The sequence below is a fragment of the Cydia strobilella genome, chromosome 5, assembly GCF_947568885.1.
Source record: "Cydia strobilella chromosome 5, ilCydStro3.1, whole genome shotgun sequence".
Taxonomy (NCBI): Eukaryota; Metazoa; Arthropoda; class Insecta; order Lepidoptera; family Tortricidae; genus Cydia; species Cydia strobilella.
The window spans coordinates 5,947,930-6,006,021 of NC_086045.1; the positions used below are offsets into that span (position 1 = coordinate 5,947,930).

General features: G+C 38.1%; 3 protein-coding genes across 4 annotated transcripts; 1 reads left to right on the forward strand and 2 right to left on the reverse strand.

The window, feature by feature from the left end:
* The first annotated feature begins 7,656 nt into the window (after nucleotides 1-7,656).
* On the forward strand, nucleotides 7,657-13,661 carry LOC134741351 (uncharacterized). 2 transcript variants are annotated; one of them, XM_063674105.1, is made up of 6 exons: nucleotides 7,657-8,359; nucleotides 8,905-9,136; nucleotides 9,704-9,950; nucleotides 10,675-10,908; nucleotides 11,641-11,815; nucleotides 13,107-13,661. In XM_063674105.1, exons 1-6 carry the CDS (start codon nucleotides 7,841-7,843, stop codon nucleotides 13,272-13,274), a joined length of 1,575 nt encoding a protein of 524 aa, XP_063530175.1. In that variant the 5' UTR covers nucleotides 7,657-7,840; the 3' UTR covers nucleotides 13,275-13,661. The 2 variants fall into 2 exon arrangements, 1 of the variants encoding a protein (XP_063530175.1); XR_010127877.1 differs by having other exon boundaries at nucleotides 7,659-8,359; nucleotides 11,641-11,955.
* Nucleotides 13,662-29,513: 15,852 nt separating this feature from the next.
* LOC134741387 (general odorant-binding protein 1-like) lies at nucleotides 29,514-33,558 on the reverse strand. The gene is made up of 3 exons (XM_063674152.1): nucleotides 33,391-33,558; nucleotides 31,698-31,878; nucleotides 29,514-29,756 (listed from the first exon to the last, which is right to left on the reverse strand). The coding sequence occupies exons 1-3, from the start codon at nucleotides 33,544-33,546 to the stop codon at nucleotides 29,569-29,571; spliced, it is 525 nt and encodes a 174-aa protein (XP_063530222.1). The 5' UTR covers nucleotides 33,547-33,558; the 3' UTR covers nucleotides 29,514-29,568.
* Nucleotides 33,559-35,041: 1,483 nt separating this feature from the next.
* Nucleotides 35,042-54,530, reverse strand: LOC134741380 (proton-coupled amino acid transporter-like protein CG1139). Its single transcript, XM_063674142.1, has 9 exons — nucleotides 54,403-54,530; nucleotides 52,092-52,196; nucleotides 47,836-47,986; nucleotides 47,414-47,535; nucleotides 44,969-45,053; nucleotides 43,763-44,007; nucleotides 43,205-43,417; nucleotides 37,377-37,546; nucleotides 35,042-35,366 (listed from the first exon to the last, which is right to left on the reverse strand). Exons 1-9 carry the CDS (start codon nucleotides 54,420-54,422, stop codon nucleotides 35,125-35,127), a joined length of 1,353 nt encoding a protein of 450 aa, XP_063530212.1. The 5' UTR covers nucleotides 54,423-54,530; the 3' UTR covers nucleotides 35,042-35,124.
* Nucleotides 54,531-58,092: the final 3,562 nt, after the last annotated feature.

Consider the following 58,092-nt stretch of genomic DNA (forward strand, 5'->3'; position numbering starts at 1 on the left):
CTCAGCCCACAGGTCATTCTGTAAACCAGCATTTAAGATCATACATTTAGCACGTTCAATAAGCGTACGGTTTATTCGTTCGGATAACCCATTCTGTTCGGGTGTGTATGGAGTGGATGTCTGGTGCATTATGCCATTTTTCTTCAAATAAACATCAAAGTTTTTATTTATATATTCTTTCCCGTTGTCACTGCGCACTACCTTTATCTTTTTATTCAACTCATTTTCTACACGAGTTTTAAATTCTACAAATTTATCGAATACCTCGGCTTTACTCTTGATAAAATACACAAATACTTTCCTTGAATAATCATCAATAAAAGTTGTGAAATACCTGCAACCTCCAACTGATGCGGTTTGTAGCGGACCACATACATCACTATGGATTAGCTCTAGCAACTCTTTTGCCCGGGAGCCACTACTTGGAAAAGGTTGTCTTGTTTGCTTTCCCTCTAAGCATGAAACACATACACAACTTTCAGACTGCTGTACTAATTGAACACCAGTAGCACAGTTTGGTATTTTATCAACATCATTAAAATTCAAATGCCCCATTCTCTGATGCATTAAGTAGGTATCTGTCGCTGTGGTAGCTGTCATCGCCTTAACTTCCTTATTAAAAACATTAAGCTTATAGGTATTGTTCATCTCAGTGCATGTAGCTACTATTTGCCCGGTCTGGTTTTTAATGTTACAGCCTTTTTTATGAAAATCTATTTTACAGCCAGCTTTTATTATCACACCCACAGATAACAAATTAGTAGCCATTTCAGGTACAAATAATACTTCTCTCACCAGAATTGCATTACTTCCTCCATTTTTGTCCAGTACCTGTATTGTTAAATCGCCACAACATTCTACATGTAAGTCTTGGTTGTTAGCAATTGTTATGCTTTTAATAGGCGGAGCTCTGACATTTTGTAACCATTCTCGGTGCGGTGTTGAATGATGTGAACATCCAGTGTCGACATACCAGTTCATATCATTATTCGACTGCATGGCTGAAAATGCTGCGATGAAACCACAATTATCTTTGTTATTTTTAGCATCTGATTTATTTTTCTTGTGCCAACAATTCTTGCTCAAATGCCCGTGCTTGTTGCATGAGAAACAACGCGGACCCTTAGGTTTAGTCTGGGACGGAGACGGGTTACTTTTGGTATATTTATTTCTGGAGTTTGTGTAAAAAGCGGTAGCGTCAGTTTTTGTCACCTCTTGCAAGAGCTTTGTTTTTATCAAGTCTGCACTAATTTTCACACCGGAACTCTCTATTCCCATTATCATAGGCTTGTAAATATCCGGCAAGCCTGCTAACATCAGTGTCCCGAGCCACTCATCATCTACTTGAAATGATATATTACGCAACTTATGCGCTGAAGACATTAATTTATTCACGTAATCTTCTACGCTACTACTATTTTCTAAGGTTGTATTTATCAAGTCTTTTAATAAACCAACTTTCCGTAGCAAACCTGAGTCTTGAAATGCTTGTGTTAAATTGTCCCATACCTCTTTCGCTGACTTCGCCTCTTGTATATGAACATATAACATGGGATCCACTAAGAGTATAAGCTTTGATTTTGCCTTTAAGTCTTTCTTAGCATCTGTATCCGTACCTTGAACACAGTTCCAAAGTTCCTCATGTTGAAGATAGGCTTTGACGGCGAAACTCCAACTTGTCCAGTTGTCGCGGCCTGTGAGCTTTTCTATGGCCATCATATGACTGTTTGATGCCATCTTTTACGACTTTTATACTGAAAAGCTGAAAAAAATAAACTCCGGCGACCGAAACTAAACTCGACTTTTGAGGTTAAGTTCCCGAGATTTAAATCTCAATATTTTACTTTAATCACTTAATATTTCCCGAAACTAACGTTAACAGGTAGGGAGAAGCCCATAACCTGATGAAATAACACAAGCAGACTTTTTTATAAGTAAGTATATTAAAAAAAATAGAAAATAAATTACAAGTGATAGTGACGCGGCAACATGCGTAGGCACAAGAGAAAGAGCCTATATCAGATGAGTGTAGACGCGGCGAGCATGAAACTTTGCTCGGCAAATATTCGTAGGGGCTTGCGTTCATATTATTCTAACAATAATTTATATTTAAAAAAAACGCAAAATAAAAAAAATCATTATAGGGCTGTATCTCTTAAACCATGCGTCGTAGCGCAAAAATAATTTAAAAAACCCCTTTAAGAAACCCGTAATTAATACTTTAAAAAAAAAACAAAAAAAAACCAGGAAAAAAAACTTTATAGAGCTGTATCTCCTAAACCGTGCGTGGTACCGCAAAAGCAATAAAATGTTCGTTCCCCTTTATGCAACCCATAATTTATATTTAAAAAAACGCAAAATTAAAAAAAAAACTTTATAGGGCTGTATCTCCTAAACCATGCGTCGTAGCGCAAAAATAATAAAATTTTCGTTCCCCTTTATGAAGCCCCAAAATAATATACAAAAACACAAGAAAAAGAAAGAAAAAAAATAATAACAAAAAAACTTTATAGGGCTGTATCTCCTAAACAGTGCATCGTAGCGCAAAAATAATCAATATCCGTTCCCCTTTAAGAATCCCCTTATTAAGATTTAAAAACGCAAAAAAGAAAAAGAGAAAAAAAAAACATTTTAGGGCTGTATCTCCTAAACCGTGCGTCGTAGCGCAAAAATAATAAAATTTTCGTTCCCTTTTATGAAACCCCAAAGTAATAACAAAAAACGCAATGACAAAAAAAAGAAAAAAAAAAACAACAAAAAAAACTTTAGGGATGTATCTCCTAAACCGTGCATGGTAGCGAAAAATAATCAAATTTTCGTTCCCCTTAAGAAGCCTTTAATTAAGATTTAAAAACGTAAAAAAGAAAAAGAAAAAAATCTATATAGGGCTGTATTTCCTAAACCGTGCGTCGTAGCGCAAAAATAATCAACTTTTCGGTCCCCTTTATGTCACCATTAATTTATACAAAAAAACGCAAAAAAAAAGAGTTTTTTTTTATAGGGCTTGATCTCCTAAACCATGCGTCGTAGAGCAAAAATAATAAAATTTTCGTTCCCCTCTATGAAGCCCGAAAATAATATACAAAACCACAAGAAAAAGAAAGAAAAAAATAATAACAAAAAAAATTATAGGGCTGTATCTCCTAAACCGTCCATCGTAGCGCAAAAATAATCAATATCCATTCCCCTTTAAGAAGCCCTAATTAAGATTTAAAAACGCAAAAAAGAAAAAGAGAAAAAAATCATTTTAGGGCTGTATCTCCTAAACCGTGCGTCGTAGCGCAAAAATAATAAAATTTTCGTTCCCTTTTATGAAACCCCAAAGTAATAACAAAAAACGCAATGACAAAAAAAAGAAAAAAAAACAACAAAAAAAACTTTAGGGATGTATCTCCTAAACCGTGCATGGTAGCGAAAAATAATCAAATTTTCGTTCCCCTTAAGAAGCCCTTAATTAAGATTTAAAAACGTAAAAAAGGAAAAGAAAAAAATCTATATAGGGCTGTATCTCCTAAACCGTGCGTCGTAGCGCAAAAATAATCAACTTTTCGGTCCCCTTTATGTCACCATTAATTTATACAAAAAAAAACGCAAAAAAAAAGTTTTTTTTTTATAGGGCTTGATCTCCTAAACCATGCGTCGTAGCGCAAAAATAATTAAATTTTCGTTCCCCTTTATGAAACCCTAAAGTAATATACAAAAAACACAATGTAAAAAAGAAAAAAAGAAAAAACAATAAAAAAAACTTTATAGGGCTGTATCTCCTAAACCGTGCGTCGTAGCGCAAAAATAATCAAATTTTCTTTCCTCTTTATTCAACCCTTAATTTATATTTAAAAAAAAAACGCTTTCAATAAACTGCTGTAACTCGGAAACTTAGAATCCACAAAGGGGACTTTACTAAATTATGACACATATTAAAGCCTGACCAGTAATATATGATCATTGTCAAGAGGGCGCTGTTCATTCTCATGTACAGGGTGACAGTTCAGTATAGTATGAAAAAATATTGTATTTAATGAACATTAATGTTGCTTGCCACGCTTAAACATAACAAAAATCACAATAAATTGCGTCTTAAAATAAACTTAAAAAGTCTACTAAAAATCGAAACAAAAGTAATTTTTAAGTCGCTGATGTGACATTCTCAATCAAAAGGTAGGTACCACTTTGTCGTTTACCATAAAGACGAAATTTGATTATATCTTTATACAAATAACCTGTCAGAGAAAGTGGTACCTTTTGATTAGGAACGTCACAAATGTTGGTCAGTATGAGGAGTGCAGCCTACAGTTTATTTTTAATTATATTTATATACCTACTACGGTAAGATTGATAAGACAATGTAATTATGCCTCCGAATGAAATAAATACACTGTATCGCAAAACTAAGTGGCGAGACAGCTCATAATGGCATCTCTTGGTTGATCTTAACAAGGGTAAAGGAGATAGTATTAAGATCTCAGTCGCCAGCTGATATTGCGGCAAGTATAATAAGCACCCCACCCGCGTAGGTACCCTTCCCCGCGCACGCCCTTCTTGCTCAATTGAGTTTTATTTTGCCAGATAGTAAAAAAACCGTGGATCAAAATGACCCAAATTATGAATGATGTCTCAATGTGGTATTATAATATTGTAGACGTAAACTTAATAATATGAATTTTTTTTTGTGGCAGATACAGGATGTTAATTAGAAAAAAATTTTTTTTAAATAAAAGCGGTGGATGAATTTGACACAGATTTGTTTGAATAACATATAACAATGTTCTGTAAAGTACAACACTTCACTTACCGACTCTAATATTTTTTTAGGCGTTTTAGGATCAATATTAGGTATTTATTAAATGCCATTATACCCGTGGATGAAAATGACACAAAATGCGTGTGTACGTCGGAAGCCACTTTGCCTTTACAGGGAAACAAAGAATTTCGTCTCTAATATTTTTTTTACAGAATGCTGATTGAAAAAAGAAATACCTAAATTTCTACCTAAGCAAATACCTAGGATGACACAAAATATTATTTTTAGGTTTAGTATATGGTCTGGAAACTATATATAAAAAATAAGCAACATTAATATTCTTATAACCTCAGAAGTTATTGGTACAGGTCTAATATGGCGAAACATATATTTTGTCGGGTAGAAATTAGTCTAATTTGTGCAAAAGGTGAGATTTTTTCGATAGCGAATGTACGAGAATTGTAAGGGGCAAATTCAAAGGGCTAGTGGGGGTAACGGGGACCAGTTTTCAGCCCGGCAACATCGGGTTTCTAGGAGCATAGGAACCCCACTACAAGGATCAGAAGTCAAACTGCGGTCCGCAATTTTTGCAAATGGAACTTCACTGAGAACCCGGTCTAATATCAGTTATCTACGCACAAATATAATACATAAATACCTAACTAAAAATGTGTACAGTTTACAAATGTTAACACATGTTCTTACTGTGATCGCCGGTTTGCGCAGGCCTTAGTTACACTTACGTCTAATATGTTTGAACAAGTCTTTCAACAAATTGTTTAACAGGATGCAAGATGTCGGTTATGTGACGTCACAACCCACGACACACGTCCACGTTTGTGACGTCACGAACATCAGCTAACTCATAAATGACAGGCGGTTATCACACTGGTGCCACAAATGGAAAACGTATCTATCCAACTCTAAATTTGACAAATAAACACGATAACAATTTTGATAACTGTATTAATTGTATGAATGTGACAATGTAAAAGAAATAGACAAATAACTGTAATAATATTAATTGTATTAATTGCGTATATGTAATTGATAACTGTAGCAATTGTATGAATTTGGAAATCTTCTTCTTCTTCTTTTAAAATTATGGCTTCAGCCCAGTGGGACTATTTCGCCAGTATCAAGGTATTGAGAGGTTTACAAACGACAAAAATTGTACGGTTGTACAAGACAGTGTACGGTGATTTGTTAGCTCTTGTAAATCGATAGCTAGACTTTACAAGAAGCACGTGGACTACCGGCCGTTGACTCCAAGATGGTGGTTAAACGCGCTTCAAAATTAATTCTCCATTCACTGCACACTACCACATTAGTTTACTGTATAATAAGCTATCGATATTACACTTTAAACAATATTAATAAGCAAAAAACAAAGTAATTAATCACGATTCTAACTATCAAGATGGCGCTCGAACCGGAAGTCCGAATTTGGAAATGTAAAATGCAAAAATAAACAGTACACTAAATAAATTTGACAATTAGATATGATAATAATAGTGATAATCGAACGGAACGAAAATTATAATAAGTTAGTTAATTGATAGGGTAAATGTAAGTAGGTTAAGTAGTCTAAGAAAAGAATGTAAAGAAAAGAAAGAAAGAAAAGAAAAATAAAAGAAACGAATATTGAAAAATAAAAATCAATAATAATATATAGAGGAGAGACGTGGGCCAAAAAAAAACCTACCTTAGGGCGAATCATTATACTACTCTTTGGGCGAATCGCGGCGCGAAGCCGCGAACGCGAGTGTGGAGTCTAGTTCTCTAATCAGGAGAAATCGACTCCACACTCGCGTTCGCGTAGTCTGGAGCGGGCTATACATTCATGGATACTTTTTTATCGTTGGCGACGCCCACAACTTCGATACGATTTGAGCGTTTCGTTTCACGACGTTGTCAGCAAGTAACGATTTTTTTTGTAATTAGAGTTAGACCAAGCTAAGTTGGCAGCGATTTTTATAGTCCAGGCTGTGAAAGTGTTATTTAAACTTTAAACGTCATAATTTGATAGACGTTTGACATTTAAAATAACCCTTGCACAATCTGGGCTGTATCAATATCACTTCCAACTTATTAGTTTGTCAAAGGACTGTCTCATTTCAAACATAGACAGAGAGAATCATACTATCTTTGTCTTACACTAGTACTGGCACCCAAAAGAAAAGGATAAGTATAGTTTTTTTTTGTTCTTATTTACTGCCAATTTGGCTTGACCTACTAATAGCTGGTCTGGTCTAACTCTATAATTAAATAATATTCTATTTATAAAGTGTTTACAAAAATATTTTAATTGGTGGAAAACGACATGAAATGTAACGGTAAAAATCGTTAGGCCACGTTTTTTCAGAATTTGCTTCCGATAAATAAAATTGGTTGTGAAATAAGTTACTATCTTAATTAATCGTAAAGGTCTGTGGAGCCATTCATGGATTTTGCTACAATTGCTATGTTTATAATAGGGAATATTATTACGCGAAACTCTGCGCAGGGGGCGCCACTACCACAATCTGACGGTCTATCTTACAACAAAAAAATTGAAATTTCGTTATCTAACATCCCTGTCACTTGCATATTCGACCGATAGAGGCAGATAGCGAAATTTCGGATTCGCGTTTCCCGGTAGGTTCTTTGTAAACAAACCGCTTTGGTGCATCAATGTCATATTTTATTATCTGAAAACTTGTCAAAAACCTGTTAAAGGTACAGTATGTATAAGTTACTCTGTGGTTTACTAAACGGGCTAGTGCTGCACTCTGGTGGCAGAACATGGCAGTAATAATAATTTTGCACTTGCGTCTTACGGAACGTGCTAGTTACCTATGACGTCACAATGACGTCACTAAAGATTGACATTTGACATTTAAGATTCGCTTTGTTTCGTTTTTGTTTTCTTTAAGTGAGAATCTTCCTAAATAATAAATAAATAATAATAATATTATATAATAATGTATTAAACTTATTTTTAGTGAATACAAAATGTAACTTAAGATCAGTGGAAGTGTTTGTTTTAAGTTGTGTGCACTCTAGATAGCTTTATCTTGTGCTTAAATTTTGCGTAGGTTTTATATTCAATTCGTGCAAATGAAGCCTGGTAAAAGTGCAGACGTGCGGGAGGAGATAGTGGAAATTCATTCCGTAGCTCGGTCTCCTTCTCCGAAGCACAAAACTAAGCCACGATCGAGAAGTCGGTCCGGACCGCGAAAGTTGTCAAACGGGCACTCAGAGACCCCAGAAGTGGTCGAAACTCCTGCTGTTGAAGAACAGACTACAGACAGGTCTAAGCGTGACAGCTGGATCAAGTCTGAGCAAGAATCTTTAGACATAGAGCTGCCTATTCACGATCAACTCAAGGATCAAATCCTAGGATTTGTTGAAAAGGAAATTAAGAAGTCTGATAAGAATCCCTCGTTCGTGTTTTATTCTCATGATCCTACTGGTTTGGATGAGAAGTTCATGAAGAATTTATCCCGGCCATCGAGTGGTCATAAAGAAAAAAGGAGCCCGTCATCTAGAAAGAAGAAGAGGCATTCATCAAAGCATAGAGATAGAGATTTGCATGATTTTGAAATACCTGGATCTAGTCTTAGTGCGTTAGAAAAGGTAACTTAGATTGTTATTTACCTTAGTGTTTTTTATTAGGGTTACGTATCCAAAGGGTAAAAACGGGACCCTATTACTAAGACTGCTGTCCCTGTCACCAGGCTCTATCTCATGAACCGTGATAGCTAGACAGTTGAAATTTTCACAGATGATGTATTTCTGTTGCCGCTATAACAACAAATACTAAAAAGTATGGAACCCTCGGTGGGAGAGCCCGACTTACACTTGTCCGGTTTTTAAAAATGTCAATACAACGTATATATATAGAGGAACTTTTTATTCTTCAAACTTACCAGTTTTGAAGGAGTGCAACTGAAACATGCTCTGCTTCTGCTGTTAGTTTAATATGATAAAAAATTGTAGGCATATAAAAGTATGAAAGTTTGTTATTGTATGTGTTCATTTGAATGTCTGTTTTAGCTTAGTTCAGTTCATTTTTGACTTAGTAACGTGATGTGCTATTTATCGTGCTAGTGTAAAGTAGCACCATATGTACTGTAAACTGTAATAGTTTATGACAATTATGACATCTTCTTTTGTAATAGGTTGATGACTATCTAAAGGAATACAACAAGGATGAGGTGGTAACTCTAAGTGGTGAACTAGAGATAGAAGCAAATGATGTAGAAAACAACAATGGGTCATCGAAGGAGCACAAACCTAGAAAGACTCGACGGAAAGTGAGGGAAGAGAGACAAGACACCAATGCCAATGGGAGTGATGTCAGCCCTAAGGTGTTCAAAGCTGGCAGTAAATGTAAAGGTGGAGGCAAAGCAGGTAAAGATCATAAAAACTCAGGGGTTTGCAAAATGTGTGGTGCGACATTCTGGGGCTTACTTCACTGGCTCTAGATTCTGATGATAATTTGAACATAAAGATTGTATAAAGCAAAAGTATCATATTTTTGACTAACATTAAGTATTAAGCTTAGAATAAATTTAAAAGTGGAAAAATTACTGCCTTGGGTGAGACTTGAACTCACGGCCTCTGGATCGATACTCCAGCGCTCTGCCAACGGAGCCACCAAGATCTCATCCATAGTCAGCAAATCTTATTACTATATGGGTCTAGGGGACCCTATCAACATCTACCACAAGAGCGTTACACTTCTTAAACGGCCACCGGAGTTCCAAGTCATATTAGAAATTCACCAGTTACGATGTGCTACCTATTCTAAATTAATATTAATATTAAAATCAACATTAATTTTTAAATTAAGTATGTTATGAATACACAAGTTTTTTTTACACTTTCAGTGCCAAGCTCCCATTTCCTATATAAAATTAAACCTAGTAAGTTTTTAGCAGCAAATCTATACTAGTACTTTCACAATACTTTTTCCAGTTCGCCCAACAGACTTATCCACAATGCTGGAATCTCTTGAATCCAGTATGCCGTACCATGACCAGTATATAGACAACCCCTTCTCCTCACCGTCACCTCTCACTTCACCCAACGATGAGAGGCTCAATCCCTTTGGCTCTCGGAGGCCGGAGAAGATCTACATGCAGGGTGGAGGAACATTTAGAGCTGTGTCCAGGGATAGAATCTTGGAATCACAGCAGTCTAGGAATGAAGATAAATACTTGAGGTATGTAAATTGTTTTTATGCAAAATATGATATTAATATTGAAGGTTCAAAGGAAAATTAAATTTTATTACATCAAAAAGTCTACCTTTTTTGTCTCAAAATACAATAGGGTATTTGACATTTTTTTATTAATGATATCAGTCGATCAGGTTTGTTTTGAGGATCAAATGTCTATATAGGTCCTTAAAGCAATACAAAACTCACAAATGATGGTCAGTCTGACAATCGCACTTTACTAACGAAACGCTCCTAACATAATGGCAATACATCGTGACGTCACCATGTAACAGAAGCCGTTTCGATGTATGGAAAACAAGGAAATTGCGATTTTGTCGGTGAAATATTGCGTTTATGTATATAGTTGCTATACAGTATTTTTTTTAATAAAATGTAAGGACCACCAAAAAAAACGTACATTTTGAAACTTTGAGATCTTGTATTTTTATTATTTTTAGGCTTCCTCACCCAAACTGGACCTTATTACTAAGATTCCGCTGTCCGTCCGTCTGTCTTTCTGTCTTGTCTGTCTGTCCATCTGTCACCAGGCTGTATCTTATGAACCGTGTATTTCTGTTGCCGCTATAACAACAAATACTAAAAACAGAATAAAATAAATATTAAAGCGGGGCTCCCATACAACAAACGTGATTTTTTTGCCGTTTTTTGTGTAACGGCACGGAACCCTTCGTGCGCGAGTCCGACTCTCACTTGGCCGGTTTTTCAGACTGGGCGACCTGACGCCGCTGGACGTGGCGCTGACCGCGCAGAAGGCCTGGCGCAGCTGCGCGTACGCCTGCCACGGCGTGCTCGGCGGCGTGTCGCTCATGCACCTACTGCTGATCAGCTATTCTGACAGTTTGGACGCGGGGCATCTGTCCTTCCACGCGGTCGTCACTATGCCATACGTCGCTACATACTACTTTCTTTGTGTGTTGTGTCTGCTCTCAGTGTTGGATAGGTGAGTTATTATTATCATTACAAGTGTCATATGTATGTGTGCTCAATCCACGTTTTTCCATTGTTTCTGCATAAAATTGAACGTCAATGTCTGAATGACAATTCAAAAGGTATAGTTATTGTTTCAGTAATATATTATTTCTTATTCCGTAAATGTTAAATTTCATAGGACCCAATCTACCAAAAACAAGTGCTTTATGGAAAATATAACTCATCGCGGAGAATAACTTCCGCTCAAGTCGGAAAACCTTCAAACATAACCTCTATTTCTCAAGGATTAAAGTCTAAACATGTGCAAATGCACTCGGAAGTTCAAGGCCGTTGCATAGGGAGCGTCCATTGTTGATTGTATCGGGTCACGCTACGAATATGTTAAGCCTTAATAAGGCAGAATATATTTCTCACAATGATTTTGAACTTTATTTCAAGGTGATAGGCCGTTATGCCCGTTAAAGGGTTGAGCATACATGGAATTAATATTTTGTCACTTCAAACTATTGAACCAAACTGAGGAGGCTGTTTGACTCCTGCGACTAAAAGAAAAGTATTCAGTTTTGCGTAATTTGTGACACCTTTATGCTCGTCAAAGAGTTGAAAGTAAGTCATTTGATCTGCCAATCCTATCTCATGCTAGTCGCACAGTACACTTTTATAGGTACTGATTACCGAGATACCTACTTATTTTTCATTTTTCGTATATGTCCACCATGAAAGTCGAAATCAACTGTTTCAGGCTAGACGTTACAAGTTTGGACCTGAGCCGGGGCCTGCAGCCCTACTTCCAGCCCATCGTGCTGGTGATCCTGTACATGGCTTGTCTGTTGGTGTGCACGGCGGCGCGCATGTACGACGACCTCATGGTGTATCAGTACGCGCCAATGGTCGCCAACTATACCAATGTTACCACTGTAAGTACTACTTCCAGCCCATCGTGCTGGTGATCCTGTACATGGCTTGTCTGTTGGTATGCACGGCGGCGCGCATGTACGACGACCTCATGGTGTATCAGTACGCGCCAATGGTCGCCAACTATACCAATGTTACCACTGTAAGTACTACTTCCAGCCCATCGTACTGGGGTGATTCAACTTTTAGAAGACTTAATTTCCTTTACGATATCAAAACTTACGAGACTTTTGATTCATAATAATAACCAAGTTCTGGTGTTGCCCTTGAGCCATCCTAGATGCCGCTTTGGGGGGGGGGAGTCACTGTCTGCCGGAAATAAAATCGGATTTTAAACTTTTGAAGTTGGCCTGCTTGTCTAACTTAACAAACATGTAGGCAGCATTGTAAACAATCTATTAGTATTTCTAAAATTTTATATTTAGTGGATCATGTCGAAAAATGTGTTCTAAAATGGTCACTCACAAGGGATCTTCTACGTGGCGTGTGTGTAAGTTTGCTCGGCAGCACGCATGTCTGACTACCTAATGGTGTACCAGTACACGTCAATATTCGCCAGCTATACTAACATTACCACTGTAAGTAGTAGAAAGTAGAAACATTTGAACTTAACAAGTATAGTCGATTGACATCTTCCCAAAAATTCATGGATGTTGCTAATTAGCCTCATGCATGAAGTTTAAATTTGAACGAAATATGTTTTATTCGGATGTTTGTTACCGTTATATCATGTTACAAATGCATTTCCGTTTTTAAATTACCATTTAATTACTTAAAATTATAAATAAAAAGTACAAAAATTTGCCCGCGAAAAGCTAGTGAGCGAAACGCTCGAAACGCCACGTGACGTCACGCGTTCGACAGATTAGTGTCATTAGTAGCAAACGTCAGTTGGGCCGCCCAACGTGTGACGTCATCACGCTCTGTCGAATTCGCGCCAAAAATTATGAGCGTTTCAACCGCTCAAAAATTTTCAACATTTTAAATATTTTTTAATAAAATAATGTTAAGGTTTACAAAAGTATTTTTATCATTTCCGGTGTTCCAACGATATTAATTATGAATCCAAAAATAAAAATAAATTCATGCATGGAGCTAATTGAAGATCCTAGTCCTAGATCCTACATCCTACTCGTATTGTTGTGACTTAGTTTTAGTTTAATTTACTTTTTAGTTATTTTTAATGTAATTTATTAATGTAATGATTGAATTAAATTCAGCTTTATCACATAAATAAAGAATATAGTATAATAAAAATGATTGATTCGAAGTAATACATGATTATATCCTCAGCCGACCATCCCCTCGTTTTACCACACGTGGACGCACTTCTCGATCTGGCGTGCCGTGTTGTCTATCCTGGGCCTGGTGTACTTCGTGATATCCGAGCCCCCGGATCTGGTGCTCGCCAACCTGACCAAACTGCTCCATTACAAGCACTCGTTGCAGAGCATCGGATGATGGCCTTGAGTGGGTTTTGGCTTTGACTTAGTTCATAATGCTCGGTGATGTTTATTAAACAAATGCTAGCACGGTTTTGTGAAACTTTACGAAGAGCGCGATGTCGTCTATTTAATTCAGTTGCGCCCACAATTACGACCAGCGGGCGCAGCACGGTTGCATTTTTATCGCTTGACACCATGCCTGTCACGTTCTAACAAGTATGTAAGTGCGAAAGTGACGGGCATAGTGACAGGCGATAAAAATTAAACCATGCTGCGCCCGCAGTACTTATTAAATATATTAATAATGAGTCACTCACATATTTTAAGTCGAAAAAGTCAGAGTATTTTAAGTTAATATGTCTGTGTCTCACGGAAGTTTTGTTATTAAAACGACCAGTACTTGTGTAAATTACAAAATATAGACAAAAACTAAGATCTATAGGGTGTACCGGGCTACCGGTACTGTTATAGATGTTATAGTATGAAATGGCGTAGAATACTCTCAGTTGTGCTGCTTGAATCGTAGCATTTCACGAACAAAATTGCATTTATGCGCTGTGAACTTTGTAAACACTTCATAATGCGGTGTCCGTGTAGTCTATTTACATGTTGTCTAAAATGCTATATGCTATATATATATATATATATATATATATATATATATATATATCCCTAAATAATTCAAAACCAACAAAATAGGCCACTTGTTTAACTTGTGGCAATGTAACAATGGTGTAAAACCATTGCATATTTATAGAGGTATTAAAAATCTAAAACTTATCACAGTCACATAGTACAAATTGGTGTAAATCTTTAACAATTTATTTTATAGTCCGACAAGAAATTGTAGAAAATTATTGAGGGCGCCACTTCCTACGTAACTGTCACATGTTTGACGTAAAATGCTTAAATATGGCAACAATTTAGTATGGAAATTTTTTAGTTCCATTTTATTTAATTTCTAATATTTTATGTCGCACTATAATAGTAGCGATTAGGTTTTTTGTTTGGTAATATATAGTTTATCAAGAATAATTTAAAAAGAAAGCCTTGAGACCGACTGGTCTCTACTAGTTTGTACTATATGTTCCTTATTCAATAACAGTGACCTAGTCCTTAGCTGTAATAAACTTTAAGCATAAGATTACCTAGGTACAGTCGCCATCAGATATATTGGAGTGGTCAAGGCTCTTACAAATATCTGAACACGCCTCTATTGTCAAGGCGTTAGAGTGCGTGTTCAGATATTGTGAACATCTCGGCCGCTCCGATATATCTGATGGCGACTGTAGTATATTACTCAGCATTTAATAAGAGAAACATTTTTATATTATCTAACTTTATAAAAAAGAATAACAATAATACGGCAGCTAAATTATAATATAGGTATATTATAAAGTCTGATTGCTAGTCTTAGGTTTAATTTAATGCTTAGATCAATAGGTATTTTTAAAAATTATGTTTTCGATTTCCTCTCGTTTTCCTAGAGCTTAGCTTGTAATAATAAAAACTCTGTACTAAGCTACATTTGAGACGTATTTCTTTGATCTAGGTGGCAGCACTGAGCATGTTATGCAAGCACAGTGCGCGCCCAAGCTCTGAGTATTTTTCAGTCGAAGAAACGTGCGTTGTTCGGCCGTGGTTGGCAACTTGGCAGGTCACATACGCTAATGTAAGGACGCTATGCACGAGCAATTTCGTATACCTATAGGGGGTATTACTGCAATATTCTGCCTCCAGAGTGCAGCACTAGCCCCTTTAGTAAACCATAGAGTAACTTATACATACTGTGCCTTTAACAGATTTTTGACAAGTTTTAGAGATAATAAAATATGATATTGATGCATCAAGGCGGTTTGTTTACAGAGGACCTATCAGGAAACGCGAATCCGAAATTTCGCTATCTGCCTCTTTATCGCTCATTATGCAAGAGTGACAGAGATAAATTTCGATTTTTTTTGTTTCGCGGTAGACCCTCAGATTGTGGTAGTGGCGCCTCCTACGCAGAGTTTCGCGTAATATTCTCGCCACCCGCCTGCTTCTATCTGTATCGCACGCGCGTAATTATAAAGCTGTCCCGCCCATGTGCCGGCGGTCAATGCCACTGTGTGAGCGAGAAAACAATAACATTATGGACGTGCGATAGATATATATTCTTAGTGCTTAGCGTCCATACTTTACTAAGTCGGGGAGGCTTTAGAGCTTGTGCATATCGTCACGTGACAACCAAAGCTTCACGTATACAGAATAAATAATAGTACTAGATACAGAAGATTCACTCTAACAAAACGCGTCTATTACGACAAATATGGCCGCTAAGTGGCGCAAGCGCAAGCAGGCATCCGTTCCGTAGCGGTGCGCGGCAACTACTACGGCTAGACACCAAAATTGGTGTGGGCCGCATGTACTTGTAGCGAAACGACAAAATCGCGGAGTGAGCCACGCCTGCTAATTACTAAAATCAACTTTATTATGGTCCCAATACGGTTCACTATGGCTATGAACTTGTAGTGGTAATTAGTGAGATTTGGTTGTCACCGGACGATATACTGTACATACATTCCTCACAACAAGGTTTTGGTTGCATTTTATATGCGTAAATGTAAAATATTTATCTGCTTGTTATATTCAGCGTTATCTTAGGAAATTGTCATATGCGTATTATAAGTATCTACCTAAGTGTGACGGATATCATTTTCGTATCAAAATATGTTAGGTATATTGTTGTTAAAAATATCAACCAAATCTAGTCAGAAGTTGATCTTTCATATTATATTAATTTTAAGTGTGTATAAGCCTTAACGGGGTTATTACATCTATTATTTCCCTTACTCTTTCTTGATGCTGAAAGGGACAAGATTTAGTTAAATTATGTTTTATCCCTTTCTTACAAATACATAAGTCGAAATGACAGATAAAGACAAACGATTCATAGCTAATTCAGGCCAGTAACGCGTTTATGAATAACGCCATTGTTGAACGTAGACTGTTTTTCTTGAAGCTCGTACGCCGAAGACTGGAACGCGCTGGCCGAAGTGAAGCTACCGCTGCCAATTACCTCAGAAATACCACCACCATATTACCGGGTTAGTGTGAGGGTTAGTAAGAACACTTATTTTAGGGTTAATAAGATGTTAAGTGTAGAGGTGTTGTAGAAAGACTGACGAGGCTAGGTTGGGCAGTCATATTTATATGAGAGCGCGACCGCGCCCCGCCCACTGTGTCACGTGGGTGAGTTGTGCAGAGTCAGTATCCATTTATTGGCCAATCAGCTTACGCTATTTTACAAAGTTAGGGAATAGGTAATATTTATTGTGGGACATTGATTCTTAATAATACACATTGATTGGCTTATAACTATGCACGAAATATTAAAATAAAACATAAACACACAATGATTAAAAGACATAGAAAGTTACACAATAATAAAACACAAAATTAGAGAATCACAAAACGTACAATAAAATTACCTTAAAAGCTATATACGACAATCTCCCCCGCGTGTGCCAACACCGTCTCCATTCGTGGAGTATATAGGTATAAGCCGGGAAACTGGACGGCGGACTTCACCCGCTCGGGTGCGAACAATGGCTACTCTTATGTGGCCATCAGGGCCGGGAAAGAGTTGTGCGATTTCGCCTCTAGGCCATGTTCCTCGTGGCATAGAGCTGTCCGCTACGATGACGATGTCGCCTATATTTAGCTTCTGCACGTTCTGGTGAGCACTGGGCCGAGGGAGGAGGCTGGGTCTGTATTCTTTCTGCCAGCGCCTCCAAAAGTGATCGGCTAAGTTCTGCGCTGTCTTCCATGACGACAGTGACATATCTTTGTCTGTGAAGACGCCCAGTGGTGCCATTGCGCTCGACCGGTCGATGAGAAAATGGTTCGGCGTCAGAGCCTCGACATCTAGGTCTGGATTCACAGGTGTCAGTGGTCTGGAGTTCACTACGTGCTCGGCTTCTAGAAGCAGCGTATGTAGAACTTCTTCATGAGGTGCTCTCTCTTTTAGTGTAGCTTTCAGTGCAGTTTTCACGCTGCCCACGAGTCGTTCCCATGCACCGCCGGCGGAAGGGTTGCCAGGCGGTATCTTTTTCCAGGTGATCGCTCGTTCAGTCAGGAATGGCTTTAGGCTGTCTGGCAGCGTTTTCTTGGCCTCTGCAATTTCTCGTTCTGCTCCGTAGAAGTTAGTTGCGTTGTCGGAGTACAGAACGGTAGGCGTGCCGCGCCGAGCTATCATTCTGCGCAGTGAGAGTATCATAGAGGATGCCGAAAGTGAGGCGGCAAGCTCTAAGTGCACAGCTCGGGTAGTGAGGCAAGTATATAATACGCCCCATCTTTTCTCGCGGCGGCGGCCTATTGTAATATTCATTGGGCCAAATAAATCTACGGCTGCGGCGGTAAATGGCGGTTGATTCGCCTGGAGCCTCTCTGGTGGTAAGTCGCCTACAGGAACCTTGAGTGTGGTCCCCTTATAGGTCCGACACCATTGGCACTTATTCGTTATATAACGAATGCTACCGCGCAGACCGATAATATAATATCTCTGTTTCAGCTCGTTTATCACTGTTGAGTGGTTGCCGTGATTGTAGAGAGCATGAAAATGATGTATTAGCAGCTTGACGAAATCTTCTTTAGCGTGTAGAACGGGTATGTGTACGTCTTTATCTATTCTGGCGTTCAGCACGATGACTCCATTTTTGTCGAGTTTTACTGCGATTTTATGGAGTGGCGATTTCTTCGGAATCGGCCGTCCAGTTTCCATTAACTTGATTTCCTCTGGAAAGGCTTCATGTTGACTCCGGCGTATAAGCAATATCTCTGCTAAGTTCAAATGCCCCTTATTTATGTCTGTGTCTGGTTTCTTTTTAAGCAATGCGGCTTTAAAAACCTCGGCGGCAACCAGTGTTTTAGCGGTGGCGCGGACTAAGCGTACGAACTTTGAGAACCTACATACCTCCGGCAGGTACTCAAACTTATTTTTCGCGGCGCCTACCGAGCATACGAGCTTGTTAACGCGTTCTTCGCCCGTATCGGCGACGGGCGCGGGCGTTTTCTCTGTCGGCCAATGCTCCTCGCTTTTACGTACGAAATCGGGCCCTATGAACCATCGGTGGTTCGCTCCAAATTGCGTAGGTATACCGCGCGTCGCGTCGTCAGCTACGTTAGCTGCACTAGGCACCCAGCGCCAGTTGGCGGGGGAGGTAGTGTTCTCGATTTCCGCTAACCTATGTGCGACGAACGTTTTGTACCTACGTGGGTCCGACCGTATCCACGTGAGTGCCGTTTTGGAGTCAGACCAAAAATACTTGTCCTTTATTACGTAGTCTGACTCTTTGACTATGGTCTCCGCTAACCTAGTCGCTAGTACGCAGCTCTGTAATTCCATTCGTAGAATACTAACTACCCGGAGAGGTGACACTCGGGCCTTTGCGGCCACTAATGCGGACGTTCTAGTCCCCTCGGGGTTGACGCTGACTAGGTACACGGCCGCGGCATATATTTTTTCACTTGCGTCGCAAAAAACATGCATATATGCCTCCCTATTAAATGCGGGCACGTGTCGCGGAATTTCCAAGTCCCGTAATTGTTGTACGTTATCTATGAACGATCGCCATGCGGGTGCGAGCGAGACGGGTATGGGCGAGTCCCATCCGATTCCGGTGCGCCATATCTCCTGCATTAATGCCTTGCCTAAGACGGATATGGGGCTTACGTATCCGATCGGATCGAATATTGACATCGCACTACTCGTAACCTGTCGTTTTGTGGGTAATTTCTGACCGTTAAGTACGTCCTCGGGCGTGTTGCGAAAGTTTACGTTGAAACCTAAGGTGTCACGCTTGTGATTCCATTTCAAACCTAACGTACGTTCGCTCTCGCTAGCGCCTAACAATGACGTTTCCTCTTTACTGTTAACTACGTCAGCAATAACCGCAGGATGGTTCGACGCGAACCCGCGAAGCTCGAATGACGCGCGCATATTTAGTTCGTAAACCTCGTTTACTATGCGCCTGGCGTCGTCCTCGGACGTATCGAGCGCGATCAACATGTCGTCCATGTACGTATTTTTTATTGTTTTTTCAGCTGCGATCGGAAATTGTTCGCTATGCGTTCTTGCGTTTTCGTTTTTGACATATAACGCGGTTGTCGGCGACGCTGCCGATCCAAATATAAGCCGCTTCATTCTGTATTCTTGCGGTGGAGAGGTGCGGTCCTCCCCCCGCCAAACGAAACGTAACGCATCGCGATCTTGCTCAATTATCTCGATCTGTAAAAACATTTCTTTGACGTCCGCTATTACCGCGATTTTACCCTCGCGGAAACGCACTAGTACGCCAAAGAGTGACTCTAACAAGTCGGGGCCGGCCAAAAGCGCGCTATTGAGCGACCGTCCGTAGGCTGTGGCGGCCGCGTCCCACACTAGTCTCATTTTGCCGCGTTGCGGGTGAAAAGTTGGGAAATGCGCTAAGTACCACACCCGGGGCGCATCGAGGGGGGGCGGCGACTCCATTTTCTCCGCGTAACCCTTGTCAAGCAAGTTAGCCATATGCTTTGCATATTCGGCCTTTAACGTTGCATCTCGGTCTAGTTTTCGTTCTAGACTGTACAGCTGTTTTAATGCTTGCGCTCGGTTATCTGGGAGCTTTTCGTCGTCTGTCCGCCATAATAAGCCCGCTCGATACCTATTCTCCCCCGGTATTTTTACACAGGTGGTTTTCAGCAAGTCTAGCGCGCGCTGGTCGGGATCGGCCCGAGGTAGCTTTTGTGAAACGCCTAATGATTCTATGTCAAAATGCCGTTTCATTAGCTCTAAAGCCTCATCGTCCGCGGTTTTAGGCCGTGCGTGCCCTACAAAATTTACCGCGGCGCGACGCGTTCTATCTGGGCCGTGTAAAACCCAGCCCAGTCTAGTTAGGCTAGCAATGGGAAGCTCAGGCGGGCCCTCTAAAATTTGCCGAGAAATGATGAGGTGCCAATTATCTTGACCTATCACGATGGTAGGTATGCCGGTCGGGTAACTTAATTCGTCCGCGATTTTAGTCAAGTGTTCGCACTTGTCGACTACGTCACGTGGTACGCCCTGCATTCCTATGCCAATATCGCCAATCGTGATTACCTCCATCATTTCCATGTGTCGGCTACAAAAACCCCGTATTGCGACTCGTAACGTATACGAATCTGGATTTCTGACTACGCCGCCTATGCCTTCTATTTCCAAAGTTTCGCCTTTTACGCGAGGCGCGAGTTTATCGGCCGTTTCGTGAAGCATCAAAGTCATAGCCGCGCCTTCGTCTAGCAGCGCGAGGGTTTGCACGGTACCTAGCGGTCCCGACACCTCTACAGGCATGACTTTGAGGTACGTTTGAGGGAGCCTAATATTATTAACCGCTACCGCCGGAGCACTATTACCGTTCGCGGGCGCGGCCGCGTTCAGTCCGTGTAATAGCTTATGATGTCCGGCTTCGCATTGGTTAACTCCGCACGCGATGTACTTGCACTTGAACTTACGGTGAGCCGCGTCTAAGCATCTATAGCACAATTTAGCGCCCTTCGCTAAGTCCCACCGTTCAGAAATCGTCGCCGCTAAAAATTTACGACACGCGCTAACTTTGTGCTCGTGGCCGTTCTGGCAAACGGCGCACGTGCTGCGCGAGACAGGGACGGACGATGTCGGTTGTTTGGGCTTAGCTCCGGTCGACGCGGGTTTTTTTTTGTTACTATCGCGAGGCTTAACTTGCGCGATAGCGGGTTTATTACTACGCGGCGCTTCGCGTACGTAATGATCGTGGGAATCTGATTCCGACTCCGTGCTAGGATCGCGGGAAAACGCGGGGGCGCGACGCCTATCGCGAGAACTGCTTGCTCGCCTAGGGTCGTGCTCAAAAGATACCGTGTTTACTGTGTTCCGCAATCTGTTCGACGGCCTATGTCGGTTGACGCGTTTGGCTGCAGTGCTAATTTCGTTCAAAAACTCCGATAATGCAACTAGACCGGGAGTTTGACTATTAGACTGCCTATATTTTGCCCATTCGTAACGCACAATCAGATTAAGTTTGTCCACGATTTTGTTTACAAGTTCAGGCGCGTGTAGGTACTGCTCTTGTCGCAGCGAACGTATGGTTGCGACGGCATTCGCAATATGTGCGGCGAAGGAAGCTATGTTCGCGTTGTCTTCTGACAAGCGCGGCATACGTTTTATATTATGCAACTCCGTTAACACAATTTCCTCCGGGTCGCCGAATTGCCGTTCTAGCGCCTCCATAATTTCGTACGGGTCCTGAACTGTGTACATAATTGATTTCACGGCGGTCCGAGCCTCGCCTTTGAGCGCGCGCCTAATACGACTTACGTTATTGACGGCACTAAACATGGGAGACGTGTCCTCGAACTCTGCCCTAAATGAAATCCATTCGGTTATATCTCCTCCGAATGAGGGTAACTCGGGCGGCTTATGGTAGATAGGTGCATAACTGCCGTGTGGCACCTCTAAATAACGCGGTTGCGGCCTACTAGTACCCCGCTCAATGGCGGCGGCGCGCGGCGGCGGCGCTGTCTCCTTCGGCAAGGGAATTTTACTATTCTCGATCGCGACGTCGTGCTCCTGTGGCCTACACTGTTGTCCTACCCAATTCCTAGTACGCCGTTCAGACTCGTCAGCCACGGTACTGCCTCTGTCAGAATTCGCCTCCAATTCGGCGATCTGCAGCTTTAATTTGGCAGTATCGGACTGCTTCTGAGCGACAACTAGAGCGGCTTTATGAACCTCGAGCTCGGCCATGAGCACCGATAATTGACTATCACGATCCCTATTTACCGATTCGCGACCTCTGATTGATCCACGAACAGACGGCGCCCGCGGCGGCGGCGGCGCGACCACGGGGTCTTTATTCACTAGCGTATTTGACCTACTGCGAACTACTACCGTATTTTCTAACGCGTCCGAGTGTACCGAATTGTTGTCTATCTCTCCACCGCTATTCACTTGGTTGCCGGTGGAGCCTTTGCTCCATGTATGTGTCTCGGTAGGCGTGGTCTTGCCGGACGAGGGGGTAAGGGTCTCTGTGGGCGCGGGGGCAGGCGGGCCCTTAGCGCGCGGTCGAAGATTTCTCGTACTCTTCGTAGACATCTTCTTCTTTCTTGCACACACGCGGGGGGTCCCTAACTATATACAAATTTACCTGCCTAACACCTATGCCCTGACGCCACAGAGCGCAACGTCAGTGCCCCTAAGCGTAAATCCCTCGGTGCACTGAATCTCCCGCAATGACAAAGTGCAATGCCTAGAGCGTTCGAAAGCAGTGTGATGGCATCACCATGTGACACATGCAACGAAAGTTGCCAGGACGCGTGAGTGGAGGAAAACCTACAACACAGCAGGGGTAATTGGGTAAGGGTCTGAGCCGAAGCGTACTTCAAGGCTCAGCGCGTTCGTTTTTCAAGCTTCTTTTTTCTATCTGAGTGGAGAAAAATCTCGACACTCAGCGCGTACTTGTTTCTTTGTTCTTTCTTCTATCTGAGTGGAGAAATTCTCAACACTCAGCGCGTACTTGTTTCTTTGTTCTTTATTCGGCTATCGAAGGACCATAATTGTTGAGCGTAGACTGTTTTTCTTGAAGCTCGTACGCCGAAGACTGGAACGCGCTGGCCGAAGTGAAGCTACCGCTGCCAATTACCTCAGAAATACCACCACCATATTACCGGGTTAGTGTGAGGGTTAGTAAGAACACTTATTTTAGGGTTAATAAGATGTTAAGTGTAGAGGTGTTGTAGAAAGACTGACGAGGCTAGGTTGGGCAGTCATATTTATATGAGAGCGCGACCGCGCCCCGCCCACTGTGTCACGTGGGTGAGTTGTGCAGAGTCAGTATCCATTTATTGGCCAATCAGCTTACGCTATTTTACAAAGTTAGGGAATAGGTAATATTTATTGTGGGACATTGATTCTTAATAATACACATTGATTGGCTTATAACTATGCACGAAATATTAAAATAAAACATAAACACACAATGATTAAAAGACATAGAAAGTTACACAATAATAAAACACAAAATTAGAGAATCACAAAACGTACAATAAAATTATCTTAAAAGCTATATACGACAGCCATATAATTATGTTTATGTAATAACTTCTTAACTGGGCATGTGAGTTGGTCGAACATTGAGGCCTGTCTAAACATTGTCAGTGACATTATCATAAAGGACATAAAGTATTGACAAAGATAGATATAACTCCGTAATAGATGGATACAGTCTAAGGAAAAAACGTGCCTCGAAAATTACGAAAATTTGATTCTCGATCAGAGGGCGCCACTAGTTTTGGCCTACTCTCGTATAGAGGGCGTTGACGGTTTCGTTTGTTATTTATAATTTTAACGCATATCAGTGAAAGAACATGGCTCAAAATCATATAAAAATAATTAATGCAAGTAAAAAATCATTTATCTATATTTAAATACATTTTAACGTATTTTTTATAAATCTTCAATTTTAGTTTTAAAGTATGTCGATAGATGGCAGTGAATTTACAGCGGTTACAAAATTTACTATGACAGTACCGCTCTATCTTATTATATCCTCTTTGGTATTGATAAAGATTGATGATGAGTGTGTTTGAATACTTGGACAATATTAGCTTTCCTACATACCAAATACTAAAAGCTACTGTGTACCTACGTGTACAGGGTTACCCAAAAGTACGTTGACAAAGAAGTGTTAAGATTTTTTTGTACAAAATATCATTAAAAGCTAAAACTATTCCCACCTTCAAAATATTCCCATTTTACTTTGATATCAACAATATGCACATTAAAAAAAACGACGTATTTTTGGGCCATCCTGTATAATGCTAACCACATACTGTATTTAAGTCTAATAATATTTGTTAAAACCTAGATTTTTAAAAGTTTGCTTTGTAGAAGTTTTCATAGTTTTTTTTTTGTGATATCACATGGCACTAGCTTCAAAATCGCAAAAAAATACTGCCCATAGAAAACATTGAAATCTTATTAGATTTTGGAAAGAACTATCATTTTTATCGCGATTTCACTCGTATATATTCACCTCAGAGCTATGGGTTGAAATTGAAATAACACTGTCAGGCCAAGAAATTAAGTCTAAAGTGATTTAGGTCATACATAACATTGCCAAATAGTCGTACCTACATATATTATACTCCCAAATACGTATTTTCAATATTTTCATACCTTTTTTTGCAGGAGTAGAATATGTCATAACATTTTCAAAGTCGTTAACAATAGTACCTACATTGTAGGAGGCCGGAAAACCGCTCAAAGATGGACGAGTGAGTTTGAGGGCCGACACGTTAGTAGAGCTATTGCCTACTTTCCAGACCATCTCTTGCCACATTTCCGAACAGTGGCGTGAAAAGATTTTAACTGACAAGAAAAGGTACCATACTGTCCGGCACCGATTTGATTTATTTTTTTAGAGTAGTCTAAAATAACAGACACGTATTTTTTGGGATAAATTGTCCTCCAAAGTACTGAAAAGTGACCAAACCCTAAAGTACTGAAAACTACCCAAACCCTCAAACTTCTGTAGAGAGTTTTGTTTGATGAGAAGTATGAAACTTTGAAGTGTTTTTTTTTTTGTAAAATATGAGTTTGAGCCGAAATAACAAAACACGTGTTCATTACTTTTTCATGTTTTCCAACATATAATCAAACTAGTAATTAACCAGCAAGTTGTTGTTGTTGTTGTCCTATGGCACCCCAGAGGTGCAAAGGGCCTTCACAAGCTCGCGCCACTCCTTCCTATCTCCAGCGACCCCTCTGGCCTCGCTCCAGCTCAACCCGACCGCTCGTAGCTCACTCATGACGGACCGCTGCCAAGAGTGTACAGGGCGCCCGGAGCCACGGCTGCCCTCCGGCGGTTAACTAGCAATTCTACAGAAGTTATAGGGTTTGGTGACATTTACACAACACATATAAAAATAACCACAAACGCTGTAAATATTTCGAAACGTCGGGGTGTATTTTAAATTCATTATACCCAGAATAATCCGTTTCAATAGTTTTATATCTTAAATAACTATCGCGGTAACCGACCTTATTTCAATAATCTTAAATGCATTGATTTCTTACTGACTGCAAAAGCCATTACCAAAAATTTTTTGGTAGGTAGTTATAGATGTGTAAAGTAAAATAAAAAGTTTGTCAATTTAGTTACTATAAAAAAACTTCTATCTTTTTTTAAGTCGGTTAAAACATGACGCCGCACAGCGCCTTCTACAACTTCCAAAATGAGGACACTATTTTTTCTTAAGGGGCCCACTGATTACAGTGATTACCAGTCCGCCGCACGATATCGGCCTGTCAGTTGTTCGGAACTGTCAAATTTTTCTTCTAACTGACAGGCCGATATTGTCCGGTGGACTGGTAATCAGCCCCTTTAGACTTAACACATCTTTTAAATCAAATAATATTTTCCATTGCTCTATTAAGTCGGCTTAAACTCTTTAGCTTATAATTATCGTCTTTTATCTCATTATTCTGTACTTACTGTAGTAGGTATTTCATAGTTTTACGGCTGTGTTATCACTATATACATTTAGTTAAATATAACTGTTTTGCGGCAATTTGTCTGATGCATTCATGTCGAAGATATTTACGATAAACAAGATATCTTGTTCATAGATGGCAGCACCAGTCTCTCTCGCTACAACGTAAATCCGTAAGGAGTTCGTTTAGGAGGTGCAAGCGCGCACTGCTTGCCCTTAGAGCTGGAAAAAGACGCCTAGTCTTACTAAGATGGCATATAGTCGAGATATTTACGATATTTGCGCAGTTAACTGTACATAGTGGTAACATTGCACTTTTCTCAACGTCAACGTGTGAACATACATGTACAAGTAATATTAATTATATAAACGACTATAGTTATAATTGTTGACCTTGTATTTCAAATATAATTGATTTGTGATACATATTGTTTTATTTCATTAATTCGTTTGTCCCTTGAAATGAAATATCCGACACAGAATAAATAATAGTACTACCGTACAGAAAGGAAACTTCGTATAAAACCGAAGTTTGACAGCGGTTCAGGGTCGAACCATGATGTCCCTTTCTAATATACGGCACTATCCCTTTCGGCTATTTAGGGTTGTCAAAATTCAGATCATTATCTTATATGTGGTCGTGTACGCAAAGGGACATCAAGTTGTGCCAACCCTAATAATTGCTCGGAGCAATGCTGAGCCGAATGGAGCCGAGTTTGCCCGAGGCGAGGAGTTTCGCACCCCTGATTCGGTTTAAAAGAAAAGCTGACCTGGATTTATATTGATCTGACTTGATGCAATCTGACATAGTCTGTTATCTGCGATCTTTTTTTTCTCCCTGTATTATTCTGTGTAATTCGAAATACATTAACCTTTAAATTGTTCTCACTACTGAGGTGAAAAATTATATGTGCAACACGAGAGCAAAGTTATTTTACATCTCGTGTTCTTGAGTCCCGGGCTACGCTCAAGATTCTAACTTAGAATCACTCGCTTCGCTCGTGATTCAATTATAGAATCTTTCGCTTTCTCGGGACTCAAAATAAACACTCGCAGGAAAAACTAACTTTCCTCTTGTTGCACAAATAACTATTTTTTTAATTAATAAACAACACAATAATTGTGTCAGAAATCACATACTATCTAAATATAAGACACGGGTAAAAATAAGAGTCACTACCGAGTGTTACTTCCGTCAGAAAAAAAAAACTGAGACCCTCTTTAAAAAACTGTAATAGATTACCCTCTTTACTTTAAAAGAAGTCTAGGTACTCACAAGGCTTATAGGGTGCGTTGGGATAAGATTGAACGGGTTTTTCATGCGGGGTGAGATGAAAAGTCGCCTATACCATAGAGTAACTTATACTAGAGCGGTACTGTCATAGTAAATTTTGTAACCCCAGTAAATTCACTGCCATCTGTCGACACACTTTAAAACTAAAAATGAAGATTTATAAAAATACGATAAAATGTATTTAAATATGGATAAATGATTTTTTTTATTTTCATTAATTATTTTTATGATTTTGACCCATGTTCTTTCACTGATATGCGTTAAAATTGTTAATTAACAAACGAAACCGTCAACGCCATCTATACGACAGTAGGCCAAAGCTAGTAGCGCCCTCTGAACGAGAATCAAATTTTCTTGATTTTCGAGGCACGTTTTTTCCTTAGACTGTATCCATCTATTACGGAGTATCTTTGCCTATACGGACGATTTTTTTGTCTCACCCCTCATGTAAAACCCGTTCAATCTTATCCTAACGCACCCTACCTCATTAGTATGCACCAGTAGGTAGTAAGTTTAATAAAGTGAAACTAGGAGATGCATGTGTAATGTAAAAACATGAGCGAGTCAGATTGAATAACACGAGCGGCGGTGATGGTAGAATGATGTCGGGTTTATATTGAGCTTAGCTACTAGTGATGGATAGCTTGTAACTTTCTAAATATTCGTTAAACTTTATGTTATTGACAATTCCATTGAAATTTTCTTGATAGCTTGCGGAATCTTACCCGCACGGTGGAGGTGTAAGTGCCAACTTTTGCATTTCATTAAAATTTCACCACTGATAACGGGGTATGGTAATTGCAAGAGCTTGTTTGCCCTATTATGAATGGACTTGCGCAAAAAACTTCTGGCCGTTGAAGTATTTTCATCGTACTCCTTGCTCACTCTCGTACCGCCCCGTAATAAAACGCAGGTGACGCGAAAAAAAACAATCACTTGTTTTTTAGAGCCAAATTTGATACTGTCAACCGGGGTGAATAGGAATGGCTGGGGTGAATAGGGACAAAACTTAAATTGTGATTTAGGTACCTGAATATTTTTTATACCTATCCATAGAAATTGTATCTTACAAAATTACTTGTTATTTTCAATTGAATGATACAATTTGTCCGAGTATTTTTTAAGAAATTATTAGGTAATTCACATTTCAAGGTTTGTCTCCATTCACCCCAGCCATCCCCAAAACTTCCGTGGGACGTAATTACTGTCGTTACACTCGTTACGATAAGAATCATTGCAGGAGCAACACCTGTGGCCATAGCCCGGCGTAGAGCAATTTCCGACCAAATTACCTACCGTTATCCGTTATAATATTTCAAAATTGTTTATTTTTGCTCATTTTGGAAGTGTAGGTAAATGAAACATTGAACTATTATTACTAACGTATAGCAACGGCACAGAGAACGGTTTCATGAGTTGCTTCCGTTTTAGCATCAAACCATAGAAGCGGAGCGTGAATCTCGCGACCTAAACGCGTAAGCGCCATGAACTTTACGGCGCGTACGACGTTTTGGTCGCGTCGTACAGGTTGTGATTGCGACAATTTCATTGTTTGGTATGTCGCCTCTATAGTAATAATAACGTAATGAGTTGACGAAATAAGTTGGTAGGTATAAGAAATTACAAATAAGTAAAGCCGACTTTTAAACTTCCACCATTAATATATTTTTTTTAATACATTATAATTTGGCTTACAATAATTTAATCACAGTTAACAATAAAATTAAGACTTGTGGCTGACATTAAAGCTAAAACATTAATAATAGAGAAGACTACAATAAACAATAACAAATCAATGTTTCTATCGGAGTCCATTTGATATTGCCTTTATTGTTTTGGTCAAGTTTATTAAGAACAACATTATGGTCAACTATATTAAATATATTAATAACGGGTCACTCACGTAACATGTCTGTGTCTCACGGAAGTTTTGTTATTACAATTATGGTCAACTGTTTTTTTTTTACATATTTTAGTGAATAAATATTGAACAAAGTGAGTGAAGAACATTCGTAAAGCAATATAAAGAAATGTATCATTAGCTAAATTTAAAAAATATGCAAATGTATGTGTGAAGTGATGAAAATGAAAAAAAAAATTGACAAACGTTTTCTTTTACTGTTTGGACACTTAATTAAATCTTAGTTTGACTGATATCTATTGTAAAGTAAAAACTAAAAAGATAAAATAATGGCATGGAAAAGTTATGTAAGAAGGAACAAATAGCTCTATCAGTAGATAAGGAAGAAAAGACAAATATCCCGATAATGCTGTTACTAACAATGAAACGGTCTATTCATAGCTTAATGCAGTACCCGACTTCACACCAAGGATATACAACTTGACACAACGCACCTCTCTGCCTCTAGAACATTTTAGTGCTCTAAATTTTTCAACAATTCTAGACGGATATTTTAGAACTCTAAATAATCAGGCTCTGCCTTAAGCTATGATTACAGCTGTTCCTCGATCAAGTCCATCTATAATCGTACTACGACGGCTTAACTTCAGTCATAACCTCTTCCAGAACCGTCTCCATGCTCGGCGCCCACTTGAGCCCATGGATTTTGGTTCTGAAGCACTTGGCGATTTCCAATGTCCTGATACAATCGTCAGCTTCGGTAATCGTTTTCTCGCACTCGTGAATCATGGTTACTAGCTGTTTTGCTAGGTCATCATCTGAAATTAAGTGTGGTTGAAGGACCATTAATATGTGTTTTATATGTAGTATTTTAAAATGAGATCGCTGGATAAGCGCGCCATTTATGTAAAAAATATTAGCTTTTGACGCGGCTGTATACAGGCTGTACCATAAATGACACGTCACAGTGACACTGTAGGTAGACCAGGCAAAGAGGACCCAAATCAACTTAACATGACCTCCCCCCCAGTAGAAGTGGCACGGTTTGAATTGCTAAAAGGTTTTTCATGAATTTTGACCGTTTTTATTGTTAGTACCAATGTGCACTCGGAAAGATCTCAAAGTTAGTTGTTTTATATGTATGTACGGCTTTATGAATAGTTAAATAAGATAACAGAAGAGGTATTTTATCGATAAACAATGTAAAATGCAAAAGGATACCTACTTGTTAAATCTTGAATTAAATTTACAGCGAGACATTAATTTCGACTTTGTCCACCTGTCGTGAAAAAAAAAAAAACTATAAAAGGTAATAAGCAAATAACGTTGGGCTATTGATAATGTTATGCAGATATTATGATACATGTACTTTTATGCAATAAAATAGGAATTATTAATTATCAACTTTTTTTTTTTTTTTCAAAAAAGTATAATACATTTTAAACTTATACTTTCGAATGCCTCATAAAATAAAAAATAAGTTAAAAGTATGAAATCTGCAATCTGTTGCTAACATAAAATACTTAAACTGAAATAGATATCCACTTCAAAAATATCAAAATAGATATCAAAACGTCCACTTGGATCCGTAATGGATCCAACGGATTTTAGTGGACGGAGGGCTTTTTCTTTAGTGTATGAAACAATTCAAAATCAAAAACACACAAATTATTCGATTTGTTCCCTAGTTCATAAAAATAATTTGATTTGTTCCCTAGTTGGATAACCATGTTAAGATTCGTTCTGGTCACAGAAATAAAACGCCAATTCAGTATTTGCCGAATGCCTAAAAGAAAGAGATGGAAAATGCTTATCTCCCTTTTTAAGGGTATCATGAAGTTGATAAAGGTTCAAAGAAAATAAAATACGGGTTGAAGTTTAATTGATCTATTAAAATCATTTTACAATTAGGTGCTCGATTTGTTTTCCCCCGACTCGTATGCATGCTACGCTTGGCACCGTCTTCTTGTAAAACTTCTAGTTAATTTCCTTAAATTAATTTCGGATATGTTTCGTGCTGCCTCGAACACACGTCGCCGTAGTCAAAGTCGGAATTAATTAATGTTTCGCTGTGAACTTAATTCAAGCTTTAACCAGTACTTTTTTGCATTTCACATTGTTTATCGATAAAATACTTGTTTGTGAGGGCTAACGCGTATGAATTCGCCGCTAGGGGCGCTAGTGTAGATGGTGGTCTTTTCCATAGTTAGAAATGTCACTTGTCACTTCAATGACTGACAGCTGTTCTTTAGTCTTTTGGACCACCATCAACAGAGGCGCCAACTGGTGAGCAAAAAAACGATAGCACTCAATGACGCCGTACACTTAAAAAAAACTAACTTCGAGGCCTTTCCTAGTGAACATTGGCAGCACTAACAATGTTAAAAACGGTCAAAATTCATGAAAAACCTTAGTTTGGCAATAACTTTTTTTGAAACCGTGTCACTTCTACTGGGGTCATGTTAAGTTGGTTTGGGTCCTCTTGGTCTGGTCTGCCTTGGTGAGCGCTCCGAACGAAAGATATTTTATTTGATTTATTTTTCCAATTAAAACACGATTGCGCAAATGCAGATATACACCGCTAACACCAGATATAGCAGCTGAACACCGCTAATAAAAATGACCGCTAGTTATCACCATGTTTTCCTCGTTACTGATCGTGAAGACTCTTACCTAACCTAGTCTCAGCAGTTTCCTGATCGTTTTTATGCTGCAGTTTGGCATCCTTGTCGAAGATGTAGGAAATGACTGTTAGGTACCTGCTCCATGAGTCTTAGCGAACTCATGCGCGTTCTTATGATGCAGCTTGGCATCCTCATCAATCAGGTCGAACTTCAAGGCCATACACATAATGACGCAGCCCGTGTCACGGTTTAGTAGCTCGTAGTCTTCACGCCAGAAGTTGTAGAAATCTTGCATTATGTTCTCTTGGACGTTTAGCTGGAATAGATGAATTAAGCGCTATCATCCATTATCAACTTCGCGAGTAGCTAGGAATAGCGTAAAGGCACCAATGACCGACAAGAACCAATAACCGACACTTTTTTTGACCTAATAATAAGAGTAGGAAACTGATTTCTTAATTTTGCAACACTGTGCACTAGACAGCACACTGTTGTGCCTCATTGCAATTTGAGTGAGATCCGTCTTTTTGTTTGAAAATGGCAGCGTGAAAATCCAGTGCGGCTAGAGATCTGGTGAAAATAACAGAATTTCTTATAGAAACTTTTATGGAAATGAGTACATTGTTTTTTCAATAATCCCAATGTAATGTGATTGACTCGAATTTGGTGTTTTTTACGGGTTATTATGAGAACTGTAGGATTTATTTTTGTTATAACGAAAGTCTAAGGTTAATTATTTTTATAGAAATTGTTGGTGGCGATTACTGGTTTTCACAAAGTGACTGTTCCAATTATCGACACGTGTGGATAATTTTTTTAAATATTATTTCATTTGACCAGCGAATATGTATGCCCTTTGCTTTGCCTGATTGATAGATATTTGAAATAGATTAATAAAAATAGAGCTGCCAGAGGGCCTACCGAAGTTCGCAAGTCTTGTCGGAAAGACAAGTCAGATAATGTTTTGGTTTCCTTTTAAGCTACGACTGTTCCCTTTTACCCACAGACCCTATTATACTTATAATAATAATGAATAAATCATAAGTAAAACATTTCAGGCAGGCCCATACAATTTTGTTCTAACACTTCAACTAAAAATTAAAATTGTAATAAATAAAAGTAATAAGCACAACATGTAGTCAGCATTGTTTGACAACATGCATGGACGTCCACCGGGCTAACATAGGGTTGTCCCAGCGGTTAGCAAACACGCTCAAGATGCGATTGGGATTATGTGCGTGTATTTGTATAATTAATACAATTTTGCACGAATGTTTCTAATATAATGGGTACTTTTTTAATTGAATGGCATAGAGTACAAAAATAGACAATTAATTGTATTAACATTATTAGGTCTAGTAATTTAAACGTCAACATTCTAGTGGCCCTTGGTATGAATGGAGGGGGCAGTTGTGCTAATGGTAGTTGCATCGGCCGTGGCCCGTTCTAGATGAGTCAATTAAGCCATTAATACACCATTGTTTTCTTGGGAGGTCAAACCCTGGAAGTCGACGTGTACCTAGGGCTTGTGATTCTCGAGTTTGCATTGGCGGCGGCCCAATACGGCGGCGGAATATTGAAACTTGAGAGGTTCTGGGTATATGCGGGTTTTCTGGACTTCAGACGCTGGTGAGGTGGGTTACAGAAATCTCTATGAATGGGTATGGAGCCAGTGGATCTTCTCCGTTTCCCTCCTTAATGCATGCTTCCCACGCAGATGTGGGGGGGGGGGGGCTATGTGGCACAGAGTTGGTAGCCAGTATGTGCTAACAACATTAGCAAAATATACATTTTTATATTGGTATCAGTGAATCTCCTAACATCTCACCTCGGTCTTACAGTTATCCAACGCCGTGGCAAACCCAGTAGTCAACTTCTTCATAATCTCCACCGAAGGAGTAGCTCTATTCACACAAAGCGACAAAATAAACGCGGCAACCAACGTCCACCATTTTGTGGCAGCCGCCATCTTGAATTCTAGCATTCAAGTGATCGAGGCATACGTTTTTGTGGCATTTTTAAAGCGATTAGGGAAGATTAAAGTTTTTTTAATTATAGCGGAGTACGGATGTGTCAATTGGTTTGATGAATGGTTCAGTCATGCAGTGTGATAATGAGCACGTCGGAATGACAATGTCGCGTAGTACCTACGCTCTAATGAGCGCTTTGATACATGACGTGGTTATGACAATGAAGTAGGTACTTAAGTCACACGACTAGTGATGGGCAGCTACCGGTAATATTTCCAAAGCGAGTATTTTCCCAGTAACGCTACTGGTAATATTACAAAATATTGGAAATATACGGTAAGATTCAGGATTTTAACAGAAATTCAAGGGTTTTTCGTGTTTAATTTATAATTTAAAAAAGTGTAGGGCTATCTTCAGAAAATAAATTATTAATCTTACCAGTAACTTACCCAATGTTACCAGGTATCTTACCATTACTACTAGAAATATTACCGCCTCGTAAATTAAATTCTACACAAACAGAAACGTTTATTACCTTTTCAGTACGGCTACCATCAGTTTGGCACTGACATAAACACTAGCGTGAACGTAACTTACTTTCTATGCGTCTCGCTCGTACTGACATATTAGTGCGAGCGAGATGTATATGAAGTAAATTACGTAGACGTTAGAGTATATGCCAGTTTTGACACTGTCAGTGACTCATGGTACGGGTACAGATCAAGTTTGCTGTCCGAAATAAAATAGAATACCTATTGGCATTAAAATCAGTTTAATCACAACAATATTATACAGTTGACTTCAAATTGGTAATACAAAACACTTGATTGTGGCTCGTTATAGCTCAGCAATAGTATACTACATTAACCCCGTTGTTAAAATAAGGTGTATTTAATTAGCAAATTTTCTAATAAAACAAATAATTTAACTCCAGAATTGTGGCTAACCACATATTATCAATGTAAGTTAATAATTATCGATATCACTATGAGACACTCATGTAACTGGCAGGTGATTGATAATGATAATCAAAGAGAAAAGTGTTCATTTGAAATTCTTTAATTTTTAATCATCATGTTTGCATATTTGTGTGAAGCCTAAAAAAATGGGATAAATTAAAATTATCAACGTAAGTGTGAAATGTTATGGTCATAGGTGCAAGTTTTTAAATAAAATAATGATATTTTCAACAGCAACATCCAAACTGTGCGGCGTATCCTGACGGAGTTCTTTGGGTGAGCATGCCTTATTGAAATTTCATTGTGCTGTATTTTTTCTTTTTCTTTGTGTATCTTCTTTAGTTAATTTCGAATTATAAGTTTACTATAGCTTTGGCGTGGAAATGTAGGAATCGTGCAATAGTGCTAACCACCAATTGTTTTTGTTAATATGTAGCTACTGGTGAGAACCTGTAATTGGCTTTTTGCATCATATTTACAAAACCTATAGACATGTAACAGCTGTTGGATCTCCGAATAATAATAAATAAATTAATATAGCGCACTAAAATAGCGTCACCCCGGCGGCCTTTACTAAAAGTTACCCGTATTGATGATCTACGCTGCTCAATTAGCTCCAAATACGAGTAAGTACTAAGAAAACTTTGTAACCATTTCAAAAATAGACACGTAGCAACCAGACACTAGAACCAGTAAGTAGAACAGCAACAACAGCATATTCTTCCACACCACTAGCAGATACGGGCCCAAGTTCCTGTCCCAGCGATGGGCGGTCTGCACCACCACCGGGATGAGGAGGCCCAGGGTTGAGAAGAAGATGGCACCCACCAGACCTATCAGCAGCTCCAAGTCGGGCACTGCGATGGCCAGGGTCACTGGAACAGATCATTTAAATCGAATTTATTATAATATTGTCTTCGGTTACAGCGATAGTTACTCATGAAATAAAACTGTGAAAACGGATTATATCGCGTATATTGAATTTATAATACATCCCGATGTTTCGAAACCTTTACACCGAATTTACTGATTGAAAATACATATTATTTGTGAACACGTGCCTAAATGAGACAAACTAAAGCCTTACCACGACTGCCTTAGCAATGTCAGTCTGACATACTTGCTAACGTCTGCGTAACGTACTTTCTATACATCTCGCTCGCGCCAATCAATATGCGAGTACGAGCGATATGCATAGAAAGTAAGTTACGCACACGCTAGCGAATATGTAAGTGTCAAACTGGTGGTGACCGTACTGGTTTCTTCGCGTTTTGCGTTAAAATTTCATTGGCGAATTTTGTTTTTTGTATTTTTTTTTGTATGATGCTTTAGATTTCAAGCAGCATTCGAACAAAAATATCTGATATTGTTTCTTACTCGTAAAGCATTTCGCTCTACTTGTTTTTACAAGCTTTTTATTAACTTGCAATGTATCTATGAACCTATGTATGTTTGTACGGGTCAAATCTTAATTGCAAGTTAAATTTGACCCACTTCCCGACTTCCAATGAGAAGCTGAAAATTTGCATACATAATGTAAGTCGAGCAACAATGCAATATTATGATACCATCGAGCTGATCTGATAATGAAGACAGGAGTTGGCCATAGGAACTCTGTGATAAAACAACGAAACCTAATTGTGTTTGGGGTTTTTAGAATTGTCTCGATGAGTATTAGTTTTCTGTGGAAAAAAAGTACACTCAGCGATAAAAGCTTGTACTAAAAATATAATAAAAAACATTATTTTTCAGTTATAAATTATATTCATTATTATTTCTAAAAATAATTGTTACTTTGAAGTTAGTATGAGAAATACAACCTGTAACGTATTAAACAATCCACTTTCCCTAAATGAGTTTTTTTTTCTTCTGAATCATTGAAGTTCAAATCAATCTAGTTTTTCAGTAAATTTTGGTAAATGTGATTTCGTAAGTGCTTTGGAATAATTTAATTTAATAGGAAAATGCCATGTAACAAAGCTTTGAGGAGTTTGAGGGCATTAGGTACTTATTAGTAATTATCCAGCCAACGTTCGAATCGCTCAAGCGTCGTGGCATCAGCACATGTAAGGTAAACTGAGTAGATGCTCGAGCGAAGCCCACAGCAAACATGTAACACGCTCAGTGCACGCTGTTCAATTCAAATACCTTTGGAAGCGCGGCACACTGTACGCTTCAACGAACACTCCGCGTACAAGACAATGACCGTGAATATAGACCAGCGTGCGCTATCCTCATTCTACAGTTTCCTGAGATCTTGAGCTTAAAATGGAGGCGGATTCTAAGTTTAACGTATTCCCGATTTAAGGATGACTAACGTTAGACCGGGCCGTGTACGGGCCGGAGCTTGCGGCGCTTACTTTTCTATGACATGACAGGTGATCACGTGATGCTTTCCACAGAAAATGAAGCGCCGGAAGCTCAGGCCCGGACACGGCCCGGTCTAACGTGAGTCATCCTTTATTTTGTTATTTTTCAAACGACTTTGACAGGACCTGTATTGCGTTTCACGCGCACCAACAAGCGCGAGCTATCGTATCATACCAATATCAAAACCAGGGCTCGGAACAGCTTTTTTAAAATCCCAAAATAACCCAATATTTTTAATTATTTTATGCTCTTTAAAGGACTGAATCATGTATTTAGGTAACATCTTCGTATTATTAGATTGTCCCATTAAAAATGAAATAATAAACCAAAGAGCGAAAAGGAACGTAATAATACCGGTATTTTTTGTATAAAGAAAAAACCGGTTCCTAGCCTTGTTCAAAACCCTAACAGATTTTAAAATCTAAATACCTGTCCTGGGCATCGGTTTGCTGAGGCCCTCCGAGTACCTACGTCAGCCAGTCTTATAAATGCATTCTGTATATATTTATATTTACCTGTGAAAGCGACACATAGTGTTCTGAGAACGACTTGTCCCAGATTATGGTAGTTCACAGATATGGAGCTCTGCACTCGAGTCCAGAGGATGTCCAACGGCGCGTACATCTGTAGGCAATATGTGAAGAATACCGCTACAGCCACCAGAATTTTCGCTACCATCGCCAGGCTGCGGAGAAAAATTAGACATATATTATTTTAGGGTTCCTTAGTCAACTAGAAACCCTTATAGTTTCGTCTGTTTGTCTCGCCGTTTGTCCGTCCGTGGCTTAGCCTGATCCTTAGTAGTGTTAGTTAGTACTAGAAAGCTGTAATTTGGCATGGGTGGGTATATAATTATATCAATCACGCTGACAAAGTAGTAAATTAATAAGTAAAAGAAAAAATAATGTACCTTCCCTACACGTGAAGTGGGGATGATTTTTGAACCGGCTTCAAAAAAGGAGGTTATCAATTCGACTGTATTTTTTTTGTATTAAGATACATACTTACATAACCTTTGAACTCCGTTATTTCTTTGAAACTTTGACCGATTTGAAAAATTATTAATCCAGCATGGTATCTTAAAGTAGCACCAGATGTAGGTACTGTAAAATCTAATAACTTTAACATTAACATTCTAATAACAACGGACGCTAGAAACTTAATGGTGCCTTTTTAAATTTACCTTTTACCGTTTCGAAAAGCGAAAAAATACTTAAACTTAGACATTATAAAATGTCTTACAAAAAGAAATTAATTTAGTTAATTATGAATTTGTTGAACCTACTCAAACTGGATCCGTTCAGGGGTAAATGTATCTTCATTAACCTTGGCTACATTCACCCTAACTCTCGTGCACGTGAATACTTAAACTTAAAGGGCCTGATTCAAATTTTAATATACGTCAAAAATTTGATCTAGATACTATATGGATCGGATCTGTCAGTGTCAAAAGTGACGTTTTTGTTTAAAGAATCGTCGCCTTTGACACTGACAGATAGGTCCGATCCATATCGTAGGTATCTGGATCAAATTTTTGACGTATAAAATTAGAATCAGGCCGTAAGATGCCGTAACTTCAGCTTCTCAGACGGGTATCGCGGATTATTGTTTTGAATTGTTTATTTTTAGTTAATTTTAACAACAACAAAAAAAAAAACGGCTCGGATATCTTTACGGAGTTCTTACATATTATTTATGGATTATTTTTGAAGATTTTGTATATAAGTTGATATAAAATATAATTCGATTCTTGTCTATTATGTATATTAAATTCGTATGTTATTTTCTAATAAATAATTTTGATCTCAAAATATAAAAAAAAAATGATGTTCCATGAAAATAAAAATTATGCATGTATATAAGCAATTTTCATATTTTTAGGTTTTGTGCACAAATTGTTACAAATTTTGAATTTCTTGCCGCTACTGTATGTAGTCTACTACAAACGGACCATTACTAAGCACAATTGTGTACCTCTTTTATATCGTACCTTTTTCCCCGCCTCTCTCAAAGCTTCATCAACTCATTTTTTTGTCAGAGTATTAACATTTTTTTAGCCTACTTTGGTGTCCCACTGCTGGGCAAAGGCCTCCCCTCGTTTTCTCCACTCGACCGGCATTTTCCCACCATTTGGGGTAGAATCAAGAATGCGTACAAGTCGTCCCGCCATCTTCATTTTGGTCAGTATTTACAATAAAGTCCAATTCGAACTTATATTTTGGTGTCTTTCGATTATGCGTCTCGCTCGCACCAAAACACGAACGAGTACTACTAGTACTAGCAAAATGCACAGAGATGTACAAGATACCCTATAAAAAGTATCTAAAATACAAAATACAAGATACTAGGAAGTCAAGTATCTAAGATATCAGATACAAGATACTTCTAGAAATGGTATTTGAAATACAAGATACGTATTTTCAAGATACTTTTTTTAAGATAAAATACTTTTTGACATATTTTTTTTTTGTTTTAAGGTTTATTTAATTTACGTTAATAAATTGTTTTACATAAAATGTAGTGTATTGTATTATTTATTGCAAAACATTCTGATTTTGGCTTAGTTTAGTGGTAACTAAACTATTATTATCTAACTATCAAATTGCCCAAATTGGGACTTAAGTAAGTAACACCAAATAATTGAATCGAAATCGAAGCAAAAGCAAGCAGCAAGCACAAACTCGTTTAATAAATTATAAATTAGATTTTTGTTAAATTAAGTATTTTAGGCATTTAGTCTTCAACTTTTTTATAGATAGATCGTTCAAATCATCCGAATTCCGAATCGATTTAAAAAAAAAACCGATACTCTTTGGCCAATACTAAATCTCTCCCTAGTCCTAATCATATCGCTGTGACGCGCGGTCTCTTAATTTGCTCTACGGTTAAATGACATTTAGGTGAGCGAGTCGGGCACATAAGAAACTTGAGACTTTCCTTCGCGATGAACTGCGAAAATTGTAGCCGCCTTAAAAGACGGTTACTATATTCAAAATTGATAGAAAAGTAAAGCTGCGTTTAGTTACAATTACAACACGCTGCGTGCATTTTGAAAATAAAACTTTACTGCGAAATTAATTATAAAAAGTATCTTGGTAAAAAAGTATTTACAAAATACTAAGATACCAACGGAAAGTATCTAAATACAAGATACAAGATAAATTTCTTAAAAGTATCTAAGATACAGATTGATTCCATTGTGTTATAAAAACCGGTCAAGTGCGAGTCGGACTCGCCCACCGAGGGTTCCGTACTTTTTAGTATTTGTTGTTATAGCGGCAACAGATGCAGATACAAAATACGTATTTTGTATCTTGTATCTGTATCTTAGATACTTTTATCTCAGATAAGTCACATCTCTAAAAATGCACGCGCAAAACCAACATCATTTTAATATCGGAACGAAAGTTGGAATTGTCCTCCATAGCCAGGTAAAACGTAACGACCTCGTTCCGTTGTTTACGATGATGTTTAATCATTCATCTTATCTGTGTCTGCTATAAACATTATGTTTGGTTATTACAAAAGGTAACGGACGATTAAATTTAATTTCCCTACAGACTCGTGAAAGGATTGATCACTAAACATCTTGTTTGCCACATATTTTGATTAAGGTGTAGAGTTAGTGAAGTTAGGGCTTGTAGAGTTAGAAGTATGGATGGTATAGAAAGGATGCCAATCTCTTATGGCAGAATTGTTGAAAAAGTGACCGCTTTCAGCTTTAAATAATAGTTCCTAATCCCCCCGGTGGCGCTAGTTAGGCTCTGGGACATGAGTATAACATGAACCAACAAATAACCCGACCAAATTACGTAGGTTGTTTTTGGTAGTATTTCGGTGTATGGTGGCGCCGCCTAATTACTGTTTTTTGATGGACACTTTTCATACATAGAGATTTGGCTCCTTTATATAGTCTCCATGGTTAGAAGGTTGGCTCTACATGAAATCTGATAACTTTTTGACAGTGCGAGATATATGGATAATATTTTACCTGAAACTGTTTTTGGTGGGATTTCACTACTTTTTGTAGGTTACTCTCAATCTTCCATCCCCTAATTTAAAGTAAGGGGGGTGATTTAATAAAAATCCTGAAATACGTATTTTATTATTTATAACAAGGAGTCCATATCAATTTTCAGTTCATGTTTTAGATTTTTTTTGTTGTTTGTGTTTTAATACTAAGTAGCTTGCATACCAAATTTCAGCTTCCTAGGACTTCAGGAAGTACCCTAAGAATTTTGATGATCATCAGTGAGTGAATAACGAAATCGGAGTTATTTAGACATCAATAAAATCTAAAGTATAAGAGCTATGCAATTTAAACTTTTTATGTCTGTTAAGTCCACTATTGACATCATATCCTGAGAATTTGCTGGTATAATCCAAAACCAAGTTATGAGGTTATATTTTTTTAAAGTGCATTTTAGACCAATGTTTGTGTTTTTTTTATCGAGCGAAAGTCGAAAACTTAGGATTCGAATCGTTGAAGTTCCTAGACAAAGGCCTCAAGATTGCTAATTAAATTTTTGGCAACCGTATTGTGTTTTAAAAAAGCTCTACGACTTTTGAAAAACTCCGTTCTCTGAGCCTACTGCACCTCAAGGAGTAAATTCCAAAAACAAATAGAAAATAAGTTCAAGAAATTGTGTCAACCTGCTTTAAAATAAACGTGGTCGTTACATTGCTAACGATAACATAAAGTTTACCGCCACTTTATTTTATCGTCTCAATAAAAATTCAAAGTTACCTTGGCGATAAAGGGCTAGTAATTTTACCTATTGACCAGCATACACTGTTAGTCGCTTTTTCATACCGCAGTAACTTTGTCGCCTTTTGTATTAATGGGGTTTGTTTGCTTCAAATCCGGTAGTTCTGATTTTTTACAGACTTGTTTATGATGTTGGCTCTATGAATAATCCAAGTTTGAGACCTCGAGCGCCGAACGCAACTTTGTCAAAAATCGAAAAAAACCGCGAAAATTTCGGACAAAAGTGCATACTCACTGCATTCATTACATAGCCTACGAATACAAGTTCAAAAAATTATAAATTTTGAAAGGCTTTATCTTGGAAACTATTAAATCTACAGAGCCAATTCGAGTCGCGTATTGTAGCAAATTTAGTCTACTTTAAAATCGTCCTGAGAAATTACTATAAAAAACTAGTCCTAGAGCGTCTTCCTCCCGGCCTAGACAATGAATGTAATAATTTTCGAAATCCGCAGTCCTTACTGCCTAGAAAACTATATCCATAACGATTTTACGAAAAAGTACAAAATGTCAACCATCTTGGATTCGAAAATGGTCAATATTTTCAAAATCTGTACCCCATGAACCTAGAAAACGATATCCATAACGACATTTACGTAAAAGTACAAGTTTTCCAGCTTGAATTTGAAAATGATCATCATTTTTTAATCCGCACCCTCTACAACCTATAAAACTGACGACTTTTAGGAAAAAGAACACGTGGCAAATTCCGTACCCCTGAAAACCTGGAAACAATATATTATATCCATGATGACTTGATGTTTTTACGATAAAGTACATGTAGGCTCAGCCCAAATTTTAGGGCTTATGCATATGAAAAAACTCCAAAAAAAAAACTTGTCTTCGTGATTTTTCGATATTTAATTGCTATTCTTCTAATCGGGAAAAAAATACCAAGAGGACTAGCCAACCAGCAATTAGGTTCACGTATTTCCTTTGGACACAACCAAAGTTAAGGGCTAATAAAGCCCAATCGCATAGCTATATTCTATTCCCTATACCCTCTCGCGCACGAGAGGAGGCCTGTGCCCAGCTGCTGTGCTGTGCTGTGGACATATATAGGCTGAATTATTATTATAATATATGTGTGATAAAATAATTACTTATATATGTGTCGTCATATGTAAGACATTGTTTCCTACTTTAAACGTGTTAACCATATACATATATAGGTATATTACTTCGTAAAGAACGGCCTTACGAGCACTACGAATGGGGCCGATACATTGGAGTCAAAATCGCATTTAGTTACACCAGCGCGCTCAGTCGTGTGGCGAAATGCGCAGTGGAAAGGAGTTATCATTGGTGTAAACAAAGTATGAGCGTATGCATACAATTCTTACCGAACACCACCCTTTCCACTGCGCAATTCGCCGCACGACTGAGCGCGCTGGTGTAAATAAATGCGATTTTGACTCCAATGTATCAGCCCCATTCGTAGTGCTCGTAAGGCCGGTCTATACGATGTAGTAATATATATGTTAACAGTTAACACTTTCAGCGCCAAGCGCCCCATTTTTAATACAAACACCCACCTAGCGGGTTCTTGGCAGTGAATGTGTTAAGAAAACTCACATTTCATCCTGTGGGAGATTCAGAGTGACGCTTCCTTGAGCCTCGTCGCCGTACTTCAAGAAGCCGAACAGGCCCACTACACTGTATAGGGTAGCTACGAAGACCATGGTCACGTTCAGTACCCCAGGGCACCCGAGGAAGTGTTTCGGGTTCGCCATCTCGTTCTCGACGGGCATGACTACGTTGATGCCCTCCATCGCGAAGATGGCTGTGCTGAAAGAATGGAGGCTTGGACGAATAAAACACTCCGCACTTGTATCGTAAATAACTATTATTACACAACAAGCATTTTGTTTCTAACTCATTATCTCATTAAGTACTTATTTCTTATTTCAGTAACTAATGTAAAAACTATAACTTCGTTACAATGAAACGTTGATACCTTATCTGTCATTACGTATTTAAAAATATCCTGTGTTTTTATATACGTCATTATGACGAAACCGACATAAATTGTACGCTCCCTGCTCATCAGGCATCTAGCTTGGACTTATTGGTCCCCGTGAGATGTCGAATACTATCAATGACAAGTTATGATTACGAATAACACAATCTCACCTTAAAAACAGGGGCCATTGGGTGACTCCAACTGCCAATTTTTCCGGCCCCACGCTCGGTATCCCCTGGAACGTGTAGTAAGAAGTAATAAGAAAGGTCAGAAGGAGACAGAGGTTGGCTAGAAGGGAGAAAGGGACCAGGAATTTGAGATGACGGATCTGGGAGGTCAGGATGAGCGGGAGTAGAAGGAAACAGCAGTAGGTTTTGACGGAGTACACGTGAGATGGGTAGAAGTGGTCGCAAATCTGCAAAGAGAAGAAAAAGTGTCTTGTCATGTGGACAGTCAGGATCAAATATATAGTGACGACCAAAGTGAATAAATGAATAAATTACATATATATGTATATTTGGCATACATATATGTATAAATTATTCATTTTATTTTTAATAATTATTAAAATTAAAATGAATAAAAAATAAACTCGATAATATGATTATAAAATAAAATAAAAATAAAAACCCGTTCTGTGAGTTGATTATAATTCAATTTAATAAGTAAGTGCTTAAAGATTGATTGATTAATTTAATATAATAATAAAGATATATTAAATATTATATTTATTAATTATTTACAGAAAATAAATATCACACGTGTTTTTAATAAAATAAAAGTTGTCATAATCTAGCGCAGATGAAATTTGTAGTATTCAACAGTGAGCTATGAAAAGGTTAAGCACCACTCAATAGAGTTAGACCAAGATAAGTCTGCAACGATTTTGATAGCATACGCAGTGCTAGTGTTATTTTTACGTCATAATTTCATAGAAGTTTGACGTTTAAAATAACACTTATAATGCGTATGCTATCAAAATCGTTGCAGACTTTTCTTTCTTTTTCTAGTTCGGTAATGCGGCCTCCCGATTCGGTATTATGTGCAAATCACGTTTCTTAGTTCGGTAAATGGTACAAATCAAGAAAAGCGGTTGAAATGATTAAAAAAAATGTCTAATCATTTCAGTAATTTATACGTATATTTACACGAAGTAAAATTTATCGAAGTTTCTATTCAAGTACTGATCATACTCGTATGAACATACCAGACCTTATAAAAAAATGAAATCTACATACAGGTCTTAAGTATTCGGAGAACCGTACATTTACCTTATTTAGATACTTACCCCCCACGTTGCACAATGTACTATAATGTGTCTGTGCCTCACGGAAGTTTTGTTATTAAATGTTGTTAATAGTGATAAAGATACTTACATCTTTGAGCGAGGAGGCGATGAATATTACGTAGACACTCGTTCCACCCAAGCAAACTCCGGCCATAGCAAAGTCAGCAAAGTGTCTGTGGAACAAAATCATTAAACATTACAAATTTACGAATTATTAAGAGGATAGTGGACGACCGCTTCCCCGTACAAATATAGTCCCCATTTTGCTATCTGGATATTTATGTTATGGAGAATATTTTTACACTGTCGTCAACTTAGTAACTTTAATATACGCGATATAATCCGTTTTCATAGTTTTATTTAATGAGTAACTATCGCGGTAACCGAAGACAATATTCTGTCGTAAACTTTTTTCTTAATATCAAAGATCTTCACCCGATGGGCTGTATTAGGGGGTTAATTTTGCCAAAATTTGCGAAGTGACAATTTGATTAAACTTCTTTATGATATTATTAGCCAATAAAAAACGTTTGCCAAATGATAATTTGACCAAATAAATTAAATGCGAAGTGTAAATTTGCTAGATTCATTCCGGAAATGAAACTACTGCGATAAGTTTGTTGTGAAGTGAAATTTGGCGAAGAGTATTTGGCCCAAAGGGATGCATACCACCACCGGTACACTACCGAGAGTACCGAGTACCTTTTAGAGGTAGGAGCCTTCTTTTCTCCAAAATTTTCTCTAAAATTCGAATATTTAAATTAAATTTTAAAATTAATATTGTTTAACTAACGCATGAAGAGCGGCTCGCCGAAAAGGGCAATAAGAAACCTAACTAATATGCTTTTTTGTTTATACTAGTGTATATATGTAATCCTGAGGTTACATATATTTAATCATTTATTTATTTGCGTTAAGAAAGGTTATATATACAAGTTGTTTCTGTAAAATATACATTTTCAAGTCCCATCTTTCTTAACTGACCATGCAGCATGCAAATTTTTAGTGTAATATATACCTAACTAAACATACTTAAACAAGTTTTGTACAAATTAAATATCAACAACAATAAAATAAAAGTACACTGTCATTATGAAAATTCTCACACAAAACTATACTTCACTTAACATAAATTAGCTAGATTGTTGATTAACTAGGTGATTAATAAAATAAAATGTCGATAGGTTAATAGAATAACATGTCTATAGGTAGCTGCCTAATTTGCCTGTGAAACCAACAAACTTTTATAACATTGAAAAGTAAACAAACAAGAATGGTCATGTTTGTTTACTTTTCAATTTTGGAATGTTTCGCTTCCTCGCGTATTAATATAAGCACGAGCTGTTAAACAACATATTTACCCCTTGTGAGATTCACAAACTGTGTGCATATCAATCTTATCACACCCCGCGATGTTGAAAAGCTTTAAAGAATCTTAAAGCTAAAAGCTCAGTAGGACCGGATAGTATAAAAAAACGCATTCAGAACAATTCAAAACTCCATAGAACAATAAGGTAAAAATAAGAGTAAAAATTTAAATATAATAAAATTAAACTTATACTAATAGTTGCTCAGTCGATAGGTATGACTAGTCTCATTAGCATTATTATTACGATGTACAGTCAAGGGCATAAATATATATACATTCCCAAAGTTTCAAAAATATGTGTACGCTCTTACACGTTAGACAATAAAGTCGTGTTCACATATTTTTGAGCCATTTGTCTGGATCGATATTTTTGCCTTCGACTACGATAATTATTTTATAACTTACAAGTTTACTTTTACTTTTTGTTCTCGTTCTTATGAACGGATGACCAGTAACAGAATATTGGGCTGTTTAGGTTCTCGGAGATAGTCCTAAGTATGCGATTTTATGAACTTCTCAATCTCTCCCAGAAACCTGCAACCCGACTTCTGATAACGGCGAAGAAGTCGCCTATTATACTCCAACCTTATATACTAAAAATCACTTTTTACACCCAATATTGTACATTTTTCTATTGTCAATTGCGACTGGTGTGTATTCTAAGCGGTGGAAGCTTTCTCCAGTAACTGCGATCTCTAAATCTAGTAATATTTCAAGTGTAGAGAAATACCGGCCCATAGCCATACTTTCTTCGTTAGCGAAGTTGTTTGAATCAGTCCTGAAGGCATTCCTTTGTGACAATTGTAACGCATAGCACGGCTTTAGGTCGAAACAATCAGTGGACGCCAACGTCGCCAACCTGTTGACGGCGACCAACATAATTTCAGAACATTTAGATAGAGGAACACGGGTTGATGTCCTCTGTTTTGACCTCAGCTAAGTTTATTACTGACGCGATTTGAGGTAAATCACCAAAGAGTATTTGCATTATAAATATTTATATTATTAATATTTTTAAATGATTCCTTACATTGTTCGAGAAAATACATATGCCTCATTAAAATTAAATTATAGTATAGATTATAGTATAGATATTATACGTACAAATTCCTTCGCAAAAAATTATTAGTCGTGGAATAAGATTATTTACAACGGTTAACTCACCTTACATGTGTAGAAAATTTCCTAATCATCTTTGGACCATGTTTAAAAGCCTTTTCACACGTCTCGGCGTAGCTCAACGAAGCTACTCTGCTTTCTTCACACAGTGCTCGTGACGTCGATACCTTTAAATGAATTGTTAAAATAAAAATAACTAGTTAGTCTTAAAACACTGACGACAAAATTAAGATCCAAAATATAAAATATTTTTTCTTTTTTTAAGTTGTAGACGCGAGACGCAATGCGCGCGTAGCAAGAAGAACACCGGTCTCTAAGCGGGGATAATTACGCAATATGCTTCACTGAACCTGGCATCTACATTTTAACGGTCATGACGCCGAAATGCTTAAAGGTGGCTGGTGCAATTAATCCTGAGCAAGCAAAGATTTTTGAAGACGAAAGGAAAAAGATTATACTATACTCACTAATATGTGGACGCAGTGTGTAGCGATAAGTGCGACTAGGGTTGTGCCGAAGACGCCGGGAATTATGCCGATGTGTTTAAACGCGGCCGGCATCGCGAGCAGCCCTGAGCCCAGCGAGGACTTTAAAAGATGGAAGAAAGAGCCAACTGTCCTGTAAAAAGGATATTACTATGTAATTCGATAGGCGCTTAGTGTATAAATAAAATCTGTTTTTGGAAAATATTACAAATCGTAAAAAAATCACTGTTTCTTTATCTTAGGTTTGGTGCCACACAATTGCACAGCTGGATGCCAAATTTCAACTTGCTAGGTCATCTGGAAGTGGGTTAGGTTTTTGATAGTAGGTGAGTCAGTCAGTCAGTGAGAAAAATCATCTATGATTAGAGATCGGTTGAGCTGTATTCATGGAATTAGGGGTTCTAGTTAGCCTTAATAAATGAACCAAATTTCATGTTTTTATGTTTTAATAGATTTTGAGTTACGAAGGACTCAAAAGTGGCTCCAAATGGTTCGTGTCATACAAAGATAGATATAACTCCGTAATAGATGGATACAGTCGAAGGAAAAAACGTGCCGAAAATTTGATTCTCGATCAGATGGCGCCACTACCTTTGGCCTACTCTCGTATAGAGGGCGTTGACGGTTTCGTTTGTTATTTAACAATTTTAACGCATATCAGTGAAAAAACATGGATCAAAATCAAACACAAATATAATTACAGAAATAAAAAAAAATCATTTATCCATATTTAAATATGTTTTATCGTATTTTTATAAATCTTCATTTTTAGTTTTGAAGTGTGTCGATAGATGGCAGTGAATTTACTGTGGTTACAAAATTTACTATGACAGTACCGCTCTATTCTATTATATCCTCTTTGGTGTAATATAAAAGAAGCAGGCATTTAAAGAATGGCAGAGTGTTGAAACTGGGCAGGAAGTTGAGAAGGAAATAAAGAGGACAGACAGCACAGGACAATTTGTACGAGTCTTTAAATAGCCCTAAAGGCGAAAAGCAGCTGTACCGCCTAGCGAAAGCGAGAGAAAGAAGTTCTCGGGATATGGCTCATATAAAATGTGTGAAAGATGATGCAGGTAAGGTGATTACGAAAGATGAAGCGATAAAAGAACGTTGGAAAGTCTACTTCGAAAGGTTGATGAATGAAGAAAATGAATGGGGCAGGGTGCTAGAGCACAGGCTGATAAATATGGGTGCAGTGAAAGAAATATGTATGGATGAAGTAAGAACGGCTGTGAGAAGTATGAAAAATGGAAAATCTGTAGGACCAGATGATATACCAGGAGAGGTATGGAAGTTATTGCGTGAGGATGGATGTATGTGGCTGACTTTATTCTTCAATAAGTTGTTGCATGACGAAACAATCCCCGACGAATGGTGTGACAGTTTGCTGGTGCCCATTTTTAAAAACAAAGGAGATGTACAGGAATGCAACAACTATAGAGGAATAAAGCTCATGTCACATAGCATGAAAATATGGGTAAAAGTGATAGAGAGACGCCTGAGAGATGAGTGATATAACACAAAACCAGTTCGGGTTTATGCCGGGGAGAGGTACAACAGACGCCATTTTTGCACTTCGCCAAATGTGCGAAAAATACAGACATGCCAAAAAGAACCTGCATATGGTGTTTGTTGACCTCGAAAAAGCATACGATCGAGTACCCCGAGAGGTTTTGTGGTGGGCTCTGAAAGAGAAATGCGTGCCTGGGAAGTATGTGGAGCTAATCCGGTCAATGTACAACCGATGTTGTACACGCGTCCGGTCAGCCGCTGGCACCACCGACAGGTTCAGTGTCACAGTAGGCTTGCACCAGGGATCGGCTTTAAGCCCTTACCTCTTCCTGCTAGTTATGGACGCTCTGTCGTCGGACATACAGGAGGAGGCACCTTGGTGTATGCTGTTTGCTGATGACATTGTGCTTGTAGGTGAAAACGAACTAGAGGTGCAGAGCAGACTTGAGAAATGGCGGCAAAAATTGGAGAATGTTGGCAGTAGTCAGCAGATCTAAAACAGAACACATGTTCTGCGATTTTGGCGGTCTCTCCAGTTTTGCTGCCATAGAACTCGATAGCGTTACATTGCCGGTCTGCTCCGACTTCAAGTACCTCGGTTCGCTCGTACAGTGCGATGGCGATATTGACCGTGACGTGAAAAACCGGATTAGCACAGGATGGATGAAATGGCGACAGGTTACGGGAACCATTTGTGACGCCCGTATGCCCCTTCGGTTGAAGGGTAAAATTTATAAAACGATCATAAGACCTGTCGTCATGTATGGATCAGAGTGTTGGGCCCTAAAGGTGAGGGATGAAAAGAGATTGCATGTAGCGGAGATGAGAATGTTAAGGTGGATGTGTGGCGTGACGAGAATGGATAGGATAAGGAATGAGTATATAAGAGGAAGCCTGAAAGTTGCACCCATAACAGAAAAAGTAAGGACAAATCGCCTAGCATGGTACGGGCATGTGATGCGGAGGGATGAAAGTCATGTGACAAGAAAGGTATTAAGAATGAATGTGGAGGGAAGTACGAGGAGAGGAAAACCGAGGAAAAGGTGGATGGACTGTGTGAAAGATGATATGAAACTAACGCAAGTGAATGATGAGATGATGGGTGACAGAGATGTATGGAAGAAAAAGACATGCTGCGCCGACCCCAAGTGAATGGGACAAGGGCAAGCGAATGATGATGATGGTGTAATATAACACAAGGCCGTTGCGTCGCCAGTTATCTTCTTTTGAACTTGGCTTGACACGCTGCCTGGTGGACGTACCTGATATAAATGAGGACGGTCTTTGTTTACCTAAGGCAAATTTTAAAGCGGAGCAAAGGACGCCCAACACTCCTCTTTGCACCGCAACGGCCCACTAAAATGAGTTCTTAGACAGTGCTGCTATTTATGCCGGTATCTCTTTTTAAGTATTCTTGTGATGCCTAATAGTGCCTGCATTCACATCTAAAGAAAATAACTAAATATAAAAAAAAAACGAATTGAACAAAATTTTACCTAGGTAAATCGTACTTTATCCGTCTAAGATAACATGTAGGCGAAGTTGCGTTGGAGAACATACGTATTCTAAAATGCCTGTCTATTCATACATGTGTACCTAAAGAGTAAAATAAACATGACGCCTTCACGAGTTTCATGACATGCGTATTAACTTATTTACATATATCTCCTTATTTAAATGGGCTTCTTAGAAATCATAATTATAACAAAAGTCACATCATTTATTAAAATATAGCTCTGTGTTTTATTTGTATTTTATTCAGTTGTTCTTTTTGTATTTTAGAATTGCTGTTAATGAAAATTTTAATCTGAGAAATTCTTCGTGTAGTAATAAGTTACTCGTGGGCTCAGCCATCAACAAAGTTACGATAGCCTTCACTTATATTTTTATAATGAAGCCTTAAGGATGACTCACGCTATAACGGCCTGGGTTCGGGACACTTCGATTTCTATGACAGGTGATCGGTGATCATGTGATGCTTTCTATAGAAAACTGAAGTATCGAACGCCATGGCCCGGCGCCGGCGGGTCCGTTCTATTTAGCGTGAGTCATCCTTTTAATTCTTGTACGTCGGATTGCATTTAGTAATATCAATTTAATCGATTTCATACTTATTTTACGGTTGATTAAAGAAAAGCATTTCATATATAATAATGTCATTACCTGGGTTTAACGCGATTGAATTTCATTATTTTATATTTTTTTCCGACGTTTCAGCTAGGATGCACTGTGGTCACGGAAGATTGACGTCCGAGTAAAATGTCAATTGAGATATTGGTAAGTTAAACACCCGTACCCGTACCCGTCTTCCCTGATATTAATTATGTGTACAAAACGCGTGAGTTTAAAGTGTTATAAAGCATTTCATATAGTCGACGTCAATAGTTTTTATCACAGTTGTGTGGTTATTAAAAATACTGACAAAAAGTTTCACAATTAAATAAGATAAGCAATCTGTAAGTAGGCCTTAAGGGCTCATTCACAAGTCAATTTACTATATATAAACTGAAAGAAATGTCATTATACTACGAAAAAGACAAGTGACCAAGGCCTATGTAGTGCCCGTAGTAGTTTTCTACTTGAAATAAGTATAAACAAATTAAAATGTTTTCTAAAAAATATTTAAATTGTTCTAATAAATATTAGTTAGTAGTTGTAATTCGTTCTAATAGTATCAATTTATATTTTGAATTTATTTTTACGTGTTAGTATTAAGTACTTACGAAGTAGGGTGTGTGACCTTTCTGTGCTCAAATGGGTCATATTTGCTGTCTGTTCCCAACTGGTCCTCTCGTGCCAATGTGATTGTCGACCGAGTCTGGTATTTACTATGACAAGAAAAACAACATTTATGTTAATCAACATGGATAGAGTAAAGAAAAAATAGGGGCGGGGCCATTTTGGGACTTGGCCATTTTTGGTTGTTTACCTATCTCTCTCCGAAAACTTTAAAGCCGATTATTAATATCCCGAAATTTTCATTTGACCGAACGCGTTTTTTTTAACCTAACCCAATGGCTTATACAGGATGCCTTTCTAAAAGTTTGGAAAATTAAACGGTTTTTGAAAAAAAAAACGCACTCGATCAAATAATCTTACCTTGACCTTAGCAACCCTGTATTATTATTTAAATTATATTTGTTGTTGTTTTTTATTTTAGCATAGTGTATCCTTTAGGTAGAAACATTTATTTGTAAAAGGATACTTTATTACTTTATTATATAGGTATATTTTTTCTAAGACTAACTTTAATGTCAAACTTAGGGTAAGCATAGTAAGATAGCAACTTAAGTAGGTGCATACAATTGTAAAAAAGAGCGCTTTCTCGCCAACAAACTGCATATGCAGTTTGGCGAGTAATTTTGAAATTAATTATGTATGTGCCTTTGAAAAAAAAAATGAAAAAAAAAATGAAAATGCGGCAAATGTAACGTCGGGCAAACACATTTCGAAGTTACGACATATAACCCTTTTGATTTCCGGATTGCGAACGTCCTCCTCCTTTTTACGTTCAGACGGCATTTAACGTTCATAAGCGCATTGTAATATGCGTACTTGAAAAATAAACTTACGTCGTCGTTGTTGTGTCTACGTCGGTGGCAAACAAGCATACGGCCCGCCTTATAGTAAGCGGTCACCGTAGCCTATGGACGCCTGCAACTCCAGAGGTGTTACCTGCCACACCCTAACACCCCGCACCCTCGTTAAGCTCTGGCAACCATACTCACCGGCAGGAACACAACACGACGTAGGGTCTAGTGTTATTTGGCTGCGGTTTTCTGTAAGGTGGAGATCCTTCCCCAGTTGGGGTCTGCTCTAGATCTGGAATGACATCCGCTGTGCTGTGCCCTACCACACAACGCGATATGACATTCACAGTACCTCTACCTCTCTTTTGGACGTAGTTTAAATAAGGACATACCAGGGTCCCAAAGGTTTGAAGTGAGTTAAAAATTAACGAAATTGCGTAATATGTATACCGCTACTATAACAAAAATACTGTTAGTTAACTAATTAGGTAACAAGTTATATTATTGATTGAAGCGTTACCGAAGGTCTCCGTTTTGACTTGGGCAATCTGCTTTCGTATGTTCTCCTCTAACAGGTCGCAATTCTCAACCGATTCTTGTGAAATTTTGTGAACAGATTCAATGATTAAATAGTATTTTTAGATTTTTTTTTAAATGGCGGAGCCGTAATAGCTCGCGCTTAAACAAATAGTCGTATCGATATCATATGATTTTTTTTCTTCTTGATACATGTTTACAGATTCAATGGCAAAAAATGCAGAAAATTCGTATCGCTGGTTTAGGTGGTATTTAGATATTTAGTTTTTATTCGAGAATAAGTAGCCGAATTTCGTCAGTTAGCTAAGTGCTATCATGGCGCAGATTGCAAACAGTCACTTTAAATTAAAGCATAGAGGTCTCTGGTTCGATCTCCAGTAGTAGGTAATTGTATGCTGTGACAATATAACTTTTTATATTATTACACTTAAATTAAATTTCGTATTGTTGATTGTTCAAGTGAGCGGAAAGGGTGGCTTAAGCGTATTCGTTTCATTTTAACAACCTTTTATTCAAATTGCCCTAAATAAATTATGTTTTCTTTTTAATCAATTTTGTTTTTAATTCAAATTATTATTAACGGCGGAGCCATTTATTTATTCAGTTTTAAGCTATGTCTAAAGTTGAATAGATCTGATGTTCCATAGATAAGAGGTAATTCAATCATAATGAACTATCTGTCTTGGTTGGTTACACCTAACGAAGTCGTAAATATAATGACGATAAGTTAAATACATACTAGCAAGAAGCTATTGTATCATAGTCATATCTTTAATTAACAGGGCTATTTTTACATGAATAAAATTTGATTCATCATCTTTACACTCGGTTTAAATTATACCGTAAAACATTAATAAATTCAATATCCTCAAAAATATTTGTCACGGTATTTCATTCCAACGATTTGTAAAAATGACGAGGACTGATGAATTTTCGTTAACATTTGCCAATTAAAAAGCAACCTTACCTTAATTCATTTAAATCCATGTTTGCACGCTGAAATCACACAAATGTTAATCCCGTTATGGCGGGGTTTTTACATTTCGTTTGTTACAAGCGATTGGCGGCGAAGAATGGCCGCTATCTACTGAGCACTCTCCATCTCCACGCGGATTACTGATGACTGCAGCAAGGGCAACCATGCTATAAAGAAAACATATTTTCATCACTAGCGTAGTGGCACCAATGATTGACACTTTTAGGAGATAGGCGGATACTCTATAAAATTAAGTTATTTAGTCATCATTAAGCCACAAGTAACGAGTGAGTATGGTAAGGTATATTCTTGAGACTTATTACTAGGGTGTATTATTTTTATTAACTATACACAGGCTAGAAGAAAATCCAAAAAAAGGAAAGAGTATAAATCTCCAATCATGGACACTGAATCTCCAGTAAACAACACCCAGTTTTCGACAATACCAGTTACCGACACCCAGTTATCGACTATTAATTACCCGTAATGTGAATCTGCCAGTCTGTAATAAAATAAAATGAACTACATATTTAGTAAGTATTCATATATTGTCTACAGTACCCATTATCCAACTTGGGAACAAATCAATTTAATTACCCATTATATTAGAAACATTCGTGCTCGAGTGTATTAATTATACAAATACACGCACATAATAAGTATAATAGGGTATGTGCGTCCTGACTCTTCTCTTTCCGCACAGACTTGCGAACTTCTATGTTCGCGGTAGGCCCTCTAGTCTGGTTGCTTCTTTGATCTGACGCCAAAGCGAAGCAACGAGCAAAGCGAAGCACAAGGGCACTACTACCTTTTCTCGAAGCGCTTCGTCGTTTTTTTTAACCCTCATAACTTGGGTTTGGATTATACCAGATAAACAAAATTCTCGCGATATGATGTCATTAGTGGACTTATTAAGCATACATTTTTTTTAATAACATAGCTCTTGTACTTTAGATTTTATTCATATCTAAAAAACTGATGCCAGACAGTCCAGCCTGTACACTCCTGCAATCTGTAGAGATCTGTGAGTGTGGCCTATCATATGTCGGGCAGACGAAACGGAGCATTTCCACTCGGGTGAAGGAACACATAGCTGATGTCAAGCACCGTCGACCTAGGTCTGCAGTCTGTGAGCATGTCATGGATAAAGCCAATCACTCAATCAAGTTTGATAAGCCTCTGGTTCTTGCCAAGGAGAAGCGTTACATACCCAGAATGCTGCGGGAGGCCATTGAGATTAAGAAATATCCAAACTTTAATAGGGAAGATGGCTTTTCTCTACCACCAGCTTGGGATCCTGTAGTCCATCTGATAAAGGAGCAAGCGAGACATAGACTGTGAGACCTTAGTGTTGGATGATGCTGGACATTCTGATGTTTTGAAAAGATGTGTCCCGCCGAGTTTGTTGCCGGTCCCATATTGGGATACCCTCCTACAATTTAGGAGGGAATTTAATCTTCTCGGGTCCGTGGTGTAGGGTTGGAGCCGGCGTAGTTTTTATCGCGTATATATATATCTTTACTTGAAAATAATTGTAGTGTATAACTAGCCTTATGAACCGATTTTGCATGTACAACCAGCCTTAAAGTTTGTAGTCTATGATTGTTCATTATTTTAGTATGTGGGTATTTTTGCAGTTTGTAATTTTTCCTCAGTCACCCGTTGACCACGAACGCTGTAAAGGGTTCGAAACGTCGGGATGTATTATAAATTCAATCAATATACAATATACGCGATATAATCCGGAGGTTAGATACATCAAAATATATTATGCAATAACTATATGGGGCAATGCATCGGATATTCAAAAAGTGCTAGTACTACAGAAGCGTTCTGTGAGGATCATGTGCGGTGTCAACCGACGGGACTCGGCCAAACCTCTCTTTGGAAATCTAGGCATAATGACGGGAATCTCGTTATTTATCTATAATTATTTGCTAGAAATTCACAAACAAGCGGACTCTCTTCTAAAATTATCGGATATACACAATTATAACACGCGATCCAGGCACAAATTGCTTCTACCAAAGGTGCGGCTTAAAAAATGTCAAAAACAGGACGTTTACTTAAAGATCAAAATGATCAATAAACTGCCATTGGAAATAACTAACCTGCCAATAAGTAGCTTTAAAAATAAAATATCTAATTATTTCAGGAAGCATGCCTTCTACTCTGTGACCGAATATTTAAACTGTAATTTGACATGAATAACTTGGCATAATGTTAAATAGGCCATTGAAGGGAAATTTTAATCACTTTAATTGACAACAATTACTTCATTCATTTCTATATATTGTAATGTATTTTTCAACACACTTGCTCAAAACGACGTTTTTATTCCACCGATTTTTAATTTATAATCCTAGATATTAAACACGCGTGCTCTTTCAGTGTATTATTCCACTCGTGCTTTTTCATTATATTATCAGACTGAGTTAAGAAGCTAACTAATTGCTAATAATATGCATGGAAAGGGCCGGGGCGAGCGAGGGCCGGCCGGCAGTACGAGTATGACAGATGAAACACACAATACTAACTGTTTTAACTATTAAAATTTGATTAATATGAAAGTTTCTTTTTTTCTCGCAAGTGTGTTGAAAAACGTCGTATGAAACGCGTGTACATTGGTCATTACACACATCGGCTTTCTTATTGCGCGCTCGCTTACAGCTCGCGCGCACAATATCGCCTCGTGTGTAATGACCAATTTAGCACACTTGTATCATAATGTACTATTACTTATTTAACGCTTGTAACGACATACCATGTAATGCACATATTACTTATGAATAAATGAAAATGAAAAATGTGCTGCGAGGTTTTTGTTCGGTGTAATTAGTAAATTTACGGTTAGAAAAATTGTATTTGAATAAGTAAATAGCCGTTTCGAATAATTTAACATTGCTGGCACTTTCATTTATCAAGTGAAAAATTATTAAATAATGGACAAAGGTTTATCGTTTTTAGTGTAGTATGTAGAGTCTGTGCGGAAAGAGAAGAGTCGTAAAATGTATTGGATCCCATACATTTCACGACTCTTCTCTTTCCGTACATACTATATTATACATTTATTTACATACAAGATATATACAGAATACCGAAGAGCTGGCGGCTTTCTCGCACAACGTATCAGCATTGCGATACAGCGGGGAAATGCCGCCAGCATCCTTGGTACAATGCCTCAAGGGCCTATTTTAGATTTAAGCTAGTTATTAATTTCGTTTACGTAGTACCACTGTATATATCTTGTATGTACATACTATTAGTTTTGGCTTTTTCGTAAATATAGTGAATAATTTTATGTATGACTAAAAAATTTTTTTTATTAAAATTAAAATTGTAAACCCGAGTCATCATCTAGCATCTGTCGGTGTCGGATTTTCATTTGATACCTATTCGATGAATCAATGTACTTTTTTTGTATTTAAACTAAAAATATAAATACTAATGGCTGTGTGTGCTGAAGAACCCCATTCGAACATAATTATTATATGTATATGTGCCAAAAACTAAAAATATATAATACATAAGTACACATGAGGCAGCCATAAGACACTGTGTAAACCAAATAATTAAAGGCTTTTTTTACGTGGAGTAATGCATTTAGGCATTCCACCTAGCCGGGGAACTAGGACGGATATTTTGGACTCGTGGCCAAGGGGCCAAATACCGACTAAACCC

Bases quoted from the DNA above. Each gene is read 5' to 3' on its own strand.
- LOC134741387 (XM_063674152.1), bottom strand. From the start codon at position 33,546: ATGCTAGAATTCAAGATGGCGGCTGCCACAAAATGGTGGACGTTGGTT. The intron at 31,879-33,390 runs GTGAGATGTTAG...CATCTATTCCAG, and splicing joins TGGATAACTGTAAGACCGAG to CTAAACGTCCAAGAGAACAT. The intron at 29,757-31,697 runs GTACCTAACAGT...ACTTAATTTCAG, and splicing joins CGCTAAGACTCATGGAGCAG to ATGATGACCTAGCAAAACAG.
- LOC134741351 (XM_063674105.1), top strand. From the start codon at position 7,841: ATGAAGCCTGGTAAAAGTGCAGACGTGCGGGAGGAGATAGTGGAAATT. The intron at 8,360-8,904 runs GTAACTTAGATT...CTTTTGTAATAG, and splicing joins GTCTTAGTGCGTTAGAAAAG to GTTGATGACTATCTAAAGGA. The intron at 9,137-9,703 runs GTAAAGATCATA...TACTTTTTCCAG, and splicing joins TAAAGGTGGAGGCAAAGCAG to TTCGCCCAACAGACTTATCC.
- LOC134741380 (XM_063674142.1), bottom strand. From the start codon at position 54,422: ATGGATTTAAATGAATTAAG. The intron at 52,197-54,402 runs GTAAGGTTGCTT...TTCTTGTCATAG, and splicing joins ATGGATTTAAATGAATTAAG to TAAATACCAGACTCGGTCGA. The intron at 45,054-47,413 runs GTGAGTTAACCG...TTTGTTCCACAG, and splicing joins AAATTTTCTACACATGTAAG to ACACTTTGCTGACTTTGCTA.